The sequence below is a fragment of the Salvia splendens genome, chromosome 9 (genome assembly GCF_004379255.2).
Source record: "Salvia splendens isolate huo1 chromosome 9, SspV2, whole genome shotgun sequence".
Taxonomy (NCBI): domain Eukaryota; kingdom Viridiplantae; phylum Streptophyta; class Magnoliopsida; order Lamiales; family Lamiaceae; genus Salvia; species Salvia splendens.
Window position 1 is genome coordinate 22,850,385 of NC_056040.1, and position 52,699 is coordinate 22,903,083.

Consider the following 52,699-nt stretch of genomic DNA (forward strand, 5'->3'; position numbering starts at 1 on the left):
CAATCCACGCGATAAAACTCGCCGAATTAGGACGACCAAGTTCGGTCAAAGCAGTTTACCTCATAAGACCGAGGACGACCATGTCTAGTCAAAGAGGTTTACTGCATAAGACCACTTCGGTTAACTGGGAAAGTCCGATCCACGCGATAAAACTCGCCGAATTAGGACAAGGGAAAGTTCGATCCCGGCGACGAAAATCGCCAAATTAGAACACAAAGACGAGTCCGGTCAAAGATGTTTATTTCATCAGACCAAAGACGAGTCCGGTCAAAGATGTTTATTTCATCAGACCAAAGACGAGTCCGGTCAAAGATGTTTATTTCATCAGACCAAAGACGAGTCCGGTCAAAGATGTTTATTTCATCAGACCAAAGACGAGTCCGGTCAAAGATGTTTATTTCATCAGACCAAAGACGAGTCCGGTCAAAGATGTTTATTTCATCAGACCAAAGACGAGTCCGGTCAAAGATGTTTATTTCATCAGACCAAAGACGAGTCCGGTCAAAGATGTTTATTTCATCAGACCAAAGACGAGTCCGGTCAAAGATGTTTATTTCATCAGACCAAAGACGAGTCCGGTCAAAGATATTTATTTCATCAGACCAAAGACAAGTCCGGTCAAAGAAGTTTACTTCATAAGACCGAGGACAAGTACGATGAAATTTTTTCGCTAAGCTGTAAATACACAGTGTTAGAAGCGAAAACAAAAACAAAATTTCATTTTCAAATCTTGTTCGGCACACAACTCCGCTACCCTACAAAATGGCGTTACGCTATTACAAAGGACTATTCTAATGTCCAGGGTTGCTGAAGTTAAGCCACCTATCTGCAAAATCCTCTGGAAGCCGATTTCGGTTGTTCCGAGCCGATGAAGAATAAGCAGGTCGACGAGATGCTATCCTCGACCCAACGCCTCTTCCCCGAGCTCGAGAAGTCCTAACACCTCGGCGATGAAGAGTCTCTGCAATAAGCATCTGCTGATCTTGCTCGCTCATAGTCACAACTCCTCGGCGAATTTCAGTCCGTCCCTGTCTTGACGATTCCGGTTGCTCCTGAGCCCGTTCTCGTCTTGACGTTTCCGGCTGTTCCGGAGTTCGTTGTTGGCTGGGAGTAGGATTTTGAACAAGGGAACCAGAGGTTTGATCTGGAGTGCGAGCATCTGTTGGCGCGATATGCCGAAGGAATCTTTCTATGGAGGGGCGCCGAGAAAGAACAATGTTGTACCGAGAAGCCCAGCGCCGCAATGATGTCACGACTTGTTGGCAAGCCGAGCTCTCCAGCGCATTGTTCCTCCGGAGTACATTATATTCCTCCCACAGTTCGTCAACTCGACTCTGAGCATCTGATATGGTCATTCCCCCGCGCACACGGATGTAATCCTCGTACGCAGCCCTCTCAGCAATGGTCGTATTCAGCTCGGCCTCCAGATCATTCTTATCGGACTCTAAGTCCTTATTATCGGCCTCCAGCTTCACTAAACGAGCCAGAAGCTCGTCATTCTTCGTCTGATCGGCTATAGCTCTTTTCTCAGCTTCGTCTAAAGCCGAAGAGTACAGCCGTTTCCAGTGAAGTATCTCCAGCTCCTTCAGAGTTAAGAATACAAAGCAGCTACGTCAGTTCGGCATTTCAGCTTACCGAGCAGGTAGTAAACCACAACAGGAGTAAGAGAGTACGAAAGGCTAAACGAAGACACGAGCAGAAAGAAGAATTTTTTCATTCATAAGAAAAAAAAATTTTTCTATACAAGGAGGGCTTCAAGGCCATTTTACATAAAGGAAGAAACTAAACTAAGAGAAGGGAGACGAAATCATACTTCGCTAGCTTCGTCTCCGCCTTCTCGGTGAGGTTCAGCTTCCTTCTCCTTATCTGCTTCAGCTTCAGCCTCTGCCTCCTTGCTCTCCCCAGCCTGCTCGGCGCCACCGTAGCCGATCTGCTGCGCCTCCTGATCGGCTTCCTTCTCCGGATGCCCGGCTCGCTCGACTTCGGCCTCCCGCTCCAGCGGCTCGGCCTCACCCTCTCCGTTGTAAGTCGAAGCGGGTGAAACGGGTCCCACGGAGGCAAAGATAGCCTCCAGGTTCTCGTCCCGATCAGCTCGACAACTCCGGACTCGGTCTGCAGAAAGCAGGACCGAGGATGAAGCGAGCTCCTCAAGGAGCGGCAGATTCTGAAGCCGAGCTGCTATCTCTCGGCTGTACAGAGGCAGCACGACATCGGCCCCCTGCTCGCCCTTATCGGCAATTAGCCTTACCAGGCTACCGACAAAGGCCGAGAACTGGCTGCTCAAAAAGAGTTTCTCCGTGTAAACACGGAGAGCCTCCCCTTGGGCAACCACGGCAGCAGCATCGCTCCGCTTCGCCTGCTCTCGCTGGATGACGAGCTGGTTTTTGGCAAACTGAGCTTCATCCTGGGCCGAAATCCTAGCAGCTCTGGCCTTCTCAAATTTAGCCTCAGCCTGTTCGGCCCGATGACAAGCAGCCGCCAACTTCCTCTGCATCTCGGCATAGTCATTGGACGCTTTGGAGAGTTCGACGGCGACGAGCTTGGAGAGCATATCGTTCCTCTGAAAATGGACAAGGAAAAAAGTCAACAGAGGGCACCAAAAATACAGGACAGAAGCCAAGCCAAAGAATCAAGAAGACAATTCACCTCGGCGAAGTCCGTGGGCCATAAAAATGGCTCACAGATATGCTCCGAAGGAGGCGCCAAGACCACATCTTTCTCTGGCGCTCTCGGGGGCTTCTGGGTCCTCCCCTTCCTACTTGCCGAAGTCGACTCCGGCTTCTTTGGACCCGAAGAGGTCTTTTGCCTCTTCGGATTCTTCTCGGCATCAGGCGCCGAGCTGGTAGCCTTCTCTTTCTCCGGCTCCTCAAGCTCGGAGGACTTTCGGATAGCCTTATTCAGCATGAACACTGCCAAAAAGCAAGAAAACAAGGTTAGTTTTCTTCGTTAAAGCAGTAGAGCATGAAGATAAAGAGAAATCCTCACCCTCGGCCTCTTCGTCCGAAGACGAGATATTGAACACGAGGTCGCCCTTAACGAGCTCAGTTTCCGAATACTGTTTCCTAATCATAGGAATCTTATTGAGCTCGCCCTCGAGCTCGGCCAACGGTTCTAACCGAGGATGGGGAATCACGGACTTCGGCCTTCTCCAAGGAAAGCCCGGAGCCGAAGTCCTATTATAAAAAAAGAAACGGTTTTGCCATTTCGGCCACTTGGTTCGGCAGAAGGCCCTAAAAGGCTGTAAGGGGATCAAGTAGAACCAAGATCCCTTCCTTTTAAACTGGAAAAAATTAAGGATTGCCCTCAGAGACAGATCCTTATCTAGCCTACGCAGTTCGGCAGCAAAAGCCGATAAGTGCCTCCAAGAGTTCGGAGTCACCTGACCTAAAGGGAGTTGAAAAAAATCAAGAAGCTCTACAAAAGGTGGGGGAAGAGGAAAACGAAGCCCGCATTCTAAGCAGGCTTCGTAAACGGTGGCATAACCCTCCGGCGGGTCGTTAGCCCTATGATCATCGTCGGGAACCACCGCCTTCCCCCCAGGTAAAAAATATTTCTCGTGAAGGGATATCACAGTATCCTTACTCAAGATACTGTGAAAATACTCTACGGTCTTCTCCCCGGATTCTTTCCGGCTAGAAGACCCCTTATCCCCTTTCCTACCGCTACCCGACACCGAAGAAGAAGAAGAAGACATTTTTCTTACTTTTTGAAAGTGAAGAAAGTCTGAAGAAGCTCTTGAAAGCGGAAGAAAATTTCTCGAGAAAGAGAGAGTATAGAAGACGCAACAGCAAAGGTGTTCAAATGAGGAAGAAAGAGCATATTTATCAGATTCGGCGAAGATTTCAAAATCGTCGCACCGTTTCGAATCCCACCTTTTCAGGATTCAACGGCCGGATTTTACCGTCGCATTTAATGCAGTCACATGCAAGGCACGTCCCCTGACGTCAGCCTCCCCCGTACCTTTATCCAGAATGCCGAAGTGACTCGCTTCGCCGAAGTGATTCACTTCGTCTTTCGGGGGGGGTAGTGATGGGGTACGAACTAAACAAGCCCAAGGAAGAGTATGAGTTCGGCATTACCAAAGAGTTCGGAGGAGTTCGGCATTACCAAAGAGTTCGGCCTCAGCCTACAGCTCGGTAAAAGCCAACCAATCAAGCTCTGCTCTCAGGTCGGCATCAAGCTCTACTCTCAGATCGGCAACCAAAGCAGTTCGGTCTCAGTATTCGACCGAACAAGGAGTTAGTGGACCCATGCAGGATTTCCACAACTTCCAACACACCCACTACCACGTGGCGTCAACTCAGGCCACGATCTTAGGCCATGACCTACACGACCTCCACGACCTAGAGTGATGATGTAAGCCACGATCTTAGTTCAATGTATAAATAGAACTTAGATCTGATAGAAGAGGTGAGAATCTCTCTAGAGAAATAATCATATAGCAAGTCTGTGTTGTAAGCTGTAATTCGCAGATCAAGCAATACAAACCTGCCCCCATTTCTCCCCGTGGACGTAGATTTACCTCAGTAAATCGAACCACGTAAAATTCTCTGTGTCGTAATTTATTTTTACGAGCATTTATCATCATCAAAAATTCGCGGAATCATCACAGGTCAAATCTCCTTAATTTATTAGAATAGTGATGGATTTTAATAGGAATACATAGAGGTTGGACGGGGTCTTACCTATGTTGAACTCTTAACTTATTAAATTGAGATCACATTTAATCCAACTTCACAAAATATTATTTTGGATTACTATTAAAAATAATATTAGAAGTCCGTCCAATTCCATATTAGGAGTAATTTGGGCATCCTCTTTCAGTTAAATTATTTCTCATGTTTGAAGTCTGTTACTCTGACTACGATTATATAAGATCTTATAGCAAGAGTGGTTTAGTTCAAAACATCATATATAATTAATGAAATAAATTCCAACATGCATAAAATATTGTGTGAACACCTTTTGTGCATATTATCAACCCAAACTTGTCTAGGGCTCAATTTAGTACTCCCTCCATTTGTGAATATTGTCTACTTTTGCCATTTCAATCCGTACGCAAAATATTGTCCTTTTTACTTGTTTTCTATTTTTATAATTGGAGCTCACTTTCCACTAACTTATTATACTCACATTCTATTAAAAAACTAATGTATAAATGTGGAACCCACATTCCACTAACTTTTTCCACTCACTTTTCTTCATATTTCTAAAAATCCATGCTGACAAAAATGTGGACAACATTTGGCGGACGGGGGGAGTACAAGACATTAACTAGTGGCACCCATGATATTAAGTTTACCGGATTGCAAAAAAATCGCACCTATTGATAAGTCAAAACAATGCTTAATTAATATTTTAAGCTCAATATTAAATAACAATCATCGAGATCTTTTCTTTCAGTAAATAACAATAACGAATTGTTGCACTATTAGATCCGTCAAGTGTTATATTGCACCAGTGTTGTTAGTCTCCCAAGGCAAAGAAATTTTTGGACTAACAAATGGAACCTTTCACAAATGACAATTAAAGTTTATCTAGATTGTGAAATACCGTTTTACTTCTGCAAGTAGAGACGGAGCCAGTAAATCATATTTCAGGGGCAAAAATATACATAGGCAATTTTTAAGTAATTAATGAGTAAATTTAAATAATTTTGCTGTATAACAAATTTTATGTATTTATATGAGAAATTTGAGTGAGGGCATTTGCCCCTTCGGCCAATAGGCTAGCTCCTTCCGTATCTGCAAGGAATCGGCTGAGTCACTTATTATGATAACTTGTTCCATTTAGGCTTGCACAAGGGTCGGAACCCGCCGGTTCCGGGCCCGAACCGGCGGGTCAAGGGTCGGAAAATTCGCGAACCTGAACCGGCCCGCCTAGCTCCCGGCGGTTCCGGTTCAGGTTCAAAAAACCGGCGGGTTACGCGCCGGTTCAAAACCGGCGGTTTTCGGCTCGAACCGCCGGTTCCGGGCCCGAACCGGCGGGTTGACTATTTTTTTTATTTTTATTTTTTTGCATTTTTCAACTTTTCAATTTTAATCAAATTACATTACACTTTTCAAGTTTACTTTTGTATGCAATGTGAGTAAATAAAATTGAAAAAAATACGGCTAAAGTTGCAATTTTATTGAAATTGCATATTTACAATTACACGTTACAAGTTACAACAATTACAAATTGAAAACATATGGCGGTCTTGAAGTCTTAAACAAAATTTAAATACAAATGAGACTACTAGTGAAGAACTAATTACAAATGACAAGAAACGACGTTGAAGTTCTTAAACGTATAAGTGTATTATATATATACTCTTAACCGGCGAAGAAGATCTTTCTACATAACTAAATTAAGGACACCTTTAGCAATTCAACTTTAAATGTTGAGTTTCGTCTAACAATCAACAATTATAGTAGAATTGTCAAAAGTTTCCCTCATTAAGCCGTATAGAGAAATATACTTCATCGACTAGAGTATATACAAATACAATTATGCAATTGTATTTGCATATTTTTAAAGTAGGAATTAATGGGAAAAAAATAAATAAAAGAAAAAGGACTTGAGCTCAACTTAAATTAAAAATTTAAGTTGAGGTGCCTACGTATCCTAATTGCTCATTTGCATTAGGGAATCAAAGTCCATGTAGTTCTCTTACCTTACATACCTATTTGGCTTGGCCGGCGGCGGTTGACGGTTGGCCTAATCTTCATCCCCGGTGAATTCATCTTGTGATCCCTCTTGACGATCATTCCAATCATTTTCTTGTTCTCGGACGTCAGCTTTGGCCCAATCATCAAGTAACATCACGGCTTCCATATTTTTCGCCGAGAGCTTACTTCTTGATTCATCCAAAACGCGCGAGCCAACACTAAAAGCGGACTCGACGGCGACGGTGGAAGCCGGAACAGAAAAAATCTCCTTGGCCATTGAAGCAAGGATGGGAAAATCTTTCTCGTGGGTTCCCCACCAATCGAGGACGTCGATTTGGGCGGGAGGAGTAGGACCTTCATCACCAAAGGAAAAGAGTGATTCAAAATATAAATCTAATTCACTGACCATACATGAGGACCTTCCGCCGGTGCTGTAGTTGTATAGGTCGGCTAGTTGGGATTGCGCGTTGGGGTCATCATAATCGGCTTGAAATGCAAATTCAAACTTTCAAATTTTCGACCGAACCGCCGGTTTACCGCCTGAACCGGCGGTTCAACCTCAAAACCGGCGGTTTTTCCACGAAACCGGCGGGTTGGTCCACGGTTTTCCGACACAAACCGCCGGTTTCTGACCTCACCTAGCCCCCTACGCCTGAAAAGCTTCCGGAACCGGCGGAAACCGGTCGGAACCGCCGGTTCAAACCGGCGGTTTTCCTCCAAAACCGGTGGTTTTCGCCCAAAACCGGCGAACCGCCGGTTCATACCTATCCCTACTTTGAACCCCTACGAACCCCTACGAACCCTAGCCGTTCGACCCTTTGAACAGGCGGTTCGAACCGCCGAACCGCCGGTTTTGAACCGCCGGTTCGAACCGCCGAACCGCCGGTTTTGAACCACCGGTTCACGGTTCAAGTTATGCCCGAACCTGAACCGGCCCTTATGACCCTCCGACCCTTCAGCCGGTTCAAACCGCCGGTTCCGCGCCCAGTTCCGGTTCACGAACCGGCGGGCCCGAACCGGCGGTTAACCGGCGGGCCGGGCCGGATTGTGCATGCCTAGTTCCATTGCACAGTCTATGATGTAGAAGATTCACACTCATTTGTTTTTTGACATAAATGATTATAAAACACAACATAAATTAGAAACAAAGCACAATATGACAAAAAGAAAATTATTCTCATACATGGATAAAAATGCGTATAGAGTTATACATATACAGATAACTTAAAACATACTTAAAAATGCATTATATTGCTAATTTTTTAAGTTGCTAACTCTGTTAACTCATCAACGCAATGTATTAAAAGTGTCAACACGATGACATTAAAATATCAACACAATATATTAAAATGTCAATAAAATTATATATTAACATATTAATGTTGTTGTGTTGACATTTTTAATACACTACATTGATGAGTTAACAGAGTTAGCAACTTAAGAAAGTTTGCAATTGATCACATCCCCTTTTATGGTAATACTATACACGGGTAGTGATAAAATGCAAACTCATATATTGTACAAACTCCAAACTATGATCTGGACGTTAAAAAATATCAATAGATGACAAAATAGTAGCAACAGAAAATGTCAACACAATATCAACACAACATCAACCGTTGACACTGTGTTGACATTTTCTATTGCTACTATTTTATCATATATTGATATTTTCTTACGGTCTAGATCATAGTTTGGAGTTTATACAGTATTTAGAGTTTGCATTTGATCACATTTTTACTATACACCCTCTCACTTATTCTAAAAAATATGCTTTCATGTACACTTTACTGTAAAATTCTCCTACTCGTACTCCTATTACAATTCATTAACATTTGTTCTCCTAATTGAAAACAAGTTTGTGATACCTTTCCTATAATTATACAGAGTCATATTTCTTGCCGGAGATTGTGACCTCGACCCGAAAGAAAAAATTCAATTCACAGGAAATATACAGATGTTAAAACACACAAACTCAAATATATCTCTTAGTTCTATTCTATACATTAAAATACTGTTCCTGAGACTTTGATCAAAGGTTACAATTTCATCTATCTAACCATAATTTTATTTTGTTTTATAATTTTAAATATCAAGATGCACTTAAATAATACTCTCACATATTTAAATAATTTAATATTTGATTATTTACAAGATGAACAATATATGGATATATCTCAGCTTCAAGTCACAAAATAATACAATAAATAATCCTTGGTGGATTAAATAAAACTTGAATTCTGAGACCTTTGCTCAGAAGTTATTCTGGTTGGCCCTAAAGAAGTTAGGATGACCCAATAAATACATGGTTTAGAATATTACCTTGAAGAAGCCCAAGTTATATAAAATCCAACTAAATAAGTTTAATGATAAAATCAAGATATTTAGTATACAACAGGTTGACCAGAACTGAAATCAGACTAAAAAGAGTTTACATATTTTAGATGGGATGGGTGAGACAAATCGATTGTTATTACACAGGAATGCAATGCAACATGCATGCAGCCTAATTGAACTATCTAATTCATGTACAAATACAATTGTAATTACAGTTTGCTAACTTGTGCTAAACCTTCTATGTATATATATATATACCTAATCATGGAGTAGAGTATTAAAAAGTAGACACACAGAAAACCAACAAGTACTTGACTTAATGAATATAGACATGTACATCACCAGATCACAGTTCCATGGACATCAGTATCTTATCATCGTCCGAAGTTGAAGAAGAAGCCTCCTCAACCACCTGCACGGCAGAGAGATTCAAAACTAAGGTGCAAATAATAATTCTCCAACTAATTGAGTGATATAACACTATTACACCACAAATGCAAAGGCGCTTAATGAGGCGACAAAACATTACCTAATTCACAACCGTTGAAATAAATCACTTCAATAGTTGCGAAAAAAACCACATTATTTCACCATCAACGCTTGTTCTTAATCATCACTTTACAGAGATGTGTACCTCTACAAAGGCTTGTTTAATAGGTGAATACTCTAACCAAATAAGATACTACTAGTAGGCCAGTGAAGAGAAGTTTATCAATGAGAGAGGTCGAGACAGAAGACACGGAAATGTTATGTTTAGGGTTAGAAAAGGAGAGAAGAGATTAGCAGTGGTGTTAAACTTTAAAATTCATATGGGCAAGGGTAGGTATAAGTCAAAAGAAAGTATTCATTCCATAGCTAACAAAATAATACTTTCAAAATCACAATTTTAGTGCATTGGGAGAGTAGGAACTTACTTCAAAACCAATCTTTTTGTACAGATCCTGGGCGGGATTGTTATCTGCATTCACGTGAACAAAAAGCTGCTTCATCCCTGTTTCATAAACCAGGATATAGGAGAGAAGATATTCAGCTGTACACAATGTTGGACAGGGCAAATGGGATATGCTGTGTAAAAGTAAACAATAGAGAACAATGATTATTCAAATTGACAATACAAAACCTGCCGTTGTGGCTACATCAGCAGCCAAGTATAACATGTTTGAAGCAATGCCCCGGCGGCGAGCAAACTTTGCCACACAAACATTAGCGATGTAAGCATATTTACAGGTATCTAAAGGCTCTTGGACAGCCAGAACAGCAGAATGTTTCTTTGTTTTCTGCAGAGAAAAAATAAACCTTGTCTGAGGAATGGCCTTCTTATAAAGCAATCTTGCAAATACTGAAATATTGGTCCCCAGAAAATTTTAGTAACAATATTGCATGAAAATGAGAAGCAGCAATGGCATAGATACTTCATAGGTTAACAGTCCAAGGATCATTTCCACTTTCTAAAGCTAAATTACACAGATCAAAATTGCTCTGTTGAGTATAAAAAAGTGCATCAGTTGACAGATGAAAGATTGTACCCCGAGATGTGTTTCCCCTTGCCTGAATTGCTTGATGCTTAGATCCAATGTTCCCACGATACTGTTCAGGACTGTTCTTCTGACATTTTTATCTTCTTTCTTAATCTACAAATGTCAAGAAAACAAAGGAAAAAAAATAAAGAATTTAGACTTTCCAAGGTAACTGCAGTCAAGAAATACTCCAACTCTGATAATGTTTGGAGCATGCATATAATCAATTATAGGTTACACTTCATTAAACAAGATTATAGTATAGTATCCATAATTCTATGAGAACTTTTGTTGCACGGACAATCTTTTGCAAACAAGATATCCAAATACTATTTCTTTTTCATTAATTCTATATACAATACACATAATGCAGAACTTTGGAATAAATATCATCAAATAGGTCATAGAATGAATGATTGCTAAGCGTAATCAAAACTAACTGAGATTTTATTCTTTTTTTCTAAATATTAAAACATAAAGAGAATAAATGAGATTCTGGGAAAAATATATCCAAAGAAGTTATCTAAAACTGACACAAGTGCATCACAAGATCTAATAGTGTTGTTAAAATCTCTGCCTAGTTCTATGTAGGCCCTGCCAAGACACTAGGGTGTCCTTTGACACTTCCAGGTTTTTTCAGGTGCCATCCCCACCTAAGTGAGGGAGTATATGCCATTTGCAACACTATGAACTACAAAGAAAGAAAGAAGCACAATTATTAAAATAACTCATGCAATGATTCAGATGACTTACTGCAACAAAACAGAAGCAGTTCAATGACTTCCCCTCTTGTCCATGACATCTTCGCTTCAAAGCATAAAATTCCTGCCAAGTTTAGAAAATATAGTATAAATTCCTCCCAAAAAAGGAAGTAGTAGAACAAGGCTCATGAAGAAGTCATAAAGTTAAATTGCGATTAGAAGCTATCGAGTTTATCCAGTACAAATCACCATAGAATATTAACGGTTTATAGGGGAAGGTTGTTGTCTAGGCAGACTTATTGCACGGCGTCGATTGATGTTCAATAAGTTCTTATAAACAAACTCAGGAATACAACTTTACTTAGTCGGTTATCAATATAACGGCTATAGGGCCAACTAGCCATACTGAAAAGTGAAAATTAGATGCTGGTATGATATACACTGAAGTGAATTTACTGGAACTCACCTCCTCAGCATACTTTCTTTTGTAACTATCAATATGCCTGAAACATCACATAATTATGTACATCAGTTATTACACAATGAAGCCTCCAACATAGCTTAACTAGAGATTATTGACCTCATATAAGAAAAGGATTCCCAGTGGGCTTCTGCTCGGAGCCATGCTGCTGTCTGCGATTATTAGTCAGACATGGAGACAAGAATTCTGAAGTGCTTTTAGAAAAAGAAATGAATCATATTGGACATATGCATTGTGAGTTGTATTTACATGTATTTAATGGATTGAAAAAGAGAGCAAAACCAACCCAATATTCTTCGTCCAATATAGCATCACGAGCAACAAAATGACCAAATTCTCGCCTTCGGGCCCCTGTAAATTCGTGGTCAGTAAGCTGCGGACGATCAAATGAGAGCTCATGTAGCTTTGATATCTCATTCTTAGGAAGAGCCAAATTCTGTTTGCTTTTTTCTTTATTACAGTGAACTTCGAGATTCTTCCACCGATAGTGCCGAGCAGGAAGAGGTTCCCTGAAATGTTTTATGTAATCAGGGAAAAGAGCCGGATTAAAGATGACCCAAAAGGCACAAGTAAGTGTATTTTACAAAACAATTTTAAACCAACTAAATTTGATATTCAAATTTTCATTTCGACTGTTTGCAATCAAAGATCAGTTAACTTCAACAGTTCAACCATGAGTAATCTAAATTGGCTTCCAAAGAAACACAACATTCATATGAGTGACGCAGTCAACACGAACTTTAGTTTCCACTTGCAAATGGTAGCAGCCATTTGTTTATCTTCAGCAGCAGTGAGGGGATTGCTTTTGAAGAACTGGGAAACAACACTGCCATTATTACTAACAACCAACACACAGAGAAAAAAGGATCCGAACGTCATTTCTTGTAAATATGCTAGGACAAAATGGTATTCAAGGATGTTAGAAGCTCTATCCAGCTCATTTATAGAGCTATCTTAAGGACATGATATGTTGCTTGGTTTTCAGAAATCTGATATATGAATAATTTTCGATGAAGTCGTGCAGTTCCTGTAATTAATAATATTACATGTGTTTTCTCGAAAATAGGATATCATTTCCTGTGCATCGTTGTAGCTAATATCTTGATGCATCAACATTGGACCATCCAATAACCAAAATTATTAAGTCTTGAGAGTCATCAAGACCGAAAATACAAGCAATATTTATTATTGATGCAAATAGAAAGAAGCATTATTCCTTCACATCTCAACCCAACTAAGGGTCAATCAATCCTCAGATTTTCCAGGCGGCTCTATCATGAACATTTCATTGATGGACTTCAATTCATACCTAGATAGGATGCCGTAAGTACATGTACTGAACAATCAACAATTATTAGTTCCTCAAATGTTTAAGGTTATCCAAAGATCCCCTGCCTTTCTTCTAAATGGTACCATAACAAAACCCCATCATTCTTTCACTCAGGCGTGGCTCCCGAATATTTCTTATCCAATCCAATAATGACAAATTATGCAAATCACCAACTAAGCCTGAGTCAGCAAATGTCTAGCAAAAGACAGGTGCTTATGTCCAATTTTACAACATACTAACAGCAATGCATAAATGTAAAGCATTAAAGATTCATGAAAACAATTTAAGAAAAAAAACACTAGTTTCCAATATCAGTTTCTTCACTCAACTTTTCCAAAATCAGTTTTTCACTTAAACTTTTCCAATATCAGTTTCTTTCCTTATCATCATAAAGAAGTTTTTTACTTAACAATTCTCCCAAACTAATCAAAATAAAAATATATATATGGTTCAACAATCACATAGAGGTCTAAAACCAATCACAACAAATTCAACAAGCGTCAATTTATTCAGCATTTTCGATTATACTAACAAGGCAACACACACGAATGAATGAAGGAATGAGTGGATTTTCCCTCCAAAAAGAAAATTGGAAAAAAGTACCCAGTAAATATTGCGACAACAAGCAGAGGCTGGTGTTTGGTGGAGGGATGCAATCCGAAACGGGTGGAGCGGACTCTAAACTGCGGCAGGAAATTTCCGTTCAGCTCCATCATGTTGAGAAAAAGGAAAAAAGAAGACCTTTTTCGTTTGGGTTATCTGAAACGCATCATTCCATCAAATAGTCAATTGCAACAATTAGATAAATGAAATGGGAATTTGGAGGAGGATTTGAATCAGAGCAAAATTTGGAAGTAGTGTTGAGAAAGAATCCCAGAAATGGTAAGAAAACTAAGAATAGAAGGTTGGGCAGCCGGATTTGCTGTACCCAAATTGGGTCCACAGATTAAATTCAACGACTTTGCGTCAAAGCAACCAACAAAATGGCCGGCGTTTCTGTGCTAAAGTCGCATTCCTAGCCTATGCGACTCTACGCAAATTATTACAGTATTGTTATTGTTATTGTTATTGTTATTGTTCGTTTACATGTAAATAATCTGAAGCAAAGTTTAGAACTGTGTTTAAAATTTTTGACTAAACTGGAAATGCTACAAACTTGAACATGATCTATATTTCTAAAAGAAGCTATTTTGGTGAAAAATATATAGAACCTTCACTCTTCAATTGGCATCGATTCGGCCTATTTTAAGTGTCTCATTTCTTATGTGCTCTCGTCGCCTCCGTCCGAAGTGAGGGGATCATCGCAAAAACTCACCCACGCCTTGGACAGCGCAACGTTCTCCGCATCCGTCCGCTTCCTCCGTACCTGGCTTCATCAACCGGCTGCTACGACTCGCCGACCCTTTTGCCCTTCCCCTTGCCCTTCTTCTTTGGGCCGGCCCTACCCCGCCCTACTCCCCCATTTGAACGGGAGTTTCCGGAACCCCGAGAAGATCAAACCCCAACTCCTCTAAGGAGAAAGTCTCAAATTGCGTGAACTGCGTCTCCGATGGGGTCGATGTGTGCGAAGAAGCAGTCGAAAAATCAAAACTGGGGCGATAGACGTTGTCCCCCCCCCCAGCGTCCCCTGCGTCACGGGCTGCATCGCTGGTACCCCTCCCCCCCGACATCATCTGCATCCCAGGTGCCCACCCCGACATCATCTGCATACCGGGATGCTTTCCCGGTACTCCCTGCCATCCCGGCATACTAACCCCGCCTGCCATCCCGGGCATACTACCCCCGGCTGCCATCCCGGGCATCATCTGCTGCCACGGGTACATGTTGTAGTACCCCGGCATCGGACCCCATCCACCTCCCACGGGTACCGAGGGAGTTTGAGACCCTCTCGTCACTGGAGTACCTTCGTTGTTGTTATCCATTTCGCGTTGTTGCTCTTGTACAGAAATTAAGATAGAGAGAATACTCGTTAAAACAAGCGGTGCAAATGAAAATGACGTGCAAATCGCGTATATATAGTGTTTTGAAAATTAAATAATAATAAAAAAATCTGCTTGCCGATCCGGAGCCTGCAATGGCGGCCAGCGGATCGGAGAGCTCATCGGCCAGTGCTGGGAAATCGGCGTGCGCTCGCCGATTTTTTCGCAGAAATTCGGCTAGTCGGTTACAATGGTTCGGCGAGCGGACCGGCTAGCGCCGGAGATCGGCTTGCCGGTCCGCTCGCCGCCATGCTCTAACTCTTCTTCTATACAGGGTTAGATGTTCAATTGTTGCCAAGAAATAATCTGAAGTTATTCAATTTTCTATTTAAAATTCTCCATGCTTCTATTCAAACCAATCAAATTCCTTACATACATTTGTTACCCATAACCTAAGCTTCAATTTCATCTATTTTTTTTATTCACTGAAAGGTAATTTTATCATTTCTTTTGATTTAATTCAGTGATGTATATCTTTTATTATTATAGTATTAGCTTTAGTTTTTAAAGTTGGATGACGGGACACTTGAATTTGGGAACTGTCTATGTAGCTACAGTCGATTGAGAGTGGGCTGGCCCGATCATGTTTCAAGACAACAAAAAAGTCGTAACATTTTCTCTAACTTTAATAAATTAAAGTTGTGATCATAAACAGATGAATCACATTTAATGCTGCTTTTTTTATCCTTATCAAGTTCTCATATGTATTTATGAACGTATATAGCTCTTATTAATGTTATTAAGCCCAAATATTAGAGTTTTAGAGCTTGCATATTAATTTTCCAATCATTCGAAATCGCAACGCCAAAATTAATCAAGCTTGGTAGCTCATGGACTTGGTATTAACGTTACATAATTTATTTGTAAATCCAAGTGTCCAAAAGATAGTAAATAACAACACATATATATAGCAAAGAATGATAATATGAGAACTAGTCACACTTGGATTTGGGAATAATTTGCCTGCCAAAGCAAGATATTAGGCATGCTATATCCTGAGTGGCACAGCCTTGGTAGCAAGCAAGGCTCCCTATTCCTCCTCTCCTTGCTCCACAATCCACCCCACACGACATCGTGCTCCCGCCACATCCTATTAGGCATTGCCCTACTCGGGATTGGCCCTCCGCAGGCTGCAACACTCCTACCATGCATACGAGCACCATAATGAGCAATCCTACAACCGGAGGATTCGAACTCGTGACCTTCATCATATTGTTATTGATATAATATTTTCGATCGAGGAGCCTGTCACTTGATATTTATAGTGGGGAGGAGAGGAGCACCTTGATCATAATTTCAGTTTGTAGAAACTTAAACTTTCCTTGTTTTAGACTTATAGTTCATGAGAATGGTGTGAAGGGGGGTTACTTGTTTAAGGTAGTTGTTCTTTTTTCATGTGTCACCTATTTGCCTTCTCTTGTCAACAATCATGGATTATTGCTTTTGGTTAATAATATCACACAATTAATGCTCGTTAAACTCAGGGTCACAACTTATATTATTGATAACCATCATATTATTTTCCTTTATTATATATAGTGAACATATGTCGCATAATCGTCACGTCTCCTGTGCCATCCAGATTAAATTAAATATATATATAATACCAAACAAAATAATAATGTCAATATATTATTTAAACAAAAAGATCTACAAACTTTGAATGCTAATTGTTAGAACTGGTCCATCACACCCTTAAAATGACTTATAAGAAAGAGAGTCATCCACTCATTTATAGAGGAGTCAGAATCATCATTTTGTGGATGTGGGACAAGCTACGCTCCCTCAATATGTGGGCCGAAATGATCACAGACTTCCACACTTGTGACAAAGAAATCCATCATTGACATGTTCTAATACCATATTAGAAATAAGTCATTCACATTTTTCAAAAACCTTTTAAGAGAGTGAGTGACCCAATTCTATCACAGATAACTCTATCCTATTTGTGATTGAGATAATATTTGGCCTCCCATGCAATTCAAACCCAATACCAATAATGTGGTGATTCCATGGTAAATTATAATATAATTTTATCCAATCTCTATATTATAAAATAATTAAGAAGTGTGGCCAAATTCATGCACGAATAATAATTAAGAGGACATTATAGTTTTATTGATACACAATTATTTAATTACATGGGTTATGAATGGAGGAAATGATAATCAAGCAGGAAGATCTTCCTTATTGGCGATGCATGTATTAACACATTTAACGTCGACATTCCCACATTCCTCAAAGCATGTAGTTTTGCCACCGCTAACACTACATTTGGCCGCACACATCACCACTTTCTCGCTGCATTCCAGCAGGCACTTCCCCATATCGTTCCCATCCTCCGCTCCTTCCACCACTGTCGTCGCCACCAGCATCAGCACCAGCACCAGCACCAGCACCAGCATGCTCATCATCGCTCGGGCCATCTCTTAATTTTTCTTGATTTTTGATGTATTTTTGTACGGTGTTTGTGTTTGATTTGACTATGAAAAGCATGCATGTATATATATAGATTAAATTTTAGGTAGGAGTTTGCTTCTCAAAAGCCTTCTCCCACAAAATGCTACTCGCGTGAAAGTTTGTTACATAGAAATGTAACTAATTATACTTACGTTTACGTATGCTGATTAAATATAATCTCTATTTCCTACGTTGGCTCTTTTTTTTTTTTTTTTATTTTATATGAAAACGTATGTGTGTGTATCTTATATTGTTTATAATCCCAAAATTTGGATCATATTGTACTTATGGCTAGAGATTTATAATACTCACTCCGTCCACTTTAAGAGTCTTATTTGTGTTCGGCACAAATTGTCACGACTGCAGTTAGCTAAGGATAGCATAATCCGAGGAATTCGTGACTAAGGAGGGATTATAAGAAGAGAGGGTAGAATTTAGGGGAAATTAAAGCCAAAGCAGAACGAGACGCATATAATAAACTCAAATAGGGAAATACTTATAATAAAATACACTCGATCATGCAGAATCGAGTGACCGTTCATACAAGTTCCGATTATCAGAGTCAAAAGTAAAATAGACACTGCCTCTTAACCGGCACAACGGAAACAAAAGAACGCAGTCCATGTATGGAGACTTGAACTTCCGAGAGTTTTATTCATAGTTAGTTACTAGATATATACAGGGCTGAGTACAAAAGTATATACAGGGCTGAGTACAAAAGTACTCAGTGAACACATTGCCGAAAATTACACATATACATTTGAAAATATTGTCAAGTCATCATCACAGTAATACTCAGGGTTTTATTGAAAAGACCCGAGCTTACTAAAAATATTCACATTGGGCCCTTTTTCCTGTACTTAGCCATATCTGATCACATTGTGCCGTCGAGATGGTGTTCTCGCACGGTCACCTTCTCTGCCGATCATGTCAGAGGTATCCTTGTGCCGGGAAGGTGGCCACCTTCCTCGGTCACCTACTCTGCCCAACATGTCAGAGGTAGCTTGTGTACACTAGTCCGAGCGGGGACACCACCCTCACTGGGACCCGAATTCGACTTATATCATCATTCATAATTCCTTTGGCCTTAGCCAAACAGATAGGCATCATACAAAAACATTTATGGCAAGACAACATTTTTAATAGTCACAAACATGTGTTCGTGTTTTCATAAAATATCACCTCAAAATAATTTGCATTTTTATCCACATTAGTATGTAGGATAGGAAAGTTCACCTTGATCGCTTAGTTTTCTTAACTCGAATCCTTCGTTCCGATTTTACTTGCGAACATACCCTTTTGAAAAAAAATCACAATAAAAAATAGTAATTTAGTTTTAAACTAACCTAATTAAATAAGAGAGAAATCTCAAGGTTTAAACTAATCTATTATTATTATTGTTATTATTATTAATATTATTTATTATGATTATTATAATTAACATTAGTACTATTATTAGTAATATTATTATTAAGAAATTTTCAAAACTTACACTATTTATTTCTAGTCCGTTTTCTATTCCCGGCTCCGACTAAATTGATATTCCATGCGTCGCTATAAGTTTTACGTAAAACTATAACAACTCGGATCGCAACTAAATATCCCATCTTTCTTAAACAATTTATTTTAAGCCCAAAATAAATTAAATTCGAAACTGGGCCCTTCTTAATTATTTTCTGCTGCACCAAAATATTCACAAGTAGTTGGGCTCAATGTTTTTTTTGTACGGCCCAAGTAATTAAATCAGAAACCCAATTAAATGAGCCCAACTAAAAGATGCACACTTAAAAACCCTATCACTTGTCTTCCTCCCTCATTTCAGCACAATAGCCTTCCTCCCTCTCATATATCGCCGTCAGCCTCCCTCCGGTGCCGCCGTCGCGCCACCGCCACTTCCGGCGGTGGTCCTTCTTCCTCCTCCTCTCTTTTCTCCCTCGGTTTCCCCCTTCACCGCTGTCATGCAGAGGCAGCGGCTTCGCCGCCCTCCTCCCGGCAGGCCGGCCGTCTCCGGACAGCAGCGGATCGGTGCTCCCTCCCTCCGTCGGTTTTTCTCACTCTCTCTCCCTTCTCTTTTCTCCCTCGGCTATGCTCACTCCACTGTCGTCGCGGTTCACATCAGCTGCCGTCGTCGCGGTTCACGTCAGCTGCCGTCGCCAAGGGCCTTCCCCAGCCGCCGACGCCGCGGAGGCCGCTGCTTCCTCGCCGACCGCCGAGAGGTAAGTTAAGGAGATTTTATTCTATTTCCTTTTTTGTTTTATTTTCTAAGATTTGATCTGTGATTTAAAAGTTTTGGCGTTTCAAACATGTAAGTTTGTGAAGGTGATGAAATTAGTGACGAATCGGGGTGTGGGGCTGTCAACGTCGGCGACAGAAGGCTGAGCTTGCTACCGGAAGCTTCTCCGGCAGACTTCTATGTCCTTTCAAGCTAAGTTCCTAATACTCTTTGAGAATCTGCATTTTTTTTATGTTCTTGGGATGCTATAGCATCTATGTTCTTGAGGCTCTAAATTGTCTGTATGAAATACATATCAAAAGCTAAATTAGTGTTCTGTAAATTCTGGATACTAAGTTTGTATTTTGGCATAGAAATGTTCTGCCTATATGAAATATGTTATAATATGTGGAAAGAAAGTGGGGTGTTGATGTTACTCACTTTTGTTTGATTGTGAAAGAGAGTTGTTGAATTTGTCGTCTTTATGATATGCAAAAGTCTCGATGGATTGCTTTCTTCCCTTGCTCCGATTTTGTTGGTAGGATGTGGAGTAAAAGTTATGTGGGGTTTGTGGAGGAAAATTTAGGATATATGATGGTGGTGTTTTATGGTGAAAGTAATGGATTTGTGTAAATATATCTATACACAAAAGATTGCAAGTGGCGTATCTTGTAATCATTCTTTCATAGAATGATCTCCACATGTGTCATAAGGGTGACGGATGAGGAATTTTTTTTTCACACTTCATTAATGCATTATTCTTTGTTGCTAAGATTCATTAATGCAGCATTAAATGCTGCAATGAATATTGTTCCTTCTCGGATAGGCTAATATATATATATATATATATATATATATATATATATATATAAAATTTTCAATTAATTATTTGAATATTTGTTCACTTGTTCGTTTCATTTGGTGTAGGTATAATCGGTTCAAGTTCGTGGCTGCCCACGCTGAAGTACCCGATTTGCTTAGAACGTACGATGTATTAAATTTTGTTAGATGTATCTGACATTAAAATTTAAATTTTGGAATCTTATTTATTTATTTATTTATTTAAATTTATTATGTTCATATATGTGTAATATATTAACGTGTTATATTCACTTACCTAACGTCAAAACAAACAACAACGATCCATCACAGTTCGGATTTAATCGTTTAGAAGTCACTTATATAAATAATCAAGCTAATAATATAGTTTCTAATAATATTGGCTTAGAGGGTCGTTACATACTATCCCTCTTAAAAGAAATTTCATCCCGAAATTTAGGAAGTATTTAGGCAAAAAGCTCGGGATATTTTTCCCTCATTTTCTCTTCTAGCTCCCATGTTGCCTATTTCTGTCCGTGGTTTTTCCACAACACCTTCACTGTGGTAATCGACTTATTCCGAAGCTACTGTACCTTCCGATCTAGTATTTCTACCTGCTTTTCTTCGTAACTCAGGTCAGGTCCTAGAGCGATTTCTTCGTGGCGAATCACATGTTTTGGGTCGAACACGTACCTCCGAAGTTGGGAGACGTGGAATACGTTGTGTACGTTCCCAAAGTTGGGTGGCAAAGCCAAGCGATAAGCTACTGGGCCCACTTTTTCCAGAATTTCATAGGGGACAATGAATCGTGGTTTTAGCTTACCCTTGAGTCCAAATCTGGTTATTCCTTTGGAAGGGGATATTTTCAAGAAGACCTTCTCTCCAATGTTAAATTTCAATTCGGTTCGACGCTCATCGGCGTAGGATTTTCGCCGGTCTTGCGCTTCCTTGATCCGACTCCGGATTTGTCTCACGATTTCAATCATCTCTGTCACAGATTCTGGGCCTAAAACTTTTCTCTCCCCTACTTCGTCCCAATAGAGTGGAGATCGATATTTTCTTCCATATAGTGCCTCGTAAGGCGCCATGTCGATGGTGGCTTGATAACTATTATTATAGGCAAACTGTATCAGATGCAAGATGGATTCCCAGTTCTCTCCTCTATCGAGTGCGACGGCCCTCAACATATCTTCCAGGGTTTGAATTGTCCTCTCGGATTGTCCGTCGGTCTGGGGTGGAATGTGGTGCTGAAGTTTAATCTCGTACCCATTTCCCTTTGCATGCTTTGCCAAAATCTGGACTTAAACTTCGAGTCTCGGTCTGACGTGATGGACACAGGCACTCCATGCAGACGCACGATTTCCCGTACGTATAACTGTGCTAGTTTCTCAGATCCATACGTGATGGGAATAAGGATAAAATGAGCACTTTTCGTGAGTCGATCAACAATTACCCAAATGGCAGTATTTCTGCGCTTGGATCTGGGTAGGCCTGTCACAAAATCCATGGCGATGTGTTCCCATTTCCACTCGGGAATTTCCAAGGGTTGTAATTTCCCGTAAGGTCGTTGGTGCAATGCCTTGACTCGTTGGCAAGTTAAACATCTCTCGACAAACGTTGCGATGCTTCTTTTCATGCCGTCCCACCAAAATTTTCTTTTTAGATCTTGGTACATTTTTGTGCTTCCCGGATGGGCGGTATATGGAGTGTCGTGTGCCTCGATCAATATTTCGTCTCTTAGGTTCGGGTTGGCTGGTACACACAGTCTTCCTTCAAAAGTGAGGGCATTGTCCGCCTCTTCCCTATAATTGCTTTGCTCACCGGTTCACACTTTCATTCGTATTTTCTCCATAGCTTCGTCGTGTCTTTGGGCGTCAACTATTCGTTTTCTCAGGTCGGGCTGCAGCACCAAAGTTGCGATTTTAGCTTCCACCATTTCTGGTGCTTGTATTATTTCTATCCTCATCTTGGCGAATTCATGTACCAGTAATTCCTCCCGGGTGGCCAGACAAGCTAGTTGTTGAGACCTTCGACTCAGTGCGTCATCTACCACATTTGCTTTGCCAGGATGGTAGTTTATGCTGCAATCATAATCCTTCACCAGCTCGAGCCATCTCCTCTGCCGCATGTTTAGATCCTTCTATTCGAAGAAGTACTTTAAGCTCTTGTGGTCAGTGAAAATCTCACACTTAACCCCATATAGGTGGTGTCTCCAAATTTTCAGTGCATGCACTACGGGCGCTAATTCCAGATCGTGGGTGGGGTAGTTCAGTTCGTGGGGTCGGAGTTGTCTCGATGCGTAAGCTATCACCTTCCCGTTCTGCATTAGGACGCACCCGAGTCCATTTTTTGAAGCATCTGCGTAGACCACGTAATTTGTTCCTGGTTCTGGCACGACTAACACGGGGGCGGTGGTTAATTTCTCTTTTAGCAATTGGAAGCTAGCTTCACATTCAGGGGTCCACACAAACTTGATGCCCTTTTTGAGTTGTTGGGTCGGTCTGGCAATCTTTGAGAACCCTTCGATGAATCTTCTGTAGTAGCCAGCCAGTCCTAGAAAACTCCGAATTTCGTTCGGGCTGGTTGGTGATTTCCAATTTTGTACGGCCTCTACCTTCGCTGGATCTACCCAAATTCCTTCTGCCGTTACTATGTGTCCAAGAAAATTAACCTCATTGAGCCAGAATTCACACTTGCTGAATTTAGCATAGAGTCTCTCGGTCCTCAACGTTTCGAGGGTAGTTCTTAGATGCTCAGCGTGTTCCGATCTATTCTTCGATTAGATGAGGACGTCGACTATGAAGACCAGGACGAATTTGTCTAGATATGGGTGAAATATGCGATTCATCAAATCCATGAACACCGCAGGGGCATTGGTCAATCCAAAAGGCATTGCTAAAAACTCATAGTGACCGTACCTGGTGCGAAAAGCTGTCTTGGGTACATCTTCAGATCGGATCTTCAATTGGTGGTAACCGGACCTTAAGTCGATCTTAGAAAATATATTGGCCCCCTTAAGCTGGTCAAATAAATCATCTATCCTTGGCAAATGGTATTTATTTTTTAGTGTCGCCTTGTTCAGTTCTCGGTAATCTATGCACATCCTCAAGGTCCCATCCTTCTTTTTGACGAAAAGTACAGGAGCTCCCCATGGCGACACACTGGGTCTGATGAAACCCAGGTCTAAAAGTTCTTGTAGTTGTAATTTGAGTTCTCCCAGTTCCTTTGGGGCCATTCGGTACGGCACTTTTGAGATTGGCGCGGCTCCTGGTTCTAAGTCAATGGTGAATTCCAGTTGTCTGTCTGGGGGTAACCCGGGCAGCGTGTCAGGAAACATGTCTGGAAATTCACGTACAATCTCCACATCCTCAATCCTCTTTTCTTCATTATGTCCTTCACTTAAGTAGACGAGGTAGGCAGAACACCCTTTTCTCAAAAGCGCGGCTGCCTGTAGGACTGAAATTATGGATTTGCGCTTGTTCATAGTGATTCCATGGAATTCAACTTGCCCTTCTCCTGAAGTTTGGAAAGAAATTTGTCTTTCACTGCACTTGATGGTGGCGTGGTTCTTGGCCAACCATTCCATCCCTATTATAATATCAACATCTTCCATTTTCATGACCCCCAAGTTATTAGCAATAACCTTACGTTCTCCGAGCATGATTTCTAAGTTCTAGCATTTTTGTGTGATTTCTATAATTCCTCCTACTGGTGAGGACACCGTTATTCTAGGTGGTTCTGGTGTGAGTTCTAAAATGCTTACACACGAGGTTGATATGAAGGAGTGCGAGGCACCAGTATCAAACAATAGGACAATAGGTACGTTCAGTAGGGTGCCCATACCTGCCAGATTCCCATGGTTATTGCTCTGCTGGTTTCGTCCCAATGCATATGCCCTAGCTTGTGTTGAGAGGCTCGGTCGTTGTGGATGCGGGGCCTGGTGGTCCTGGGTGTCTGCCTGTAGAGCTCGCAGGTGTTGACGTGCTGGCTGGTTAGGGGTCCTCTTCCTCTCCCAAAGGGGGACGAGATGGTCCAGTCTCAAACTCTCCGCGAGCCCGACGCCTCGGTGGAGAGGGCAGAGGTGGGAGAATCAGATCGGGCTGCGGATCTGCTGGCTGCGGGATAACCGGCTCGGGCTGAAGGTCTGCTGGCTGCGGGACCCCTGGGTCTCCTACCGGGGCTAGATTGCCCGGCCACATATATGGCCCCCTCGGTGCCTGGCCATGTAGGATAAAACACGAGTGAATCTCCCCGATGAACTCGGGAAAATCACCATGAGGGTCGAATAAAGGGGCTGTAGGAAATATATAATCACGGGATCGGTCGATGGCAAAGCCTACCCAATCCGAGGGTAGAAGCCTAATAAGCCGCTGGATACCGTCATGGTGAGTCACTCCAAATGGGTGCGCTCTCTCCCAGAGCCACCTGAACTGTGCTAGAAATATCCCAAGATCTTCTCCTACCAGCATCACAAATGTGAAGTACTCAAGGAAAATGTCCTCGACTGTAGGATAAACCATATACCAGAAGGCGTGTCGTTTAGATCCTCGTATTCTCATACATAAATATGCGTATAAAACATAAAGAAGTAAACGTGATACGATGCAAATGCTCGGTCATTCCTACGAGTCGTATCCAACTATGCTATTCTTGGGTACTAGAAGCAGTCCTAAAAGTCACTTCTACGTCACATCATACATTTCACTATCATTTGGAACTACTTGTTATACCGTTTTTGGTATTGTTGCCTAGCTCAGGAAAGCGTTGGCAATTTTACGATTGTTGTTCTGTCAAGGCTATGTATAAAAAAATTCAATACACAAAGTGGTAAACCGAAAATACACACTTGCTTTCAAAATATAATTACTAACCGTTGCTTTGGTTGAGCGTGTTGGGGGTAGGTGCTGGGAGTCTCTTTCGTTATACGGAAAACCTAGCGGAACAATGGTAGGCCGAAGATTATTGAAAAAAGGACTCTCGGGTTCAGAGCATGAAAAACGGCTCTGATACCACTCTGTCACGACCGCAGTTAGCTAAGGATAGCATAATCCGATGAATTCGTGACTAAGGAGGGATTATAAGAAGCGGGGATAGAATTTAGGGGAAATTAAAGCCAAAGCAGAACGAGACGCATATAATAAATTCAAATAGGGAAATACTTATAATAAAATACACTCGATCATGCAGAATCGAGTGACCGTTCATACAAGTTCCGATTATCAGAGTCAAAAGTAAAATAGACACTGCCTCTTAACCGGCACAGCGGAAACAAAAGAACGCAGTCCATGTATGGAGACATGAACCTCCGAGAGTTTTATTCATAGTTAGTTACTAGATTGCTCTCCACAGCACTTGTCCCTCCCCTTTTCCACGACTCAACCTGCGTATTTAGAAATATATGCAGGGCTGAGTATAAAAGTACTCAGTGAACACATTACCGAAAATTACACATATACATTTGAAAATATTGTCAAGCCATCATCACAGTAATACTCGGGGTTTTATTGAAAAGACCCGAGCTTACTAAAAATATTCACATTGGGCCCTTTTTCCTGTACTTAGCCATATCTGATCACATTGTGCCGTCGAGATGGTGTTCTCGCACGGTCACCTTCTCTGCCGATCATGTCAGAGGTATCCTTGTGCCGGGAAGGTGGCCACCTTCCTCGGTCACCTACTCTGCCCAACATGTCAGAGGTAGCTTGTGTACACTAGTCTGAGCGGGGACACCACCCTCACTGGGACCCGAATTCGACTTATATCATCATTCATAATTCCTTTGGCCTTAGCCAAATAGATAGGCATCATAAGAAAGTGGGGTGTTGATGTTACTCACTTTTGTTTGATTGTGAAAGAGAGTTGTTGAATTTGTCGTCTTTATGATATGCAAAAGTCTCGATGGATTGCTTTCTTCCCTTGCTCCGATTTTGTTGGTAGGATGTGGAGTAAAAGTTATGTGGGGTTTGTGGAGGAAAATTTAGGATATATGATGGTGGTGTTTTATGGTGAAAGAAATGGATTTGTGTAAATGTATCTATACACAAAAGATTGCAAGTGGCGTATCTTGTAATTATTCTTTCAGAGAATGATCTCCATATATGTCAGAAGGGTGACAGATGATGATTTTTTTTTTCACACTTCATTAATGCATTATTCTTTGTTGCTAAGATTCATTAATGCAGCATTAATGCTGCAATGAATATTGTTCCTTCTCGGATAGGCTAATATATATATATATAGGGTAGTGATCTATGGCAAACACCCCTTAACCAAATAACTAGAGAACAAATTACAGCCACAAGATTAAGAAAATCAAGGGCTAGTATTAATAAATGTAATTTTAGAATTTAAAGGAGAAATTAGCTTCTTCTCTCATAAATTTACTCCATAATAACAAAGCGGGGGTATAATGGTCATTGACAACTAAAAATAGTTTACGTCATTGCAAATTCAATTCATTTGAAAAAAAACCGAGTTCGCATCTTCTCCTCTTCTTCTCTTCCCTCTTCCCCGGCCAACAAAGAACAATCCGACGACTCCTCATCCTCTTGCGGAAGGAAGAGGAGGTTGGTGAAGGTAGAGAGCATTTTCAACAACTGGTGGCGTAAGCTTGGGATCGAGGAGAGATCAGCAGCACAGGAGGCGTGCAGAGCGATGAAGACGTGCACCGGTCGGCTGGCGTTGCGGGTGTACTTGGCGGCGTTGATGTGGTTGATGTGCAGAGCGATGAAGACGCCACGGATTTTGATGCGCTTGCAGGAGATCTCAGGCGTTCTAGCCAAGATTATACTAGCCGCCGCATCCAAATTCGATCGACGCCGCCCTCAGCTCGAAGAAGGATGGGTTGAGAGCTAGATACCTTTTACTTTCTCTTTTATTTCCGCCCAATATTATTATTTGTTTAAGCTTTCTTTTTCTTTTCTTCAATTATTTACTCCTCTTTGTAGGATTAATTCCAATGACTCCGATCCTCCAGGAACTCCGGCCAACTTAGCAACATGGATTCCCATTTTCTATTTCTTTTTCGTTTAGTGGAAATAATAATATGAAACAAGAATATTTAATATTACCAGAATCATTTGAATTTTAACCCCATATATAATCAATCCACAGTTCTGTTAGGATCGGTTCTTGATCCCCATCCTCTGGTAAATGAATTTTTTGCAAATATTTACGATTGATCAATGAATTCCACAGCAATATTTATTTTACGGGATCTACATTTTGTTGAATTTTGCAGAAAGAAATGGCGGAAAGTAGTGGGTTCAGTGGTTTTGTTAACAAGAGTGAAGTAAAAGCATGCTAATAGTGAAGTGTTTTGTAAACAAAAGTGAAGTAAAATCAGAATAAGAGTGATGTGTATTGTAAACGAGAGTGAAGTAAAATCAGAATAAGAGTGATGTGTTTTCTAAACAAGGGTGAAGTAAAATCAGAATAAGAGTGATGTATTTTGTAAACAAGAGTGAAGTCTTATTATAAGAGTGATGGATTTTGTGAACAAGAGTGAAGTAAAATCCGAATAAGAGTGATGTGTTTTGTTAACAAGAGTTAAGTAAAATCAGAATAAGAGTGATTTGTTTTGTGAACAAGAGTGAAGTAAAATCAGAATAAGAGTGATGTGTTTTGTGAACAAGAGTGAAGTAAAATCAGAATAAGAGTGATGTGTTTAGTAAACAAGAGTAAAGTAAAATCAGAATAAGAGTGATGTGTTTTGTTAACAAGAGTTAAGTAAAATCAGAATAAGAGTGATGTGTTTAGTAAACAAGAGTGAAGTAAAATCAGAATAAGAGTGATGTGTTTTCTAAACAAGAGTGAAGTAAAATCATAATAAGAGTGATGTGTTTTGTAAACAAGAGTGAAGTAAAATCAGAATAAGAGTGATGTGTTTTGTAAACAAGAGTGAAGTAAAATCTTATTATAAGAGTGATGTGTTTTGTAAACAATAGTGAAGTAAAATCATAGCTACCAATCAGGGGAAAGTGGTGGTGAACAATGCCCTTTCAGGAACTTTCAGCCCTACCATTCAAGCCTTATGTATATTAGAATAATATGTATAAACTAATAAATTTTGGGTCGATTTCCAAAACAGATATTCAGGCTATGTAGTAAGAGCTTTCCTTCAACTTTACTGATACAACATAGTAAGGCATGTATCCACTTCATCCTGAAGCCGAAAGACTAACAATCAAATGCATAATACGAAAATAAGAAATTTCATTCTGCTATTTGCTGAAGAAGTTTCAACTCTCAACCTCTAACCATGGCTTCAGAAAACATGTCACACATAACAATAGCAATGAGTAAACTGAAATGGAATCGCCGCCATGACAGCGTCGGCGCATTCGACATTTCCAGATCCGTAGTCGCCGGTCACGCGGGAGAAATTTCCGGACGGATCTTCGGAGCAGTGCGTGCACCACCAAAATCGGAGACTACGGTGGCGGAGGTGGCGGTGGCGCAGATAGAGGAGGAAGAAGATCCGGTGAAATTGGATGAATTTCTCAATTCCAGCTTATGAATTTCATAAAGTAATTTCCGAAAATGCCCTTGGTCTATTTTACATTATTAAAATAAATAATATTTGTTCCATTTATTTGTGTGGCTGAGATTTGTTCTCTAGTTATACACTTAAAATTAGTTATATCTTGATCACTACCCTATATATGTATATATATATATGTATTAATTTTTTTTCAATTAATTATTTGAGTATTTGTTCACTTGTTCGTTTCATTTGGTGTAGGTATAATCGGTTCAAGTTCGTGGCTGCCCACGCTGAAGTACCCGATTTGCTTAGAACATACGATGTATTAAATTTTGTTAGATATATCTGACATTAAAATTTAAATTTTGGAATCTTATTTATTTATTTATTTAAATTTATTATGTTCATATATGTGTAATATATTTACGTGTTATATTCACTTACCTAACGTCAAAACAAACAACAACGACGATCCATCGCAGTTCGGATTTAATCGTTTAAAATTCACTTATATAAATAATCAAGCTAATAATATAGTTTCTAATAATATTGGATTAGCGGGTCGTTACACAAATTTAAGAAATGTAAATCAAAGTTGGTGAAAAAATATAGTGGAATATGGTTCTACGTTTAATATTAATTTTATAAAAAATTGTGAGTGCCAAACTATTAGTGGAATGTGGGGTGGTCTATTAGAGCATCTTTAAGGGGATAGGTAAATGGAGAGGTAAACTAATATGACTACGATATTTACCTTTTTTCATGAAAAATCATTCTCCAAGGGGAGAGGTATTTGAGAAGGTATATATTACACTTTATGTTTTTTAATGCAGTGTGTATGATTATTTTATTTAAAAGAATTAATTTACCTTTTTATATATTTTTTTCCTTTGAAATATGTTACTTTTTAGAAGGGTATATTTCACTTTTTAAGATAATAAATATATGATATACCTTTTCCATATACGTATACCTTCCCTCCTTGGAGATGCTCTTACCATTTAAGAAATATTCAAATCAGAACTCTTAAAGTGGGACACCCAAAAATGGTAAACCTGGACTCCTAAAATGGGACAGAGGGAGTAATCTGTTTTGCCGCAGGCATAATAGCTAGGTATCAACCAGACTCAAGACATACACATTGGACTAGACGTCACCACGGTTCGGGAACCGGCGGTTCACGGTTCGGAACCGCCGGTTCCAGTTTAAAAAATAAGTGAACCTGGCCAAGGTTCGGCGGTTTCGGTTCTTGAACCGTGAACCGCCGGAACCGCCGTTGCATGTCCGGTTCCGGGCCGGTTCGGCGGTTCAAATTTTTTTTAAACATTGTGAATTTTTAATTCAAGTAAAAAATGTAAATATATTTGTATAAATAAAATTAGAATAAAGCGATATACAAATGCAATTTTATTGATACAAATTACAACTTTAAAATTGCAAATTACAACTTTAAAATTACAAATTACAACTAAAAATTTACAAATTACAACTTTAAAACTACAAATTACAACTTAAAATTTACAAATTACAACTTAAAAATTATAAATTGCAAAAGACTTAAGTCTTGATTACAATTTACAAATTACATATTCGAAACAATGGGGGAAAAAAATAAAGGAAAAGGACTTGAGTTCAACTTAAATTTAAAATTTAAGTTGAGATGTCTACGTATCCTCAATGCTCAATTGCATTTTGGAATCAAAGTCCACGTAGTTCTCTTACCTTGCTTACCTATTTGGCTTGATCGTAGGAATTGGCGGCGCGCCTACTCTTCTTCGTCGGGGAAGTAGTCTTGGTCGGGTTGTACTACTTGATTGTTCCAATCCGGTTCTTGGTCTCTAATTTCGGCGGAGCACCAATCATCAAGTAACATGGTGGCTTCCATGTTTTGCCCGGTGAGTCTACTTCTTATGTAGTCCAAGACGTTGCCTCCAACACTAAAGGCGGACTCGACGGCGACAGTGGAAGCCGGAACCGAAAAGATCTCCTTGGCCATTGATGCAAGGATGGGAAAATCTTTCTTGTGTGATCCCCACCAATCTAGGACGTCGATTTGTTGGGGAACGGGACCTCTTTCTTCCTCATTGAATGAAAAGTGTGAGTCAAAATATAAGTCTAACTCACTTGTCGAATTTTCCGTCCTTCCTCCGCTGCTGAAGCCGTATAGGTCCGCCAATTGGGATTGGGTGTCGGGGTCATCAACTTGGAAGAAGCCAAAGTTATGTGTTTGACGGAGGGGTCTAGGTCTCACTTGGTGGGTACGGTTGTACTTGGCTTCGTAATCGTGAAAGAGAGCCCGCAAGTCGAACTCAAAACTTCTTTGGAGGCTTGGGAGGTGGGGGAGGTCTATTTGGAATGTTTGGGCTAGGTTTATGTAGTTGTCGTCCTCGTCAGTTTACAAAGCTCGGAGTGGTTCAAGATCAATAGAAGCCAAATTGTTGTAATAAAATTCTAAAATTTTGAAAGTACCAACTAGTTTCCACATTGGATCCAAAACTTTGGCAAGCAAAAAAACCGTGGGGATCTCGTTGAAATACTTGAGCCATTTTTCAACCATGTAATATAAAACACACATTAACTCAATATTGTTTGTGGAATTTTCATTGCAGTTTTAAAACCAAGTGATATGATCATGCAATGTTCTAAAACATGAACGGATGTGCAATAATACACACCCGATAACTCAATAGTGGCATTTCGAAAACCTTTGAATAACTTAAACAAGCTCATGCATTGATCCCAACAAGAAGATGTTAGATATAAATCATCAACAGGGTAAGTTCTATAAAAATCAACTAAATATTCTATATGCTCCAATGTAGAATGCAACATATCATATGTAGAGTTCCATCTAGTAGACACGTCTAAAGTAAAAGTTGTGTACCTTATTTTCTTCGTGTGGCAATACTTCTTCCACGCCTTGCCAATTTGAGGCTTCCAGTGTATCAAGGATACAGCTGTAGTAATAGGTTGAATATGTCTTTGCCATAAAGACAAAACATCTTGTACACATAAGTTTAAAATATGACAAATACATCGTTGGTGAAAATACTTACCACTTATCGCCGGGGAGCAAGCCGCAATTAAATCGGATATACTTGCGGTGTTAGCGGTTGCGTTATCAATACCAACCGAAAATATCTTGTTGCATAACTCATACTCATTCAAAACTTGAATAATTAAAAATGCAATTGCTTGTGCGGTGTGTGGGGAAGGAAATTGTCTAAAACCAATTAAACGTTTATTTAAAGACCAACTATTGTCTATAAAATGACATGAAATTCCCATGTAAGAATTTCGTTGGAAAGAATCCGTCCACACATCGGAGCAAATATTAACTTTGTGCCCCAAGGTGGATAGAACTGACGATTGTTAGATATTTGAGCAGTAGAGGGGCGAATTCTCTTTGTAGCAACATTAAAAGCGGCTTGCATAGTAACTTATTTTTTGTCATTAAAAAAATTGAACGGCAAATGTTTCATTGCCGCCCATCTTACCATAGCATCGGTAACATTTTTCGGATCATATTTAAATAGCGGCGTACTTGTTTGAGACGATGAGCCGGCGGGGAAGTTTATTTGGCTTTGGGACTTAGTATGCCCATATTCCACGGGGTGTTTTGACTTCAAATGGCGATGGAGAGTACCATATCCCCCACCGATAACAAATGGAGAGACTTTATCGGAATAGTTGCAATATGCCTTGAACTCACTTGTCTCAACGGTAGTGGTCGGATCATTAGGATTTGAAATTACCACCGGGACCTTCTTGAAATGTTTGGTAAAAATCTCGAATTTCAACTTGGGAGGCATCTTTTTCTTTTGTCGTCCTGTGGGAGGAGGAGCATCGGCCTCCTCCTCATCATTGTCGCCAACTTGGCTGGTGCTAGAAGGGGGAATTGATGCGATCCATCATCGCCTTCGTCCGACGATAGATTCACATCGTACTCGAAACGCGAAGCTGAATGTGAATGTCCCCCTTGTTGGTCATCGTCGGCGAGGGCAAGTAACAAGGCCGCATTTCGATCTTCTTCCTCCTACGAAAATTATACAACTAAGTAAAAATACTAACACAAAAATAAAACACATAGACATATAGATGTTGAAAAATGAAATTATGAATTTAATAAAAATGAATTAACAAAAAATTAAAACATATTATAACTTACTTGAGCTCGAAGAGCGGCTAGCCTTCCCACCTCCTCCGCAACTTGTGCTCTAGAAGGGGCATGTCGACGATGAGTATCACTTTGATCTTGGGCAATTCCCTTGCCCCCGATCACCACACGACGAGATGAAGACATGATATAAATATTTATGGAAATTGAAAGTGGAGAATAGAGAGTAGTGTGATTGTGTGAAGATGATAACGTGAACAACGTGAGTAAATTATGAGCGCAAATAACGTAAACAACTTGAGAGAATGAAGATGGAGAATAGAGAAATTGAGATTGAGAGAGAAATTCTTATTAACACAAGAATGGGGTGAGTAGAAATGAAGAGGAGGGTGGTATTTATAGGGAAAAATCGAGATTAAAAAAAATTTAATTTTTGAAAAAAACGGCCGAACCGACAGTTTACCGCCGGAACCGCCGATTTTCGGTGGAAACCGGCGGTTTTTCGTCAATTTCAAATTTTAAAATTTTAAAAACAACGCTGGAACCGCCGGTTTACCGCCGAAACCGCCGGTTTTCGGTCGAAACCGGCAGTTTTCATCAACGGTTTCTGCCCAAACCGGCGGGAGCGGTTTCTGAAAAGGCTAGGATGTAGGCCTGAAAAGGTGTCGGGAGTTGTCGGGAACCGCCGAACCGGCGGTTCCGGCGAGACCGGCGGTTCGGAATCGCCGGTTACGGTTCTTCAAAATTCGCAAACCTGAACCAGCCCGTCGGAACCGGCGGTTCCGGTCCCGGTTCGAACCGCCGCCGACGGTTCCGGTTCGGAACCACCGGTGACGGTTCTGGGCCGGTTCGGTTCGGTCTGGAGACCTCTATATTGGACTGTAGTATTAAATACTCCCTCCGTCTCAAGGAAGATGACCCCTTCCTTGGGCGGCATGGGATTTTATGCAATTTTATTTTGTGTGTTAAGAGTAAAGTAATGGAGTGGGAATAAAGTAGAGATAAAGAGATTTTCAAATTTAGTAATAGGTCATCTTGGTTGAGACGAACAAAAAAGAAAAGTGGATCATCTTTAGTGGGACGGAGGGGTATATACTCAAGTACTCCACTTAAAAAGGATTAAGGAGTATAGACTAGCTTACTATGCAGATGCGATGTATCTATTCGACTATACCTGATGCGCTATTTATTATAGCATCTCCAATGCACGGATGTCACATTCGGACATCCACTAGGACTTCCCAAAAACACCTCCTGCCACGTCACTAGGACTTCTCATCTCACTGCCACGTCACTAGGACATCCCCTTCACAATTCGCCCTTCCCATCGCCCTTCCCACTAGGACTTCCCGCAATAAAAAAAAATCACAGTTATTTATAAACGTAACGGAATTATAATTTTGACACGGAATACGGGAAAATTGCGAATGCTTCATTAAAAAAAATTACATAAAAAAAGAAAAAAAGTTACATAATAAAAAAGAAAAAAAATTACATAATAAAAATAACATAATACGGGAAAATTTAGACTCGGCTCACTCCGCGTTGTCCAAGTGGTGCGAATGAAATGAAGTTCAACGAGCCGTATATATAGAGTTTAAAATAAAAATTAAATACCGGACGTCCGACCCACGCCACAATGGCGGACGTCCGCCCGCCCGTCGCCCGCACGTCCGAGGACATCCGACGTCCTTACGGGACGCCCGTATCCGACTTGCCACGCCACAATGGCGGACGTCCCGGTCGCCCGTCGCGGATGTCCGACCGAACGTCCGCCATTGGAGATGCTCTTAGCGCTAGATTTATTCAAGTTTAGCTAATGATAAACACTACTATTAAATCATGAGAAATAAAAGTTTAAATATCAAGTATTGCAACTGAAGGTCATGTACAATCTGGACAGAAGGAAAATTTGGATTGGGTTTTTAATCCGAGATAATTAAAAAGCAATTAAAAAATAAAGCAGAATAACTTGAGAATAAATCATGCAAATGAGGGAATCTCATTGAATCTTATTGATTTCACATCTCCGCTTCAAATTTCAATTAATTACTACTCTGGTATCTTGTGACGACTACGTGAATTACTAAGATTATCGATCACTGATGCATTCTAAATTCACTCTCAAATAATTAATCTAGATTGTTGATTATTCTCCAGGGCATGATAAATAATTATACTAACTCCAAATAGATGTGAAGATATGATGCATCATCACAAATTACTCTCAAACCTTTGTCTTCTTGATTTACCCTTATCTATCCTGTGTAGTGTACTACTCTCCAGTGTGATTAGTCTACAATACAAAAGAAAAGAGTGACTGTTTGATCCATTATATTTCCAATCATTATGTTTTGTCAAATTATTTTTAGTTTTTGTAGCTCTCAACCGACATCGTTCATGAGTTAATGTGTAGAGATATTTAACAATATCATGGACTCCAAATATATATAGTTACTACAATTAGTAGAAAAATGTGCACGTAGAAGTTGACAAGGCCATTAATAACATCTCCTCTCAAAACAAAACATACTAAAGCATAACATAAGTTAATTCATCCATTAATGTCAAGACCACAACTCCCTAGTGATAGTGAGCGTAACTATAACGTGACCAAAATAGTCTCAAATGAAAAGGATCAACATAATGGATAAGTCAAACTCAAAACGTTAATTCTGAAGGCAAAGATAGTGCGTAGTCAGAATAAATTCAGAGTATAATAATTGGGTTCATAATTCCTAGTAATTGCAGCAGAAGAGTCCAAGACAAAATAGCATGTATGAAGACATACTACTTTGGGCTACCTATTGCTACTTATTAATAATCATTACCCAACACCTTCGCCTCCTCGTACACGCTCAACCTGCACGTTAAAAAAAACATGCAGGGCTGAGTACTTGATATACTCAGTGGACATAGTGCCAAAATATAAGTTCCTTTTTATTTGTCATAGTTGAGTGAACACGAGGTTTTTCATTTTAAAAGACCCGAGTCACTAAATCCCTTTCATTTCATAAAATTGATTGCACAATCACATAAACATAGATACTATATTTGAACGTGTGTGAACCGGGAATGTGACCACATTCCACGACGGTCACTGGATTGGCCAATTCGAAAGCTAGCTCCCGATCCCCATATGTGTACACTAATCCAAGTAGGGTTTGCGGCCATACGAGGACCCGAATTCGATTTAACATGATTGACATAGCCAAGCGGATAGGTAATCGTAAAAGCAAAACATGGCATGGCAAACATGTTTAGAAAAGATTCACATTTTCATACTAAAATCACGTTTTGAAAAGAATGCCCACCTCTGAGCTTAATTCCTTAATTAAAAGTTCCTTGACTTGGTCTTACTTGACGTGCGAAGACGTCCCTTTAGGAATAAATAATACTTAATTAGACTTTAAGAAGTCAAGAAAACTTAATCGTAAATGCATCCTAAGTGCGTGCTCTTTTTATTTAAAAAAATTCTAGGATCCTTGAACATTAATTAAATCAGGTGATTTAATTTACGTTGAGGTTTAAGAAAATAAATTCCATTAACTTTAGGAGTATTATTTTCCCATGTATCTGTTTCGAGATTAAATTATCATCTCGGGATTTAAGTAACCAACCCCCCCCCCCCCCCCCCCCCCACCACCCCCAATGAAATAAATTACTTGGTCGTTTAACATTGACGAGATCAAGATTTAATCGGGAACTAAACCACAGGCCTTACCATTTTAATAATTCCAGCTCATTTCTCTTTTTAATTAGTCTAGGCCCAAGCCTCTAATTTATTACCCTTTTTTTATCAAAGCCCAAACTAAAACTTCAACAAGTGGCCCAACTAAAATAAAATAAAGTTGGGCAGCCCCAAATTATACTCCATCCGTCGGACTCCCTTTCTCCCTCACTTCTATTTTCATTTTCTTACTTCAACAATATACATCCCCAATTTCACATCTTAAATCTCAAATCTGAAAATCCAAGGAAGTTGACGATGGAGAGGCAGCGCCTCCCTTCTTCTCTCTCGATTCACCGCCGCCCTAAATCGGAGAGGACACAGCGGCGCGGCACCTCGTCCTTCGCCGTCCGCCGATCGCTGCTCCGGTCGGCGCCCCTCTTGCGCCGCTCAGTCCGTTCCCCTTCCTCTCTTCTCTCTCTCTTCGCCTTATTCTCACCGCCACCGTCGGTGCCACTCGCCGGGTTATGAGCTCGATTTATCGGCTACTACACAGCACTGCCGCCAGCCGCCAGCTCTGGACCGGCGACGAGCCGGTGTCGCCGTTGTCGCGCGTCTGGCTCCGCTGCCCTCCTGCGCCCAGCCGCCGCTGAACGTGCTCAGCGAGGCAGCTCCGCCCCTCGACTGCGACGGCCTCCTTCTAAAGCTATGTTTTTCTTATCCTAACCTCCCTTCACTTACTTCGATTTCTATTAAGTGTGAGACAGATTCTGGTCTTAAACATAAGTTCATAGTTGAGATAAATTGTGAAAATCTGCTGGGCGAGAAAAGGCCTAAGCTTGTTGTTTGTGCTTACTGTGGTGTGCATTAGAAGTGAAATAAAACTTTAGATTCCCTAAGAGCATCTCCAATAGCACTGGACGTCAAATAGCCTTCACACTGCCACATCATCAGCACTACAATTCTCCTGCCACATCAGCTTGCCACATCAACTGGACATCAAATAGCCCTCACATAGCCTTCACACTACCTATCCACATCACTAATAACAATTATATAATTTAATTTACACTTGTATCAACATACGGAATTTAATTTACGAGACAAATACGGAAAATTCGAATAATAATATTAAAATTTAAAAAGTACATTACTTTTAAAAAAAAGTACAATAATATAAAAAAAGTACAAAAATTAAAAAGTACATTAATTTAAAAAAGTAAAACAAAATCACCCATCACCGCCGTCCTCGTCTCCGTCGTCGCCCAGCGCTTCTTCACCGTCGTCGCCGCCGCCTCCGTCGCCACCTACGCCGCGGCTATTCCCGCCGGTGTCCCTCCTCATCGCCTCCAATTCTTCACGCTGGCTCTGGAGCAATACACCAAGAAAATCCTTTACCTCGGGGTCCACCGCCGCTTGGAAGTCGGCTAAGGTCTTCACCATTTGAGCGCGCGTTTGTTGGCGCGCGAAGAATTTGAGCTCCTCGGTAGACCTGCCGAGGGGGGATGCCGAATGGACGTCCTGGGAACTCGGGGTGCCCCCCCCGCAACCTGCTGCGCCCGCCTTTGCCCAACCGGGCGAGGTCGGCGACCGAACGACCGAGGAGTCGGGACCTCCTGGGCCGTCTCAGGGAGGTCTGACGAACCATCGCTGTTGCCGCTATAATCTCCGGTATAGTTCAGTCTCTGCCTCTTCGGCCAGCCAGCGTCGACGCCTGCCCATAATTTCTCTGACTCGTTGAGCACAACGTAGCAGTTCCAGTAGGTGAACTCATAGTACTTCTTATCCGGATCGGGGTAGGCTCTCTCCGCAATCCTCCTGCAGTCTTCCTCTGTTTGGCCACTGGTCTGCATGCGGAGGGCGTTGGCGTACAAACCCGAAAATCGAGAGACGCCAGCCCTGATTCGGTCCCAGCACTTCCGGACCTCCTCCCCGGTGCACGGTCTCCCTTCAGGGCAAAATGCCCTGTAGGCTGCGGCTATCTTGGCCCACAAGTTGACGATCCTCTGGTTGTTCGAAACCAGAGGATGAACCAGAGGATCGTCGCAGACACTCACCCACGCCTTGGCAACCGCAACGTTCTCCCCGTGTGTCCACTTCCTCCGGCCCCGGTGGCATCATCTGCTGCGCCGGTGACTGCATGCCGGGTGCCCACCCCGGCATCATCTGCATAAGGGGCTGCATGCCGGGTGCCCACCCCGGAATCATATGCTGCCACGGGTACATGTTGTAGTACCCGCTCATCGGAGGCCAACCACCTCCCCCAGGAGCCGGGGAAGTATGGGACCCTGCCCCGGGAGTCGGGGGCGTCTGAGACCCTACACCGGGAGGCGGGGGAGTCTGAGACCACCCCCCGGGATTAACTGGAGTACCTTCGTAGTTGTTCTCCATTGCTCGTTATTGATCTTGTACAGAAAGTAAGGTAGAGAGAGAGTACTCGTTAAAACAAGTGGTGCGAATGAAAATGAGGTTCAACGCGCGTATATATAGTGTTTTCGAAAAACAAAAAAAAAAATTAAATCCGACGCCGGTTTGGCGCCGATCCGGGACGCACAATGGCGCCCGTGAGGATCGGCGTCGGAACCGGCGTCAGCGCGGGAATCGGCATGGCGACGCCGATTTTGACGCCGATTCCGCTCATGCCGGTTCCAATGGTTCGGCGTCAAACCGGCGTTGGCGAAAAATCGGCGTCGCGGTGGTGACGCCGGTTATTGGAGATGCTCTAAGCATGTTGTTTCAAACGAGGCAGAGGGTGTACAAGTTTTACTGTTTCTGCCACTTACTTATCATGCTTTGATTATGAAGTGGTGGTGGTCTAAGACATGCTTGAGGTTTGTTTACTACATGCTAGCATGAAATTTTGGTTGGGAGGAAGGTGGAGGTGAAATACCTCTAAGCATGTTGTTTCAAACGAGGCAGAGGGTGTACAAGTTTTACTGTTTCTGCCACTTACTTATCATGCTTTGATTATGAAGTGGTTGTGGTCTAAGACATGCTTGAGGTTTGTTTACTACATGCTAGCATGAAATTTTGGTTGGGAGGAAGGTGGAGGTGAAATACCTCTTGGAGCAGTTACTGACTTGGTATTTGTTGTTAGAAAACAAAGTTTGCCCTCCTCCTTTAGAGTTCCTATGGGATGCAGGGCTGCCTGCAAGAAACTCCCTGTCGTGAAGGACCTCACTCACCCACTACACTTTCAAGCTTGGTATATGGTTGGAACTTTTTGAAAATGAGGGAGGGGGTTCATAGTGGTGTGGAGGGGTTTATATAGGCAGAGTGTAGTGTCCTTAGGAGTTTTAAATGACTGTTGCTGCAAATTTTGTAGACTTTGGAGAGAGATAAACTGCTACGCGGGCTTGCAGCTCTCGGCCCAACGGGCTGCTTCGGACACGGCCGTGAAGGTGTGGCTTGGACTCGAAAAGAGAGAAGGGCCCAAAATGCATACTTTGCTTTCTTAACTCTCATCCCATCGACTCATGTGTAGTATATATGTATTTTTTTTCTTATTTACTGGGTGGCAGCTTGTTATGTAAAAAATATATATATTCGGACACCTTGTTCGGAAAGGATATCTTCGCATTTCGCCACATGCGTTATAAAATCATAACCGTTCATTTGCCTATTTTCGTTCGTTTGATTATTCCTTGCATTTTTTTTGTTTTGTCAATATTAAGCATTTACGGACGGTAATAATTTTCATTTCAAAACACAAGTCGAGGGAGCTAGGATTTACTAGTTCGACAATTTTATTCACGCAAGGTAATAAAAGGGGCGGGTATTACATTTAATAACATCTCCTCTCAAATCAAAACATAAATTAACTCATTCATCTCAACGAGTCCCATTTCTCATGAGCATTTTCCCCGTCAAACCACACGCGATTGCCTCGTTCGGAATCCCTCTCACACGCTCCACCCCTTCCGCGAACACCACCCCCATCCCCAAATGCAAATGCGGCTCAATATGGCAATGAAACGCCCAAACCCCAGGATTATCCGCCACGAACCTCACCGCCGTCCACCCGTAAGGAAAAATCACCGCCGTGTTCCTATACGGCGGGTCTCTCAGATTGAACCCTGCCGCGTCCCCTTCCTTAAACTCCCCCTCCCCGTACCCCACCACCCAGAAATCATGCCCGTGCAGATGCCACGGATGAATCTCGCTCACATTGTCCTTGAGCGCATTCGCATTCTGCAGCACCACATCCACCGTCGAGTTAAACTCGAGCACGTACACGCCGCTTCCGTACGTCGAGTTAGGGTTTGGGGCCGGCCGCATCACGTTGTACCCCGGTGGGGCCCGGTCGGGGGGGCTTTTGGCGTCGAAGGCGTTGGTTATGTTGTATTTTATGGAGCCTAGGTAGGGGGTGGTGGGGAGGGTTAAAGAGATGTTGTTGATGGACCATTTGGTGTAGCCGTTGATGTAGGTTTGGGTGTTTAGAAGGATGAGGCGGCGGTGGGGGGTTTTTGGGGGTGTGGGGGAGCCCGGGAGGGAGAGGATTTGGTGGGAGAAGGCTTTGCTGGAGGGGTAGTCGTCCCAGCGGGGGGAGGTGGGAGGGGGGGAGGTGGGGAGGTGGGAGGGGGAGGTGGGGAGGTAGTTGAGGATGGCGAGGGCGGGGGGCGTGTGGGGCTCACGGCCGCGGACGGTGGCCGAGAGCCAGTAGTTGTGGGAGGGGGATTGGTCGGTTCGGAAGAGGACGGAGTAGCTGTCGCCGGAGTAGACATCGATGTTGTCCGCGGTGAATGGCTTCACGTAGTTGCCGTCCGCTTCCACCACCCTCATCTTGTGATTCTGTACGTTTACATTTAAAATACTAATTATATTTAATTAAATTAAAAAAAATAATCATAAATTTACAATTTAAAAAGAAAAGTGAGGGGGAGGGACTAGGGAGTAATACTTCTTATGCGAAAATTTAAAAGCTATATATTGTAAATGAAAATTTGAGTTAAACATTGTGTCATGATGAGTTAGGCGTGCTATAAGGAAAAAAAGTGAGGTATGCATTGAAACGAAATGACACGTGTTAATCTGTGTCCAAACATATGAGTTCAAATTTAAAAGATTTGGAAGCGGAATTGACCAGCACTTTAGTTAGGCCCACTTGGTTTTATTTAGAGCCATGTCTGATGTCACACTCAGGAAATATTATTCCAAGATATGAAAACAACTTCAAATCTTTATTTACAAACCCCATTTTGCTACCCTCTGTTGTAATATCTGATCGAAAGTGGAAAGACATGCTAAAAAAGTAAAATGAATTCAAGCCTATCCTTTTGTTTTACCAAGAATGTTATGCATAACACATTTTTGCAATATTTCAGATGCAGAGAGATAAATACTAATTTTTTGGTGAAAGCAATATTTTAGTAGTATTTCTTTCCCATGACAACTTTTCCTTTTTCCCCATACTGGAAATTGGATGGGATCGAGAGTTAATTTTAGAAAATTTTAAAAATTAGTAGAAGCGTATGTTAGTAACGTTACCCCAATAGCCAAGTTGAGTGAAGCCAGTGCAGTGGAGCTGGCTATCCTGAGCCGGTAGGTCTTGTTGGGGTGGACTTTAAGGATATAAGGCGCGTACTGTTCATTGCCGCTTAACTTGCACGGCGCTACGGTGGAGTTGCTAAAATGCGCCGCTAATGAGCAATTGAACTGCCCTCTCCCATTGATCAACAATGTCTGCAAACGGCACCATGATTAATTAAAAAATAACATTGAAAAATATATGAAATGATTAAGTATTACAATTACCCTTTACCCAGACGTGAAACATTTTTCAAGAATGAGATGAGATATTACTCCCTCCGTCCCAAAAAGATTGTCCCGTTTCCTTTTTCACACTCATTTTGCAAATAAATAGTTAAAGTATAGAGAGTAAAGTAAAAGAGAGAATAATGTAAAGAATTGTCTTACCTACATTATTCTTTCTCTTATTTTACTCTCTTTCAACTTTACCTATTTATTATTATTTTTACAAAACGAGTGCAAAAAATGAATAAAGACGATCTTTCTGGGACGGAAGGAGTATGAATTAATAACTAATAATTTGAAATTATATTAACAAGTAGCCACACATATCGGCACAAACATATTCCACTTTTTCTGCCAAAATCTGTAAAATACTCATACCTTGAACTTGGCATTTTATGTAGTTTATTTATCAATTGGTCGGCTGTCAACATTTTTTTTGAGACAGAGAGAGAAACATTAATAATTGAGTATTATCAACTACTACTAATTAATAATTAAAAATTATATTAAAGCTATAAATAAATGAAATAAAAGAAAGAAAATAAAAATGGTAAGTCGAGCACCGAAAAATGAATAGAAGTTCTGTAAGTAGTAATTATGAGTACATTTGTTGAAAAAATTATATGATATGATAATTTTTTTACTTGAAAAACTGTGACTACAGAGAGAAAGAAAAGAAAAAAGGTGTATATATGAGTGTGTAAACATAGTGATTTAGTGGTTAATGTTTGAGTCTATAGTCTTTAAATTTATGTTCACTTCTGAAAAATAAAAGATAGAAATACAGTCGCCCACAGTATAAATAAAGGCAGTATGGAGTTTTCTAAGTTGCTTTTCTTTTATGTCAAAGAAAAATTGCTCCATAAAGCCATGCAAATGCAATGCACTTTCTTAAAGTCTATACATTATTTGGAGACTCTGAAGTCTGAAGCAAAAAAACAAAGTATTGTAAAAGGCAATAATATTTTCTCCGAGTAGAATCCACCTCTTTTATTCCTATTTCATTAAATAAACTTTGGTAGCTTCTTTTACTTATTCATTCAAGTAAAGAAAATAGGTGTGAAACTATGCAGCAAAATCACTAAACAAGAAAAGAAGTAAAATATCCTAATTAATAAACCAATTACAATCTCATAGTAATAAAGTGTAAGAATAAGAAGAAAGTTACCTGTGGCTCACCAATCCAACGCATGGGTTTGGAGGAGAGATCAACCTCTTGTTCACGAGATCCCTTATGCCACCAATCACTCAGCAGAATACTCAACTCTCCATCATACTCAAACTTCTCCTTCTCCCCTTCTCCCACGTCCACGATCAACGACCCGTAAAGCCCGGCCGACCGTTGCATACCGTAGTGCCCATGGTAAAAGTATGTCCCCGCCTGCACCCGATCATCTTACATTTTTTTTAATTCTATAAATGGAAATCAAAGAAAATAAAAAAGTTTCTACTCCTGCAAAAAGTGGTATTCATGTTGTGGACCACTGCCAACCACTCAACTCGTTCTGTCTCATTGAGTGTTGTTTAGTAGTATGTGTCAAATTTTAAAATCTCGTTAGTTATTCCCACTATTAATTACTTTAATTTGATTCATGTTACAAAATTGCTATACTAATTACTATACGTACCCGGTCGACTTTAAACCTATAGACAAATGCCTCTCCCGGATTAATGGCACACTGCGATATCGAGGCTGTCCCGTCGGCCCATGGCGTCCCAATCTGGCAAACAGAACAACTCATCTCAAAAGACTAATATATTTAGGAATGTAAATAAATGCAAATTGAAATGAGTAGTTGAACATGTAACCTGTCTGATTCCGTGCCAATGGATGACAACGCCCTCGGTGTGAAGCTTGTTGGTGAGGTGGAGGTGAAGGGTGTCTCCGGCCCGGGCACGTATAGTGGGGCCGGGGAACTGGCCGTTGATGGCGATGACCACACCTTCTTGGTCATCTGGAGACCAGTGCATGTATTCCACCTCCCATTTCAAATGTCGGACTTTAGCCGCCGTTGCTGAGCTTAATATTATCACCAAATGAAAACCAGCAACGAATCAAAAAACACACCCATCTTTTGGGAAGATTATAGTGCAGCACTTGCAATAGTGGAAGATTATAAGTCAGTCACATATATATTGAAGAGTGAGAGACAGAGAGAAAGGGGATGTAGAAATTAGACAAGTATATATTCAGTGATAGTGCGTGGTGTAGCTGGGTCATAATATTCTTCTGAATGTGTTTACACACCTTTATAAAAGTGTGGACGTAATATCATGAAATTTCTTCATCATGACGAAGATATTTTATTTCTGTTTTTTTTTTAATATATTTTTCTTGGGAAATATGAAGTGTTATTGTAATTAGAGATGCCCACCGGTTCCGGTTCCGGCGGTTAACCGGCGAACCGGAACCGTGGCAATTTTTCCGAACCGGAACCGTCGCAATTCGGGTCGCGGTCCGGTTCAGGTTCATGATTTTTCGAACCGGAACCGTCATCGAACCGGCGGTTCGGGACGGTTCGGAACCGCCGGTTAACCGGTGGAACCGCCGGTTCGGGCGCGTAAATCAAGGCGTCAGAGATGGGGCTGACGGCGGCAGCTTTTCAGCGGCAAAACCGGCCGGTTCCGGCGGTTTTTTGGACCGGAAACCGGCGGTTAACCGTGAAAACCGGCGGTTCCGGTGGTTTTCCGCCAAAACCGCCGGTTTTTCCGGCAGTTCCGGTTCGGAACCGGCGGTTTCGCGGTTCGGTTGTATTTTTTTTTTTATTTGAAATTTGGATTTATACAACAAATTGGAACAAGACAATGTATAATTCAAATAGAAATACGGCGAATAAGGAAGAAATGATATCTATTTTATTGAGTTTGAGTTGTAAGTTGTAACGGACAACGATACATTACAATTTACAATATGTATACAAGTATACAACATACAATAATGTAATATAAATTTGAAATTTGGACTTATACAATAAATTGGAACAAGATAATGGATAATTTAAATTGAAATAAGACGAATATGATGAAAATGATATCAATTTTATTGAATTTGAGTTGTAACGGACAACGATACATTACAATTTACAATACATATACAAGTATACAACATACAATAATATAATATAAATTTGAAATTTGGACTTATACAATAAATTGGAACAAGAGTACAAGATAATGGATAATTTAAATTGAAATAAGACGAAGAAGGTGAAAATGATATCAATTTTATTGAATTTGAGTTGTAACGGACAACGATACATTACAATTTACAATACATATACAAGTATACAACATACAATAATGTAATATAAATTTGAAATTAAATTCTTCCATTTCCCCCCATTTTTTAATCTATAAATACCCTCCTCTATTCTCATTTTCATTCACCACACTCTTATGTTAATAAGAGTTTCTCTCTTCAATCTCCCAATTCTCTCTCTTTGTCTCCAATTTCTCATTTGTGCTATTGTGCTTCCATTTAATTACTCAAGTGCTACTCTTATTACGCATTGTTATACACTTATACTTGTTCCCGTAGTTCTTCCATTTTTCCCTCCATTTCATGTTTTTTTATTTGTAAATTATATTACATTGTTGTATGTTGTATACTTGTATATGCATTGTAAATTGTAATGTATCGTTGTCCGTTACAACACAAATTCAATAAAATTGATATCATTTTCATCTTATTCGTCTTATTTCAATTTAAATTATCCATTGTCTTGTTCCAATTTATTGTATAAGTCCAAATTTCAAATTTATATTACATTATTGTATGTTGTATACTTGTATATGTATTGTAAATTGTAATGTATCGTTGTCCGTTACAACTCAAATTCAATAAAATTGATATCATTTTCACCTTCTTCGTCTTATTTCAATTTAAATTATCCATTGTCTTGTACTCTTGTTCCAATTTATTGTATAAGTCCAAATTTCAAATTTATATTACATTATTGTATGTTGTATACTTGTATATGTATTGTAAATTGTAATGTATCGTTGTCCGTTACAACTCAAATTCAATAAAATTGATATCATTTTCACCTTCTTCGTCTTATTTCAATTTAAATTATCCATTGTCTTGTACTCTTGTTCCAATTTATTGTATAAGTCCAAATTTCAAATTTATATTACATTATTGTATGTTGTATACTTGTATATGTATTGTAAATTGTAATGTATCGTTGTCCGTTACAACTCAAATTTAATAAAATTGATATCATTTTCATCATATTCGTCTTATTTCAATTTAAATTATCTTGTTCCAATTTATTGTATAAGTCCAAATTTCAAATTTATATTACATTATTGTATGTTGTATACTTGTATACATATTGTAAATTGTAATGTATCGTTGTCCGTTACAACTCAAACTCAATAAAATAGATATAATTTCTTCCTTATTCGCCGTATTTCTATTTGAAGTATACATTGACATTGTCTTGTTCCAATTTGTTGTATAAATCCAAATTTCAAATTAAAAAAAAAATACAACCGAACCGCGAAACCGCCGGTTCCGAACCGGAACCGCCTAAACCGCCGGAAAAACCGGCGGTTCCGAACCGGAACCGGAACCGCCGGTTTTCGAACCGGAACCGGAACCGTGAAATAGCCTCACGGTTCGGTTCCGGTTCCGCCTTCGACCGAACCGGAACCGGCGGTTCCGAACCGTGGGCAACACTAATTGTAATGTAAAAAACATATTGCTAATGTGTGTACTACTATTAATTATGCTTTGCAACTAATTAACAGGACTACTTGAGGACATATAAAGCTAATCATTTCTTTCTAAATAATTACTTTCTCTGTCCACTGTCACGTGTCTTAATTTTGTATTTTTTTATTATCCGTCAATAAATATCTCATTTCACTTTACAATTTTTCTTGATGGACTTCATTTTCTTCTAGTAACACATCACATAAATATTTTATTATATAAAAATAGGACTCACATTGTTATAGTAACTTTTTCAATCATTTTATCTAATAAGATAAATAATTTTTTAGAATCCAAACCTGTCTACTATGAGATATTTTTTGGTACATGGAAGGATTAGTTTTTTACCATCATTAATTTCTCTAGAGGTATGTACAGTTATTTTGTCAAAAATTAATTGGAATAAATAGATTAAAACTCGTTAGTTATATGGAATTGGAATTAGGTAGAATTAAATTTGAAGAAATTGTATTGTAGTTCAATTTTAAATCTATTGTTTGGTATAATTAAAGAATTTATATAAAATTGTAATATTACAATTTCAAATCATAATTTTGTTTAATTATTCAAAAAATTAACCATGATTTGGCATTGACTTGACTTCGGATGATGACTATCATTATTGTATTTTAATTAGTATATAGTAATATTTTAGAATTTCAAAACAAAAATATATTGGAAAATCTCTTTAGTGGCTCTCTAGTCTCTATCACCCGTTGTGCAATTCTTTAAATTGTGCCAAAACTAAAACTTGAAATATCACATTATTTTTCACATTAACATTGCGTAAAATTATATGTGAACGTTAATAATCAAATAGTAATGCATATGTTACTATTAATGAGATATATACTAAAATAGTCTCTGCATTTGGCTAAAAGGTGGTAAAAGATCATGATAAAAAAAAATTCCCAACATCACTTCATACATTTAAAAGCTATCCCTCGTTACAATTACTTATTTACTTGACCAAATATGACATATAAAAATTCAGACGAAGTTTAAATAAAAGAGACATGTAACAAATGTGCGCCAAAAAACAACAATCAACTTCATTAGTGAAGTTGCACTTTAAGTTGTGTTTTAATTCTGTTGACATTCACACAAGCGTATCAAACAATATGTGATAACACAAAAATCTTCGTTGTATTACTATATTGAAAAGAAGAATAGAACGAGATGCAACTTTAAATAAAACTAGAGAGAGAAAAATATTTAAAAAATGAGAGAAGAAAAAGATGATGGTGTGGAAGATGGAATGAAGGGGATGGGGTATTTATATTAGAAAATATGGAATAAAAAATTACTAGCATACTATAAATAAATTAAATAGTATTCTGTCGTAAATTACTTCTAAAACTGAATTTATTCAAAATTATACGATATTGAGTTTGTCATGGCAGTAATTATATATATGTGACATTGTTCCGAAATTAGCTAAGTCAGCCTATTTGATCACACACTTAATTTGATCGGTCAAAACGCGGTATTCACAATCATGAAACTTTTGGATCAGTTTCCACTGCTTTATTACATCATTTTAATGTGACAACAACTCATTGCTGTCGTTCTGCATATATTATTGAATTAATTTTATAATATAGTCCTATATAAGATAAATTTTCTGAATTGTGCAACATGTAAATCATGTATATTCGTACTTGAATTTTTGTTAGAATGAGAAATAAAAATAGTATGAAAAGCTGGCTCGCTTTTTTCGTTTGCTATAATCAAGCCGTTACAGTAGTTTAGGCCTTTTAATAATATGCTTCACTTTCTTCTGCATTTATGTCTAACCCATGAGATTTTATGTACTGTTTCAGCTCCAATTGTTTGGCGCAACATATGTTTGGTCGTTAAATATATGGTTTGTTCTGATAAAAAACATTACACGGTATTGTTCATGGACTATTTTATATTTTTTCATTTATTAGTAAATCTAAATTTGTTTTAGATAAAAATTGGTATACTTTATTTAGTTATATAAATTTGAGTAATTTTCATAAAAATAATGAGAACTGGCACCGTTTTATTGTAAAAATATTTTAGTGATTCTATATTTTTATAGTAGTAGCTTTTTTTCCTACTTCTCTTTTTTCTTTCCCACTTGCTTTTCTTTCTATAAGGGCATTCACTACGCGACGCGTTGCGGCACACTGTCCCGCGACCCGTCCCTGCGAGACACGAGACTGGCTGTCTCGCCACGCGCCATGGCGACGTGGCGCGCCCCTGCGCCATGCGTGACGCCCACTCGCCGGCCCGCGAATGGGCGTCGTCACGCGCTGACTCAATAAATCTTTTTTTTTAAAAAAATATCGAATTTAAAAAATAAATTAAAAAATTGTAAACGGTAATATTACCGTTTATATATCCGTTTTTTCTTTTTTTTATTTTATTTTTTAATTAATTTTTTTACTCTATAAATACTCCTAATTCATCCTCATTTCACATACAACTACACATCTATTCTTCCTAAATCATCTCAATTTCCTCTCCAATTTTCATCTAACATCTCATCACAAAATGTCTGGCGACGGCAACTCCGACAGTGGATGCTCCGGCGAGTGGGATCTCAAAGCGTTCGGCGATTGGGAGACCATGTACAACACACTGGGTGGTTCCGGTTCGTCGACGCCGGGAACCCAGGGTTCGGCAACGCCGGGGGGGTACCAACCACCCAATTTTGACGTGGATGCATATGCCCGTCCCTCCGCCCCGCGGTATTCACATGGATTATCCCAGATCCGGGAGGATTTTCCCGTTGAACCCACGCCGGGAGTAGGCCGAGGTGGGGGAGGAGGCCGAGGCGGTGGAAGCTCCAGGGCGGAAGCCCAGGCGGGCGAGGAGGAGGAGGAGGAGGAAGAGGAAGAGGACGAGGATCTAGGCCGGCATCCGTACAGCAACAACGAAACGATGGAGGTGTATAACGCCTGGGTTTCCGTCTCGTACGATCCCATCGTCAGGAATCAACAACCCCGGAAGTGCTTCTGGGAAAAGGTCCTAGAGACCTACCACCAGATCAAGCCGAAAGGCTCCCGCAAGCGCACATATAAAATGCTCCGCTCTCACTTTGACCGAGTCGACAGACAAGTCGAAAAATTCTGCGGCATCTACTCGACCGAAGCGGCGCACTACCAAAGCGACGCCACGGGAGCCGACATTTTGAGGGCGGCTTTGCGCGTCTAAAACTAGGACACCGATAAACAATTCAAATTTGTTGATGTTTGGCAGGCCGTCAAGGACGAGGAACGGTTGGCCGGCGGTGTCCGCTCTAGCTCGGGCTCAACCTCGAAGCGCACGAAGCACACGACGAGTGGCCAATACTCGTCTGGTGACAGCGGTGAGGGCAGCGACGCACAAGAGGCTGCCTCGCAGGAGTTTGCGGGTACGACCGGCGATGACGGGGGACCCAGCCGTGGGCGCCGTCGGCCGCAAGGGACGAAGGCGGCGAAAGCGGCTAGAGCGAGGAAGGGCCGAGGCGAATCAAGCCAGGCGGGCTCGGGGGGAGGCTGGAACACCCTTATGGCTGTGTACATGACCGCCACAATGGTGGACACTTCCCGCTTCTCGCCCTCCCAATACCAAGCCTGGTGGAACGGAATTGTGCATATGGCAGCACAACTTGGCCTTCCGACTCCTATTGCACCTCCACCGCCTTCAGGGGATGATTCGCGGGCGGAGTAGTTTTTTTTATTTTCTTTAAATTTGTATTTTAAATTATGCAACGTTTAATTTTTTAGGATTTTAATTGTGTGTTTTTTTTTTGTTTTTTTAAATTCTAAGTTGTAAATTTTTTTTATGTTGTGTGCTTTTTAATGAAGTGTGTTTGTTTTAATTAAATTGGGTTGTAAATAAAAATAAAAAATGAAATTGAATGAATAGTAATTTAAGAGACGGTTTAAGGGACGGAGCGTTGCAGGTTCCGTCCCTTAGTTAAGGAATGGAGTAAAAAAGTACAGTGAGGCCCTCAAATAGTAGTTTAAGGGACGGTTAAGGGACGGTATGGAGACAAAGTAGTGGATGGCCTAATGGGCTGCAAAATCTGATATCTCTCCTAAGAAAAAAATTATGTTGCTTCAATTTGTATATTTATTTTCTAATACTACTATTTTTCTATGAAGGCAGAAATCTTGTCTACAACGGAAGGCGCACGTTAGAACAATAGTACACATGTGCTCAATCTCTAAAATAAGTACTCCGTCCCATAACATCGCATACTTGGGGAGTTGCACGAAATTTTAGGAGATGTTTTGTATGTTAGTTGGAGAGAGAAAATAGTACTCACTCCGTTCTGCGGTTGTGGAGCTGTTTCTTTTCGGCATGCAATTTAAGAAAAATTGTGTTAAGTGAATTAAGTAAAGGAAGAATAAAAGTAGGAAATGAAAAAGATAGAGAGATGAAGAGAGAATAAAGTAAGAGATAGTAAAGTAAGTGAGAAGAAATGTGTTGACTTTTAATAAAAAGGGAAATGATTCAACTAATATGGAACATACCAAAATTATAAAATGACTCTACTACTATGGAACAAAGGGAGTATATTTATTTAATGTGAGAGAGTTTTTTCTTAAAAAGAAAATGTGACATCTTTTATAGGACAAACTAAAAAAAAAAGTGCGACATCTATTCTGGAACATGTGAGTATCTACCAATGGTACACTTGTGTCCTAACCTCTAAAATTAATAGTAGTATTATTATTTTCACATACTGATGTATCCCCATTCCCCAATAGTATTCGCACCTCAATTCAATAAAATTTAAACAAGAAGTCCCTTGGTATTAAGGGTAATGGGCTCATTTGAAATATGAATAAAATCCAAAATACTTTCACAATCCCTTATATCAATAAAATCCAAAAAATACTTTCAGTTACTTGCTTTTACAAATTACGACTATATACATAAATTCATCATTTATCATGGTTCCTTTGACATATAAATTGACCTGAAATACTACTCAATTACCTAAATATTTTATACACCCTCTTTCTATAAAAATAGTCTCATTTAGCCATTTTGAGATGTCCACAAAAAATAGTCATATTTCTTAAAATAGAAAGTTTCTCTCTCAATTTTATCCACTATTTCTCCTCTCTCATACTTCATCTACTTTTTCTTCATATCTCTTTCTCACTTTACCTATTAAAATCTGTGCCGTCTATAAATGAGACTATTTTTTGTGGACGGAGGGAGTACAGAACAAAAGTAACTCAATGCCAATATAATCTTAGAGAATGAAGATAATTACGAATCTTACTATAAAAATATAGAATCACTAAACTAAAAACTACGCATTGTCGAGTGTGATGGTGATAGGATTATCTCCATATCTATATTATTTAGTTAGTTATTGATTTATCATATCTTTTCATATTTATTAGGATTATTTTCTTGTTCCTTAAGTTAGGGTATCAACTATTATAAATAGTGGACATTGTTATTCATTTAGATCATTCAAGAAATATCAAAT

General features: G+C 40.1%; 2 protein-coding genes across 2 annotated transcripts; both read right to left on the reverse strand.

Annotated features, from left to right (window-relative positions):
- Positions 1–9,060: 9,060 nt before the first annotated feature.
- LOC121747278 lies at positions 9,061–13,940 on the reverse strand. The gene is made up of 9 exons (XM_042141286.1): positions 13,620–13,940; positions 11,973–12,195; positions 11,786–11,838; positions 11,672–11,708; positions 11,258–11,329; positions 10,514–10,618; positions 10,108–10,264; positions 9,902–9,978; positions 9,061–9,399 (listed from the first exon to the last, which is right to left on the reverse strand). Exons 1-9 carry the CDS (start codon positions 13,730–13,732, stop codon positions 9,334–9,336), a joined length of 903 nt encoding a protein of 300 aa, XP_041997220.1. The 5' UTR covers positions 13,733–13,940; the 3' UTR covers positions 9,061–9,333.
- A 26,541-nt stretch (positions 13,941–40,481) lies between these two features.
- LOC121746770 (L-ascorbate oxidase-like) lies at positions 40,482–44,741 on the reverse strand. Its single transcript, XM_042140699.1, has 5 exons — positions 44,322–44,741; positions 44,141–44,233; positions 43,681–43,893; positions 42,246–42,440; positions 40,482–41,549 (listed from the first exon to the last, which is right to left on the reverse strand). The coding sequence occupies exons 1-5, from the start codon at positions 44,481–44,483 to the stop codon at positions 40,590–40,592; spliced, it is 1,623 nt and encodes a 540-aa protein (XP_041996633.1). The 5' UTR covers positions 44,484–44,741; the 3' UTR covers positions 40,482–40,589.
- Between the last annotated feature and the right edge of the window lie 7,958 nt (positions 44,742–52,699).

What these genes read in the sequence shown, in the direction of transcription:
- LOC121746770 (XM_042140699.1), bottom strand. Translation starts at nt 44,483, where the DNA reads ATGCACTGGTCTCCAGATGACCAAGAAGGTGTGGTCATCGCCATCAAC. An exon ending in ATAGGTTTAAAGTCGACCGG is followed by an intron (nt 43,894 to 44,140) that starts GTACGTATAGTA and finishes GATCGGGTGCAG; the next exon opens with GCGGGGACATACTTTTACCA. An exon ending in CACTCAACTTGGCTATTGGG is followed by an intron (nt 41,550 to 42,245) that starts GTAACGTTACTA and finishes GTAAACGTACAG; the next exon opens with AATCACAAGATGAGGGTGGT.
- LOC121747278 (XM_042141286.1), bottom strand. Translation starts at nt 13,732, where the DNA reads ATGATGGAGCTGAACGGAAATTTCCTGCCGCAGTTTAGAGTCCGCTCC. An exon ending in TATTGGACGAAGAATATTGG is followed by an intron (nt 11,839 to 11,972) that starts GTTGGTTTTGCT and finishes TAATAATCGCAG; the next exon opens with ACAGCAGCATGGCTCCGAGC. An exon ending in AAAGAAAGTATGCTGAGGAG is followed by an intron (nt 11,330 to 11,671) that starts GTGAGTTCCAGT and finishes TAAACTTGGCAG; the next exon opens with GAATTTTATGCTTTGAAGCG.